The sequence below is a fragment of the Labeo rohita genome, chromosome 4, assembly GCF_022985175.1.
Source record: "Labeo rohita strain BAU-BD-2019 chromosome 4, IGBB_LRoh.1.0, whole genome shotgun sequence".
NCBI lineage: Eukaryota > Metazoa > Chordata > Actinopteri > Cypriniformes > Cyprinidae > Labeo > Labeo rohita.
The window spans coordinates 32771246-32843334 of record NC_066872.1 but is presented as its reverse complement, the minus strand read 5'-3'; the positions used below and the strand labels follow the sequence as shown (position 1 = coordinate 32843334).

Sequence of the window (72089 nt, the reverse complement as noted above, 5' to 3'; positions counted from 1 at the left end):
TAATGTTTACACTACTTTCCCCTGACTTTTTACATTGTGATATCACGGCAGTCCAATAGGTGGCGGTATGTACACTCCAACCGCCGTGAATCACCGGCAGAAGGAAAGAACGTAAACCCTCCATTTTCTCTTCTAGTGCCCTTCGCTTGTGCACTAGCGCCATGAGTAGCGCACTTGATGACTCAAAGACAACAGACGCAAGTATGGACCACGAACTTTACACTGTACAGAGTCCCTCTGAGGACATTAAGGATGGCCCTGATCATGCAGAATTCATTTATAAGAGTGAGTAGCAATTCATTCTATGCATTTAAAGTCCCAGTGCATTTAATTAACTCTCCCATTTTAGCAGTTTAGCATTGAGCTGACCACGTAAATTGCATGCATGCATTATACAAATCACGTGTCATACCGTTATTAACATCTGCATGTGTGTTCATGTATATGTGCTTCAAGTGTCAAATGAAGAGTTTGTTAGATTCGTGAAGTTGCGAGTGACCAACGACTCACTTTTCACTGGAAAGAGAAATTCTTCAACTCTGGCTTACAGGTAAACCAGTCACCACCAGCAGACAGTTACACATGCATACTTACACACTCAAGTCTTTGCACCAGTAAAGAAGCACACAGTAGATGTTTATGCCAACAACCTACAGATATTAGTGTGCATATGTTTTTGCAATAGGGCCATCTTGAAAGAGCTGGGTCTGCAAAGGGAAATTTCTGCCAGCCAGGCCAGGAGGAAATGGGAAAATCTTAAGATGAAGTATAAGGTATGACAGTGCCATGTTATTAGTGTTCATTTTGGATATTACCCATATTTAGCACACCTGATTCAACTCATATGATTGTCAGTTCAGGACTCCATTAACCTTTCAGTCGTCCAATATTGTCCTAAAGTTTTTAATATAAATAAATAAGTTTTTAATATAAAAAAATAAAAAAATAATATAAGTAATTAAAGTCATTTAAATTATTATACAAATATTTTAAAAATATATATATTAAATAATATAATATATTAATATATTATATTTTTAATTTTAATAAAATCATGAATACGAAGATATATTAATATATATACCATAATATATTAGATAGGTTTAGACATTTGCATGATCGTATTATTATTATATACATATTTTTAAAGTATAATTGTATGTATTGTGTATTATATAATTACAAATAACTAATAATTACAGTTACACATGGAAAAAAATAAAAATTAAATATTAAACACCAGAATTTCATTAAATTTAAGGTTGATGAATGATATAGTGTATGTAGTGTGCATATGTATATAATTAATATTTATATATAATTTATTGAAATCTATAGTGCATGAATATAGATTTCAAAAAATAATAGATTTCAATAAATACACATTACATTAATTAAATTGCACAAAATGAATGACGTTTTAATATTTAGCATCAGAATTTTTAAAAGCTTTTAATGTCATTTATAAAATATACTTTATTCAAAAACTACTGTGCATGAATGTATTATATACATACACATTACATTCATTAAATTACACAAAATTAACTAAACACCATTTTTTAAAATAAATTTAAACACCTGAACTTCATTAAATGCTAGTAATGTATTATGAACGTATTAAATGTATAAACATTTTTTTAAATTAAACAATTAACTAAATGACATTTTAATATCAAACATCAGAATGTAATCAGAATGTATATGTAATTAATCAATAAAACATGTTAGTAATATATGTATGGTGCATGAATGTATTATATACATACACATTACATTAATTAAATTACAATCTAATGTAATTAGAATGTAATAATGTATATGTAATTATATATATATATGTATATGTATTATAAAACTATGATGCTTAAATGTATTATATACATACACCTTACATTAAATTACACAAATGAACTAAATGCCATTTATTTTAATAAATACGCACCTGAACTTTATTAAATGCCATTGTATATTGACATTATAATTATGTACACATAATTATGAACATCATACTGTGTCGTTGCTCACCCCTCTGTGTGTCTGCATACCTTGTGTGCATCAGGAACTGAAAAATCCCCCACCTGGCGTCTCAGTGAACCCCACAAACTGGCCGTGGTTCTCCCTCATGGACGACGCCATGGAAGGTAGACTCGCAGGAAGTGAAGTCACACTAGACACGTCTACAGTGGGCGACGACAGCGAATATCGGCCGAACAACACCACGCGCAGAAGGAGCAAAAGAGCGCGAGAGCCGGACAGAAGCGAGATCGAGCTGTTCGTCGAAGAGGATGACATGATGTCCGAAGAGATGGGACGAGACAGGGCCGAGCTGGACAGGGACAGAGATGAGATGGAGCACGAAAGAGCCATCCTAGAGAGCGACAAAGCTGCTATTGAATACGAGAGAATGGTCCTGGAGCGGGAAAAAATGGTTTTAGATAGAGAAAGAGCAGGGGTGGAACGAGAACTCGCAGCATTGGACCGAGACAGAGCCTCTCTGGAGAGAGAAAAGGCCGCTGTGGAAAGAGACAGGGCCTCTGTGGAGTACATCCGAGCTCAGCTGGAAAAGGAAAGAGCAATTCTTGACAGAGAAAGGGCTAAGCTTGAACGAGAGCGTGCCATCCTAGAGCAGCAGCGGGGGACGGAGAAAGGAGAGCAGACGGCTAATCTAAACGATAATACAGAAGGAACTGATACCTCAATTCCCTTAGTGATGGAACCGGCATCCTTAGAAAGGAGGCAGAAATTCCTCAACCTGTTTGAAAAGCTCATCGAGAACTTCTAAAACGGAACTAAACGTTCTGAACGGGACCCATTATGTATATGTCATTATTTTTGTACACCGTAAAACCGTTTTCTGTTGCCAGAAGTGGATCGTGCTGTGATACAGTGATTGGATTTGTAATGTTAGTAGCTACGCTTGTTTACAAGAGCGATAAGTGTTGCTTTCATGCCATTGAAGACTTTATAAGGTAACAATGAAAACGTTAAGCCACCTCTGTTTTGGAGAGGTCATCAAAAAACTTTATTCAGGTGTGATTATTTCCATACAAAACACACAATGCTGCGCTAATATTTACCCCCCATTCCCCCCATTCATTCTCAAACCCCTCAACCAATACAACAGTTCTGAAATCAGTTCAATTTGAAGGCCATTGGTCATAACAACAGCTTGAAATGTGATATACCAAAATATTGCAGTTCTTGTAAAATTAAAAAAAAAAAAAAAAACAGCTTATATATATTTATATTACAGTACAGACTTTACAACAAATTAATTGTTAGAATGCTTCTTTTATTGCATTAGTCAAATTTACCTTTCAAAAAAGTTAATCGAGCGCCAGCTTCAATTAGTTTATGCTAATCACGATAAACATTTGTTAAATTCTATATGAATATTAACAATATTTCATTTACAAAACATATTTAAACAATTTGGGCTGGCTATTGCAGCTAACCCCAAACCAGGCAACCAGTACAGCACACAAAAAGAGGGTTTTTGTGCGGTTCAGATTTGCACTTGTAAATTAACGACATCTTGTTTTCCTCATTAGTATTTGATAAATAAAAAACGTTCTGAGTTATGCATGCTTCGCTGTTTCTCTAAAAGAGATTGTTTATGAGGCTAGACAACTATGAGACGTCATAAATCCAGATACCTCCTACATTATGAAAAGTGTGTACTGTGTGAAAAGGTAGAAACACAAGCAGCGTAGAGTTGGAAGTGTCCACCAGAACTCCTGTGAGAGTGTGAGTTTATGTATTTATGCCAACCTCCTTTAAAGACAGCCATTCATATCCAAGTGTTTGCTTGAGCCCAAAGTTTAAAAAAAAAAAAAAATGAGAGAGGTACGCACAGAGGAGTTTTGATGCATGTGCATACGTGTGAGTTTTGTACGCTTGCATTTGAGTGTGCGTTTAAATAAGGGCACCAACGGGGATACGTGGCAAACATATGTAGGCTTGTGGGGTTCTGCTGAGGTTGATGGGATTACCGTCCAGGCGAACGTCCTCAAGAGCGTTGCGGATGTAATTCAAGTCATGCGGATTGCAGAAGGTGTCCTCGTGCATCATCTGGATATTGTTATTCTGAAAAAACAATGTTTTAAATGTAGCATCTAGGCACATACGTTAAATCTTTTAAATGTTTACATTTGTGTGATAAGTAATTTTACAACAGCAAAGACGTCAGCGTTCATTAAATAACACTATGCAGATTAAAATCTATTTGCAAATGTTAATATTTCAGTTAGAAGGCAAATGCCGTAGATGTCCACAAGGTGGCACTAGTGAGGTGGGAGTACAGGTACCTGTAGGTGCAGAGAGCGCAGACTGTCAGGCAAGGGCACTGGGATGTGGTCTATGTTGTTGTCTGTCAAGTAAAGGTAAAGTAGCCCGGGCATGTCCTGGAAACGGAAAATATGAGCTGATCAATCTTCTCAAACTAAATTATCTAAAGCAGACTTTTAGTTATGAGTAAGAGCAGCAATTCCCATTGAAAGTGGGAGCTTTTTCTTCTGTCTGGTTTTCGTCCACTTTAAACGACCTGTAAATTGTTCCCTCAGGTCTGCTTGAGCAACAGTAGGCATGAGGAACACTATGCAAGGAAAGCCCAGAAATGGGCTTAAGGTAGGCTAAGTGCTCCGCATTTTGACTCTTATTGCTTTTCTTACCTTGAAAGCTTCTCTCTGAATGCCGGTGCTGCCTAGCTGGTTGTGAGAGGCATCAATAAGGGTCATGAAGGGTGGCAGAGCAGGAAGTTGTCTAATACTATTCTCTCGTAATATCAATTCCTGCAGAGCAGGAAGGCCAAAGAAAGCATCATCATCAATTCTGGAAATCCCGTTGCTAGTCAGATCGATCCTCTTTAATTTATCTAGACAACAGAAGACAAAATGATCATTTAGTAAAGTTCATGAAAATTCAAATTCATATTTTAGCATCAAGCTATCGCTATCAGTTGGTGATTAAGCTAACAGATCTGGTTATGAGATACCATTAGACAAACTGCTGTCTATATGAACTAGGCTTTAAGTCAATAGGAACTGTAACCCATTTGCCGCATTATTTATCCATAATGTGATCTATTTCTGAAAGAAACTTTCATATTGACTTGAATTTAGCTGTGACATGATGAAACATACTCAGGTTGGCGAAGTCAGACTTGCTGATCCTAGCAATTTTGTTGTAGCGGGCATAGAAATGAGTGGTTTCTTTGGAAAGGGGAGGAACACGGTCCAGCCTGAGGTCATCACAGTACACAGATCCGACCAGGCAGGTGCAGAGCATACAGGTACCCATACCTTACCACCAAATTAACAGGTGGCATTCAGAAGACAAACAAAAATACATGTTAAAACTCAGAAGTTGTACTGATGCTTATGCCAGTGGCTGCCTGTTTGGAGACATGAGGCAATCATTTCTTGCACTTTTGTATCATATTGTTAAAAAATGTGCTGCATACAGTACTGCAGGAATGTTTATTCTGCTCCCGGAGGGCCACCTTAGCGTAGACTTTAGCTCCATTACCCAGTTAAACAGAATGGAACTAATCAAGGTTCTCAGGAGGACTAAAAAATCTTCCAGCAGATGTGTTGGCACTAAACTCTGCAGGAAGGTGACCTTCCAAGAGCAGGATTGGACACCCCTGCTCCATCTCCAAACTTGGTCCTGGAGGGCTGATGTCTTACAGAGTTTAGCTTCAACCATAATTAAACACAGATGAACCAGCTAATCAAGTTTTTATTAGGCAGGTGTGTTGAGGCAATTTGGAGATAAACTCTGCAGGACACCAGCTCTCCAGGACCGAGTTTGGAGTATCTCTGGTAGCAACAGAATTTCATTAGAAAACACATTGTTTTCACAGGTCTTGAAACTGAGGATACATATTATGGGATCATTTTAATTGCCTTAAGGATGGTTAAATACAAATGAGATACTGACCTGTTACATCTGTGTCAATATCTCTGTCAATATCAGGTATCCCTGACCCTATATCACCCCCAGTCCCCTCCAAGGGAGTGGTCGGGGTAGTTAGGAGTATCTCCTCCTCTTGTTAAACACAACAACATGAAGGTGTTAGGAGACAGATTAGCACATGGACAGGTGAACAACGGAACAGGACAGACAGTGAGTATACTGACACTGAGGAGTTATAATGATTGTTAATGTTATAATGCACACCAAACAAAACAAAATGAATACACATTTAACCAAAGTCAGCCAGTTAAATGAAGTATGTGGGTTTCACAGAGCCTAGAATTGATGGGTGCAACAAAATGTTCAATAGTGATCATAACTCTTTCTAAGCGGTTCTAAACTATTCTTCTAAAAATTACTCCAGTAAGTTGTAACCAACACTATTATAGGACATAGTATTAATATCATGGTACTGACCTTCATCTAAGTCAGGTATTAATATTTCAGTGGTGACGACTGGGGCTTCAGTCACCCCAGATTCTTCTGGGATCCCAGACTCTCCTGACTCCAAAGTGTCATCAGGCCGTTTAGCCTCTTCGGGGACCTTAGACTCTTCAAACTCATCAAAGGGTCCAGGCTTTTCAGGGACCACAGGCAGCAGAGAGATCTCAGGCTCACCAGACTCCTCAGGTACACCGGAGATCACAGGCTCCCCAGACTCCTCAGGTACACCGGAGATCACAGGCTCCCCAGACTCCTCAGGTACACCGGAGATCACAGGCTCACCAGACACCTCAGGCAACCCAGAGATCACAGGCTCCCCAGACTCCTCAGGTACCCCAGAAATCACAGGCTCCCCAGACTCCTCAGGTACCCCAGAAATCACAGGCTCTCCAGACACCTCAGGCATCCCAGAGGTCCCGGACTCTCCGGACATCTCAGGCATCCCAGAGGTCCCGGATTCTCCAGACACCTCAGGCATCCCAGACATCCCGGATTCTCCAGACACCTCAGGCACCCCAGAAGTCCCGGATTCTCCGGACACCTCAATCATTGTAAAGGTCCTGGATTCTCCAGACACCTCAGGTACCCCAGAGATCCCAGACTCTCCGGACGCCTCAGGCACCCCAGAGATCCCAGACTCTCCTGATATTTCAGGTACCCCAGAGGCCCCAGGCTCTCCTGAAATCTCTGGAACCCCAGGTTCACCTGATATCTCAGGTACCCCAGAGATCCCAGGTTCTCCTGACAACTCAGTTACCCCAGAGGCCCCAGACTCTCCTGACACCTCAGGTACTCCAGAGGCCCCAGGCTCTCCTGATATCTCAAGTACCCCAGATACCACAGGCTCTTCAGAAACATCAAGAACCCCAGAGGCTGAGGGCTCCCCTGACACTTCAGGTAACCCTGAAGCTCCAGACACCCAAGAGATTCCAGACTCCTCAAAATCCCCAGAGGCCTCGTGTGGAATGGTTTCAAGCGTCACGTGGAGCTCCTCCTCTTGTGAGAGACAAGGTGGGGTGGCAAGAAAGAAATTAGCCTCCTCAACAGTAAATGAGAGGAAACAGCATGACAGCAATGCTGGCAATGATTACCAGTTACCCATTTTGGATCATCATTTTAACCAATACAAAACAGTTAAATGGTTGTAAATTACAGATTATGACTATCTGCTTTAAAACTCTCAGAAAATCCCTCCCCACTATCCACAGATATTGTGCTGAAGTAATCAAGAATCCTCTTAAGCTATACTATCAGAAAAAAAAAAACATACAAAAATTGTAAGAGGATGTCTAATATGCATCATTTAAAGGTAGATAAGGTACAAGATTACTGCCCCAGGGACAAGCTGCTGTACCCCTAAAGGTACAATTTTAACACATTTTTTTTCTGACAGTGCTAGGCAACTTTCAGTCCTGGAGGGCAACGGTTCTGCTGAGTTTAGCTTCAACCCTAGTCAAACACACCTGCCTGTAGCTTTCTAGTGATCTTGAAGACAGTAATGAGCTTGTTCAGGTGTGTTTGATTAGGGTTGGAGTAAAACTCTGCAGGACAGCGCCCCTTCAGGATCGAAGTTGCCCTGCCCTGGTGAAAACACATAAAGCAAATCTAAGTCCTGAGTACTGACCTCCACCTGAGATCAATATTATGCCTGAACCAGAAAGCCCAGAGTCTCCAGAACCAAGGTCCTCTGAGTCCACAGACCCTGATATGTCACCAGAGGCCCCAGAACCTCCAGAGCCCAAAGGCTCTCCAGAACCGGAAGCTTTGTCATCAAGTAAGTCTCCAGAGCCCAAGTCACCAGAACCCGAAATGTCCCCAGAAATCTGAAGGATGTCAATGGGCGTCAGACGAAGCTCCTCCTCTTGTTCAAGACAAGGTTAGGTGTTAGAACAGTTATTAGAATTAGACATACACTTAGAACCATATGGACTGGTTCAGTAAACACTATGAGTGATGAATATGATGCACATAAAAAGCAAGTTAAAGAATTAAAACACATTTAACCAATCACATAACCAGTTAAATGGAACAACAGCATGATGAAACAGTTGGCAGGCTAGTCATGACAATTAGTAGTGTGTGCATTTGTCCATGCATGGTACAGACCTCCCTGTGCACTAGGGCCCATCAGAGTCCCTGACTCCCCAGACCCTGATGGAATAAGCTGAGGCTTTATGGGTATTTCCTTGTCTTCTCTCCCCTCAACTGTCCTCCGTTCTTCATGCTCCACCTCCTCTTCTTCCTCCTCCAGTGAGGCATGATGTGAAGGATCAATATCCTCATCAGGGCTCAAGGTGCCAATCTCTATCTGCAAGAAGAATTTAGGTCAGAACACTCATTTTTGTTATGTTACAAAGCCTTTCAGACTATCAACGGTTTAAATAATTGTGGTCTAAAGTGCTTAAAGTAATTTAAAGTGCTGGTTTAAAGCATGGAGAAACTAATCACCTTACTCTGCTAGGGTATCCAATACTGCTTCAGTACTGGAAACAGAGGCATAGCTACCGGGGGGGGGGGGGTGCATAGGGCCCAGAGGCTGAGAGGTGCCCAACAGAGGGTGATTCAGCATTTTGAGGGGGCCCCATTGCAAATTCTGTGCAATGGGCCCAGAATCCTTAGCAACTCCACAGCCTAGAAGGACTCCTTCAGGTGGAGTTTAGCTCTTAAACACAACTGAACCAGCTAATCAAAGTCTTTGGGATCACTCAGAACTTCTAAATACTCAGAACTAAAATATGTAGGATGTTGGCCCCCCCCATGAGTGTGACTGAACACCCTTGAGCTATACTGAATTGTTCACACCACAGATGGTTTTAAAAATATCCCAGCTACAAACTATTTATTCATTAGGCATCTGTTTATTCTACTAAAGCATAAAAGTCTTGCAGACACATTAACACATTTAAGTGTAACAGTAAAAGGTGTGTCTCAGCAAATGGCTCCACCATTGAAAGAGAATAGGCTTTTCACTGGGTATCGGCCTATTCATTCAAAGCATTCAAAGTCATCCTCTTCCTTATAAATGCTAATTGTTGCTAGGTATGAGACAAACAACATTGATGTGCTGATTTTTAAATCTATTTGCTTTTCATTTACTCTGCATACGTTGTAATGTTGACTAGCTCTATCAGCTTTTTTGTATTCGATTCCACTACAATCCAGAGTGGGGAGCTGTGAAACCATTCACAGTCTCATCTGTAAGCAGCTGCTATTCTCCAGAAATGGTCCTTGTGGAACCAAGACATACATGGTAGCAGAAAAATACATATTTCTGCCCATTTTTTTACCAGAGTGTTCAGTTAACTTTAGATCTCAGTTGTCTTACAGAATGGTCAACTTGAACCTATTAAAACTAAATCATTTAAAAAAAAAATACAATTGTTAATCTGTAAAAAAGTCATTTTATTAAAATGCACGACTACACTACTAATTCTGTCAACAGTCAGGTATGAAGGCAAATAGCCAAAATCTACCAGTGCTGAGAGTCTGTAAAACAACAAGCCTTTGAGAGGCCTTGCTTGGAATATGCTTGCTTTTTATACAACAACCTAGCCAAACACGCAAAGCCAAAGGCTAAAAGGATGGCTAAAAGGAATCAGCAATGTATAAAGCAATAAACAGTGCCAGTGACTCATTTCAGATACCGCGACGCATGAGAGCTTTCTGGAACCGCTACTAAAATCTATTCTACAGCCGCCAGTCCTGTGACTCACAAGCTTGTCAGCACTTTGTTCTTTAGACAAATGTCTAAAGGTAGACAAATGATGATTTTATAAAGTAATGTACATTATATAAGTGCTGTGTAAATTTGCAAGCATTTTTATATTTCTGTTGCAGAAGCAACGCAACAGTTTGTTTTATACTTTTACACAAAGGGTCATTAGGTTCAACTGAAAAGTAGTTTTATATTTTCACTTGTGTGCCTTTATGCTTTTCAGAAAAATGATTCACAAAGCATCAGAAGCAACATTTCATAATACAAATACATCTGGACATACATTATATGTCCTTGTTCATACATGCATTTACACAGAGAAATACAGGCACCTACAAGCACTCTTACATGTTCAAACAACATTAACCTGGTTATGTAAGACAAATTTAGTCAAGTTTGTTTACATTAATAAGTTTTAACCAGAAATCTAAATAAAATACATGTCTGAAATTGCATTTCTTAATGATATTAAGAAAAAAACTCTCCATATGGTGAGGAACAACAAACATTCCCACACTTTATGAAACATTCATAATATCCTGAAAAGTTGAAAATGAAGAGCCTTACACAAGGAAAATGTGTTGTAACTCACAAGTGTGCTTTTGATTGTGGGTTTAACTACATAACATTCACATCAGGATCAAGTTAAGTCTCTTGGCTTCAGTGTAATTCTTCTAAAAGTGCATCTTGCCTTGTGCCAGTCAAACATAGTTTTAGCCCAACTTTTTTTCCATGCTGAAGATGATCTACTGGTTGTTGTAGCTCGCGTTTCACTGAATACATTTCTTCATACCTACAGCTTAACTTCTGGCTATCAGACCTGGAGCACTGGCCAGTTTACAACAACATTTCTTTCAAAAGCATGTATAATAACACCAGACATTCCCAAAATAATGTTCTTAACTAAAACATTCCTTTAAAATGAAAATATTTTCTATGTGGATGCTACTACAAATGTAATTTAGGAAATGACAACCAACTAGACAGTAAGTATTGGCTTAGTAAGTAAATGAATGTTTTTTGTGCATCCAGCCAAAAAAAAAGTCGCTTAAGTAAAATAATCTGCCGTACAAGTATGACTAGTGTAGTACAACTATTGATTAGGAGTGTATTTCAGTAAAAATGCCCGTGTCTACCTCTCATTCCATAAGGTTGTGCCAGTGGAAAATTCAGTTGAGAACATTTTACGTTCAACAACATCTGGTCTGTCCATCACACATATGATATGTCCAAGAAAAGTATTTGCTGCATTAAAAAAAGAATGATAAATCAGTCTGACACACTGAACTTTGCTGCACCAGTAGGCCTCTCTGTTCATAAGCAGTTCTTTAAATCAAGTACAAGAACAAAAACTAACCTTTGAATGCAAATGATAAAGTATGTCACAAACTGACTTTGACAGCTTTGCATAATAAAAGGCCAAACTGCTGAAAATGATGGTTCTTGTGAAGTTTCACTTCACTGAGAAGGGACGAACATTAGTATGCACAACCGAACACTGATCTGAAATCAGAGAGGATGAGTGTATACAGGCCCACATGCCCTCATTGACCGACCCTGAAGCACAGCAGCTGGGTTTCAAACCAGTTTCTAAATGAAAATCATAAACCAAAGACTGACATAGCTGGATGCTATTATCCTCAGGAACATTTGGATCAGCAATGCAAATGAAAAGTTGTCAAACACCCTAAAGCAAAACTGCAGAAATACATTCCTGCATGACAACTAGAACCGAGTCCAGTGCTTGAACGTTAGCCATCTCAACAGACTGGAGGAAACTAATGAATATGCAGAGAGAGGAATCAGTAATCAAAGTCCAAATATGAAAAAGGCTTGATTCAGAACAATTAGATGAGATATATATTGGAAAGTAGTACTTTTACTTGCTTGTTTGAAATTAAAGAGTTCAGGCACTAATGCAAATACCCATATCAAGAGCATTTAACCAGTTTCTAAATTGAAAACTTGAAAGACTCTCTCACCTGCGGTTCATCAATTCCATCGTAATAGTCATAGGAATCATCGCCATCCGGATTCAGGTCTAAATCCACATTGTTGTTGTCATATTTATCTAGTTCTGCTTGTCTGGCGTATCGGCGGGGAGAGGCTGCCACCACACACAGGACCAGGAGTCCCCACATCAACCTCAGCGTTACCATCTTCCTGCTAGACACAGAATCAGATGGATTATTAGTCTGGTGAGATCTTAAAATGACAAGTGTCAACCTCATAAAATATCTTTGATTTCTGATCATTTAAAAAAATATAACACACATTGGGAGGTAAATTTACATCAACAAGAAGCTTAAATCATGGACTTTGGCTCACCATACACTCTGTAAGATTGGAGAACTCGGTATTTATTACCAGGATGCAGGCAGCCAGTAATACTGAAATACAAACCTCTAAAGTCTTTTGCTTACTTGCGAGAGCCAAGAAGCCACCGACTAACCCAGCAGCCATCTTGAATGCACTCAATGACTGCTTTGTGTGTTAAAGTTGAAAGGTCACAGGTGAGATGCCTAACATCATAAAAGGTGTTTATTTAAACAAAATGATAACCTATAGCATTTTTTATTATTTGTAAAGTTTGTTTATTCATTTTCTAAGGTGTACATTTTTTATGTGGTTCCATGAGGAACCTTTAACATCTATGGAACATTTGCACAAAAGGTTCTTTATAGTGGAAACAAGTTTTTGAAATATTCTTAACAGTACGAAAAAAATGTTTTTGTATAGGAGCTGTACACTAAAAGGTTCTTCGGGAAATCCCCACTCTTTGGGATCTTTATTTTTAAGAGAGCTATCGCAAAACTATACTAACTGACAGAAAATAAAACATTATTTTCACCTTGTCATCAGCTGACCCAGAGGAAATCTGCAGACGTTTTTCCGTTTTTCTGTGCTGATTTTGGGGGGAAATTCTGCTGACTGGATAGAAGTCTGGGAGCAGATTCCACATGGCCCTAATCATAAGTTCTTAATAACTAACAATATCCAAAACGCAATGTCAAAATGTTTAGTGCTGACTGTAATTGTAACTGTAACATTAATGAAATATTTCATTGGGCTATCATGACTTGCGCACTTCCAAAAGAACAGTTAACCCAAAAAGATCATCATTTACTCGTTTGAAACCTGAGTTTCTTTCTTATATTGAACATAGAAAAAGATATTTTGAAAAATGCCGGTAATCAAACATTCAATGCTCCCCATAGTATTTCTTTCCCTACTATGGAAGTCAATTAAAATATCTTCTTTTGTGTTCAACATAAGAAAGACTTATACAGGTTTAACATGAAGGTGAGTAAATAATGACAAAATTTTTATTTTTTGGTCAACTATTCCTTTTATCCCTCATATTTTGTTGTCAAACCCAAAATAATCTGAGATATATACATTTCTTATGAATGATAAGAGGCTCGGAGGAAAGCAATGACCAGCTGGAGTGGAGGAAGAGCAGGCTGTACTTGATGGGCAGACCAAGTTCTGGTCCTCGGGGTGAGACGGAGAGAAAAAGAGAGGGAGAGCTTTGACAGAGCCCCTTTATGAGTGTTTGACTCTACACTCAGGTTCAAAATTCCACCGAGGTTTGTGGACAGCATGGCAATGAGTTACGATCTCTCTGTATCTCTCTCTCTCTTTCACACACACACATCCACGTAACTCTCCATGAAAGGCTATTTTGGGCCGTAGCTGCACTCTAGAAACCACTGCATTTTTTAGACATAAATCAGTTCCCTGTGATTTTCTGACTGCCAATCAACACGTCACATCATGAATACAGATTACATAGTGGTGATATCAATTATATCTTGCAAACTAATTCAGTCTGTGTCTGTGAAAAAAAGTCTCACAGTAGAGCTTCAGTGTACTAGTACCTGACAGCTTGAGCTGGGAAATACTGAAAGAGGGACTATGCTTGACACAGAGCTCGGCTTTTACCCACTCTCAAGAGTGTTTGCAGTGCGTAGACCCCGTGTGAGTTTGTGTGTGTGAGAACTAACTATCCCAATGTTGTTTTTGGCTCTACCCAACAGCATTCCACACACTCATTGATTTTACAGTTTCTTCTTCTCTAGTGGATCTGCCAATATTGGCAAATTTATGACTTATTCACTTCCAAGAAGCCAAAATGCATAAATATATAAACACTGCAGCTTAATTAGACACATATTACAGACATACCTACTAAATCTCATCTGTTTGGCAATTACTGTCATAACTAATCTGCAGACTTAAAAGTTTCTATAATATGGCTCTTGACCTGAACAGATTGCATTAAGAGTCTGTCCTATCACATTTTCTGCAAACACTCATACTTTCATTGGTATCTTAAAAAAAAAAAAAAAACTTTTAAAAATCAAGCACAAACATCATCACACCCAAAACAAACTAAGGAATAGTAAACTGACCAATAAAGAACACATAAATTGCCATCATGACCACACAGATGACCTGTTAACCCACTTAAAACGGTTGTAAATCACTGCAGTTTCAACGTAAGATTCATAAAGATGATGGAAGTATTATATAATCAAAACCAGAAATCCACAAACAAAAATTAAAGGAAAAAAAAAAAAATGAAAGCCTCAGTAAAGTCAGTCAGGTGCACTTTAACTATTTTAACTTCGTTATTACAAGAACTACAAGAATATTTATGAAGGCTGTGGTGTGCAGACAAAATATAAAAAAATGAAAGCCTCAGTACAGTCAGTGAATTACATTTTAGCTTTTTTTTAGCTTAGCCTCAGTGGCCACCACTGAGGCTAAGTAGCGGACGGGACCCCAAGAAGCCCTTAGGTCCGGTCCCTGCTGTAAAGCATAGCAGAGGAACATACAGTAGAACCCTTACCTCTTTCTCCTCCTGTCCCAAATGGTCCTGTTCTTCAGCTCGGACAGGCAGAGGGCTGGTGGGCCTGGCCAATGGCAACGGGTCACTCACGGCGAGTGTGTAACCTATGTGTGGATGCTTCTGGGTGTGCGTGACGTGTACGTGTGCACACACTCCCAGACCCGTGTGCCCTACCTGTCCGTATGTGTGAAGGTAAGAAGTGAGACTGAGAAAAGGGAGAAATCGAGTTTTGGTCACATCTACAGCAGCGCCCACCCCATACCACACTGCATCACACGCACACACACGAACGGACACACAATTTGCACACTGACAGACCCCCAGCTGCGAAAATCCTTTAATCCCCTTACAACCATCTTTCTTTTTTGTTTCCTGAAGAGACACATAAGTTATTCAGTCCTAAGTTTGAGATATTTGTCTTCCTTTTCCTGAGGTGAGCGCGAGGCATACTCTGCTTTCATGTAGGGATCTGCCGGGCCCCGGCGCACAATGGGCCCTCTGTGAGGCTTCTCTGTTGAGAGGTGGAAAAGGCCTCCATTCTGCTGTGCGCCAGGACTTGGTGCTAAAACTCTGCTTAGTGCAGAGATGCACTGCAGAAAACCTGCTAACCTATCAGGAAGTGCTGTACAAGTGCCTGCTTCATGATCGGTGGGATGTTTTTACAGGCCTCAGTCTATTTTTCCATACTAATTCTCTTTCTCTTCAACTCAGTAATCATATTTCTGCTGAGTCACATGAAATGAGGACTGGGACTGTATAGCAATTCAAATTTTTTAATGACATCTGACATATACTGCGTTTTGTTTCAGTTTGGCACTGTCACTGACAGTCTTCTCACTTTGTTTGATTATATGTGACATTTATGGGTGTGCGAACATCTCTTTTATGCTACTATCTGCCACCTTCAATTATATATATGCAAGTATATATTTAATTACTAATACATTATTTAATTACAGCCTGTTTTATATAGTTGAGCTTTAATGGACACCAAATGCACCAGAACATTTCTTAGCTGGATCATGCATTAAATCAATATCCGTGCAAACCTACTGGATAGTGCCAAGGAAGTCCATTTACTTGCACGATCAATTTAAGCTGCACAGCCTTGCACTGTGTGGATTTAATGTAAAACAGTCCGTTATTTCTAAAGTCAGCGTAACAGATGCAACCAAAAATATATGCACGGGGCCTTGCAGGATAAATGAAGCTTTTGTTTCAGCTGATACCCAGGTACTGTACACTCACTCTTTGTCTTTGTCAGATGTGTATAAATATTTAAAAGAAACTGTTCTAGAGTCTTCTATTGCACACTGTTTTGTTTTAAAATGTTTTTGCAACCACAAAGCTTTTGGACCATAAATATGTGCTGGCAGTATTTCTCACACACCACATTCTCATGAGAAGTTTTCCAATGCATCTGAAAATCTTAAACAAACCGATTTAAATAGACGGGAATTGCTTTTGCTGGAACTGAATGTTTAGCTACAACTGAGTGGTAGTTATAATAAATCACAAATTTTATCACAAGTTAAATTGCATGTGGTTTATAAAGAGGTTACCAGCTTGGCTGCTTGGCTACTTGTCTACTTTGACAAATGAATCAGTGACAATGCAGAGACAGTTGAAACCAGTTTAATCCAGAACACCAAAAAAAAGGTAATGTCATCTTATCTTTTCCCTCCTCTGACAATCCGAATGGTTCTCACAGTTTGCAGTGATAAATGAAAACATGAAAAATAATTATCACATTTGTGCGTTGAAAAAGGAATGTTCACATTATTTTTATACTCTAGAGAAAAATACATTTTAAAATCAGTCTAGAAGGTTCTGGTAGTACCATTGTCAACTGTTAAATTGAAAGCATATTTATACATCACAGTAGATCACAGTACTTCTTCCTGTCCTAAAATGACTCTTCTCTCAATATTAATGTTACTCTAAATATTGATTGGATATTGAATACAAAGACACAACGCAATATTAAAATGTAGAAATAAACTTACTTTTTAAAAAATAGTACATGTCAGTACATGTCAATCCTTATAACAGAGGCAAGAGTAACCATGCATTCAGTGAAGTCAAATAAACCACCCTATGTACTAAATTCACTACCAAAAAATTGGCTCCATAATCAGACCACAACTCTTCTGTCCAAAAACCTCCAGAATGGTGTGGTGAGGTAAAACTGTAATGCTGAGATTCTGCACAGGATGGGGAAATTACATTACTTGGAAGTTAGGAAATTGTTTTGGAGCTTTATTCATTATACAGAACATTTAACAGATAATGGTGTTTCCCATAAAGCAGGCCTGCTAGTTTTTAATACGTATGAAATTAAGAAAGGCACAGTGGTTTTATAATACAGCCATGAGAAACCATCTATAAATACAGTCTCATGGATTTCTACCCTGCTGAAAAGACCAAAACAGGAGACCACCTGAATATGTTGTATTTTTGATACCAGTATCCCCACCAGCCTTCAGCAGGGCTTTCTTGGTCAAAAGCTTTATCAGCTTAGCTAGACCAGCACAAATGAACCTGGACCAGCATGGAAATTCATTCTAGTCTTAACTGGTCTTTTCAGCAGTGTACAGTTTTCAATATCTATTTTCTGGCTTTGCAAATAAATAGTCCTTTTTTGAACCCTTTTCAAGTGTTTTAGTTTCCATACATTTTCAGGTCTGGTAAATAAAATGGACAGGATGTTGTGGCATCCTTATATGACAATAGCCCTGAGGAGACGGAAACACATCATCAGCTCTCGAGGAATAGGGGGTTTGATCTCATTACCATCAAGGCGAAGGTAACGAAGACGTGGACTCTTCTCATCAAGATAATCCTCGAGTGTACCAGGTGGACAGATGTCAGAGCTATTCACACCTATGGAAAGTACAGAAAAAAATACACATCTTACTGATAAAGTCATAGACATGCAGGCACAAAAAATTGAGAGCCCTGCACATTATTAATGTGCCATAATTTTTGTCATCAGGACTATCCATAGACAGCCGTACACATCGTCTGGACATGGACACGGCTGTGGGCGAGATGGAGCCTTAAGGCGGCTTCCTTGCTGCCCAGTCAGTCAATAACTTAACAAGTGGTGTTTTGTTTGTTAGGTACCTCCTAAGGAAACCGCTTTCAGGTTTCCAAAAAGTCTGTAGAACCTTATCGAAGCAAGTACTGACTGCATTTCTTATTTATTGGCAGAAATGAAGTCATATGCTTTGAATACAATCATAGTAGGGGTTGACCAATTATTGGCCTGAGGTGCATTTCCCAAAAGCAATGAAATTTTAGTTCCATTGAACTGTATTGGTAACGACAGAACTTGCGCCCATAGTTGCTTTTGGTAAGAGGCACTCCTGGCCGATTATCGGCACAGATATTTTATGGTTTATCGTACTGGTCATTTTCAAAACTGATTTGCAGATAAAATAATTCAAAAGCATTTAAAGAAAGTTTTTGTCAGAGCCTTTGTTGTTCTTAATTTTGACATAAATTTTCATTTTTACACCAGACATATATATCAGTTCAAAATATCGGTTATCGGTCATCTTCGCCATCCGCTCAACAAACACATATAGGTTGACCCCTAAACCATAGTGTGACCTTTGTCCAGAAATGTGCAACAGTCTTTTGCTAATTACAAAATGATTTAGCAAAACATATAAAGAAAGTCAGTACATGTACAGAACTTTAGTTGTGGACTTACTCTTAATCTTATTGTGATCCAGATGCAGGTGTTCCAGGCCAGAAGAGATAACGGGTATCTCTGTGAGCTGGTTGTGAGAAAGCTGTAGATCCAGGATGCTGGAAAGGTTAAACACATTTTTTGGGATACCCCCATTAGCCAGCTTATTGCGGTTGAGTCTGAGAGACACCACTTTGGGAAGACCCTTGAAGTACTCAGCCGGAATCTTTTCAATGTTGTTGTTGTCCAAAAAGATCTGTGTGGTTGTGGGTGGAAGGCCAAGGGGCATGGTATTTAGCTGATTCTTTGCTAAATTGATCTGGATCAAGTTGTTGAGGCCTTTCAGATTGACCTCAGTTACAGCATCATCCTGTAGCTTGTTGCCTTGCAGATCCAGCAAGGTGAGACGGTCCATTCCAGAGAAGACACCGGGTGGGATCTTTGAGATTCTGTTTCGGGAGAGCCGTAACTGCTCTAATTTGGCAGGCAGAGGAGATGGAATGGAAGACAGCAAATTGTCTTCCATGTAGAGGTGTACGAGGTTGGACATACCCTTTAGAGCATCTGCCTCCAGGCCTTCGTTTGTGATTTTGTTACGGTTCAGGTTGATCCACCTTAGTTGTGTGGCGTTGCGCAGAGCGTCGGCTGACAGGACATCAATCAGGTTGTTCTGAAGGTACAGGTACCAGGTGTAGGGAGGGATGGCAGGTATGAGTTTCAGACCCTTGTTGTCACAGTAAACAGCATTGGGGAAACTTGGAGGGCAGTGGCATTCTTTAGGACAAGCCTGGATCTGGGAGATAAGGTGCTCATATGGAACTTCTTCAGAGCGGACTTGGCTGACCAAAAGTAGGCCCACAAATACAACCATGAGCCACTCCATTGTTAGGTTTAACCTGAAAAAAGAATGCACAAAAATTGCTTTTAACAATGTTGAAACCATGTTGTCACAGGGCCTGGACCAATGTTTGTCCCCCATACTAAGAATAGCCAGAGATCCACTCTACATTACCTCAGGTTCTCTCTAATTCGATAAAGTCATTGACCAAAAATTAGGAACATCCTCTAGTTAAGATTATCATTCCCTGTGTCTTCATGTTCTAAGTAGCAATCCTCTTAAACTTAGAATATGCTGCCAGGTCAACCTTAATTGACTTAAGCCTGGCACAGTGCTACTCATCTCCATTCAGAAGGCAAATCTTGGTCTCTGGGAAACATAGGGATTCAGGTATGTCCTGTTTCTGAATGCAACAAGATACAGCAAGAATGGCATGCTTTTTAACAAGACCTGGCCCTTAACTTAACAAACTGCTTCAGTTTGTTCAATCAAAGATTCCTTGTCTTTTAAAACATTCCTATCTATCGAATGCAAGTTTGAGCTTTGTCAAGTGTGTATTCAAGAAATAAAATGTCCCATCTGGTTTAAATTTTTGGTCCTGCGCTTTGGAGATCATTTTCTATGGGCAGTAGCCTCACATTAAACCAGACAGGATCAAAGAGAAGCCCTGGATACCTAGTAATCAGGTGAGGTGGAACGAGCTTCACATGTAAATATCTCTCTTTTAAATCATGACTTCCATACTGGCATTGCAGAACCAGTTCTGTGGACAAGTGCATCCAAAAAAACAGCTGAAAACTTTAGTGCAAGGGTGCCCAAACTCGGTCCTGGAGGGCCAGTGTCCTGCAAAGTTTTGATCCAACTTGACTCAACACACTTGCCGGAAAGTTTATAGTATGCCTAGTAAGTTTGGACCTAGAGAGCTGCAGTCCTGCTGCACAGTCCTTGGAGGTCAGCTCCAACCCTAATCAAACATACTCAAACAAGCTAATCAGTGTCTTTAGAATTACTAAGGCTATAGACAGGCAAGGGCTTTTTTCCATAGTGGGAGTTGAACACTGCAGGACTGCAGCTCTCTCAGGTCCAAACTTGCCTACCCCTATTCTATAGGCTTTCTATTGATATGGAAGATGTGGACACTATCTTATACTTCAACTGCACACTACCATTGCACAAATGCTAGAGTCTTACCTTTATCTTCTTGGAGCGCTTCTACTGTATGTCTTGCTGCGGGTACAGATGCCTCAATTCTGAGCTACTTCGCCCTGTCCTGCCCCTATTTGTAGTGTCAATGGCGTCTCATGATCCCTTCACAGACAGACACACTGGACACAACCTTTGCCAATCATAGCCTCTCGAGATCAAGAGTCATAATCCTGGGAGGATGGACAGTGATTAAACCAGCATGCTTGTCAAAAGAAGACATGGGCCTTGGCCCACTTAGAATTAGGCTAATACAGGCCTATAAACCATGCTGGAGTCTTTGTCATTTTCTTCATCACCCACCAAAACAACACCTGCCTCCTGCTTTTCGAGTAAACAAATGTCTCGATCTGATCACTGAGTTAATGAATCTGAGTTGATCTATCTGTCTATCTATCGATCTATCTATCTATCTATGCATCTATACATTTCCTTAATAAGGACTCCCAGTTTGACTGGTAAATGACAACCGATTTGCTTTATTTTCAGATATGTTTACAGTTGCCAAGTGAGTAATTAGAAAAAACTGCACGTTTATTATTTAATCTGCATAATCGCCAAAATTCGTGCACTAGTCTGGATTTAGAGGCTGATTTAAAATCACCACAGGTAGCAACCTATGGTGTCGTTGTTTGACTGCCAAGCATTGATCTTGTTGTGTCATAACTTGCTCTCAATTCCACTGACGACAACAACTACTTACTCTGTCAATGTGATCCCCTGTAATGGGCTCCTCCAGTTGAAATCTACAACCATTAGTAATCCAGTCTATTATCCAGCATCTCGTGTCTAGGATGGTGCTGCTCTACGTTACAACCAGTGGACTAAAGGGCAAGGAGTTTAAACACCAACCTAATCCAATTACAGAACTCAAATCCTATTATTCACAGGAACCTAAAGAGCTCTAAACACGGAATACGTCTGTGTCAAGGTCTACAACACTAAATCGGCAACTAAGAGCATTAAGCTGCGAAATACAGGACATGACAAGAGGTCATCTTTAGGCCAGCAATTAACATCTATCTGTAGGAGGTTTAAGCCTTTTAAAATACTCTGTATCTTGGATATCTGTTCATTCCAATGATGGCTTCAATACATGCAGGAAAAACTGTGACTGATACATCATTGAAGTCATTGACGACTTGCTACTCTGTAAGTGTCTGAGCCCAAGATCACACTACAAGACTAAACCTTGTCACCCTATTGTGTTTAAGCTCCAGATCTCTAATGTCTGCACCTGTGAGACTAGACATGGCTTACAGATTGCAGACTGGATTTTCTAGTCACCCAGTCTTCAGGTGGACTGTTGTAACTAATGTGAGAGCAGCAAGTCAGGGATTAAACAGTCTTGTCCATTGCTTATGATCAGAAACTGTTCAATGCTAATGCTAACTGTTAAAAATTTGAGGGTATCTTTATGACACCACACTAGGCAACTAAACTTGTTGAGCTCTGAGACTGGTAAACAATATTTGAATGTTCTTTGTGGTTAATTAATATGTTTACTAGTAAAATGCTTAATTTACCAACATCTTTGAATAGAAAAGAACATTATGGAACAAGAATAAAATCCATCATAGATGGTAAAACCTATGACTGTAAAATGACATAGCCTGCTGAACATTTAGGCTTCACCTAAAAGAAAACACATGCTCTCAAAGAGATTTAATTTCCTGTTTGGGGCATTGTGTCTCAGACAGTTATGTTAATTACAGAGAGTTTCACATTTGGCTCTGGCTCTATGGCTAGTGAGCCGTCCAAATGCCCACTGCCCAATTTCACATCTTTATGCTTCTAGGAAACAGAAAACTTTGAAATGAAATTTTCTGTATCATCTAATTGTTTTAGCCAACATCAAAAAGGTGCATTATTACTATTTTCAGTAGAAATTATATTTAGAGGATCTGCTAATGCTAGCTTTACCAAAAAAATAAACTAATTAAACTTGCTTACACAAGCAAAATCTAAGACTTTTCTTTGTCCTGCTACCATGGCATGGGGTGATATGGTCATACCATAGTATTTTGATCTACACCATATTTAAAAAATACCATAGTGCTATCATGGTAAATATCTAATATTATTTTTGTGTTGTATCACACAACTTATTTCAATGTAAGTAACTAGATACCAGTACATATGTAATACATATACATTTCATGTTCATGATCCTGTAGCTGGCTATTACAACTTAATATATTTTTCTCAATTACAATTAAAATTCAAAATTCATTATCTTATATGAAGACATGCAGCAGAAGTACATAAGGAAAATATAAGCAATTCAATATTTGACAGAAAAACCATGAACCCCCTACACCCACCACCCACTTCCCACCCGTCACCACCACATAAGTTAAAAAAAAAACAAAAAAACAACAACAACATCATTACCTGCTCATCTCAGTCATAGAGCTGATTTTAGTTTGTGCAGGTGGAGGCAAATTGGGTTCTGGTTTTGGGGTTGCAGTCAATCTCTTGGTCCTCCTGCGCTCCTCTCCAGTTTAAGTCCAGTCTGCCGTTTCTCCCACTTTCTTTCTGGCCCGGACATGCATCAGAAGACACAGCCTTATTAGATTACTATTGTTAGCGGTGTAAGTTCCCCAAGGCCAAACCTTTGACATCAGCTGGTGAGCTTGAATAAGTGGGTGTGTGAAAGTTTGAAAGATACGTGTGGAGTTGTCTTTCCGCAAGCGTGCATTGGTTACTTATTGATAGTACAGCACTCTCTTTTTCTCTGTTCTTACTCTTTTCTTTGTGGAGTGAGGGTCTGTGGAGCCTCGGGAGGTGGGGGACCCTGGCAAACATGAAACCCTCCAAACAGTTGCAGGTGGCTTCGAGACATTTAACCCTTTCTTTGCAATGGACATATCTCATCTCCATCCCTCATGACTTTAGGGATCTTTTACACCTTGTTAAACTAGGCCACCCTTGGGCAATGCACATCATCTGGCTGTCATCTTGCACTAATGGAGACTCGTCCCAACCCGTAAAAGGACGAATTAAGCTGGAATGCAAAAACTGGTGATGTTAGAGAGTTAATCCTGCACTCATACCATATCCCAGCAGGTCCCTCTCTCTCCTTGAGTTGCACAAAGCTTTACAGTGAATGGAAAGGCAGTGCGTAGTAACCAGGCGACATCTGTTTCAACATCTGGATCTTGTTGTAGACATTTCAAGATGGAGAAGAGGAAGTGGGATATAGAAGGTCTTTGATTTGGGTAGGACACTGATTTGAAGACCCACTGCACTAGTGAAAAGGAGTACATCTCTGTCGTTTTGAAAGGACGCTATTGTATGGAATAAAAGAGGATTCATGATTTCTGTTCTTAAGTATTTGGGACCATTAAGATCTTACACTTGGTCATACAAAGCAAACAAGCCCTGTCAGATCTACAGATGTGTGACCAAGCCCAAAGAACACAAAAGAAGATTAGTGTCTTATCTATTTGATCTCTGAACGATTAAGTCACAAACTGGTCTGAATCTCATGACATAAAAGAACAACCAAAACTTTTCTCACTACTTTATACACAGAGTTTACAGACTTTATGCAACTTCCAACATTCTTTTGTAGAGTAGAAAAAAATAATGGCAGAACCTTGGTTCTACCAATTGGTTGCTGATTGAAGTGGCAGATCTAAATGAAAGCTTGCAGTCGATTATAAACAATGTGTGGGTTTTTGCAGACTAAATGATTGGAGAAATCTGAGAAAAGTCTGTCATGGAAACATGACAAATTGTGACATTTTTAATTAAAAACTTATGCATGGATGAATTGTTCACAAAAATGAAAATTCTGTCATTAATTACTCACCCTCATGTCGTTCCAAACCCGTAAGACCTTCATCCATCTCCAGAACACAAATTAAGATTTTTCGATCTAAGAGGTAGTAAGGTAGAAAGGTAGTAAAGACATTGTTAAAGACTGACACGGAAGAGAAGAAATTTCTGAATAAAGTTGCAAGTATTCTTGTAGCTTCATAACATTATGGTTGAACCACTCATGTCACATGGACTGTTTTAACAATGTCCTTATTACCTTTCTGGACCTTGAACGTGTCAGTTGCGTTGCTGTCTATGCAGGGTCAGAAAGCTCTTGGATTTCATCAAAAATATCTTAATTTGTGCTCCAAAGATGAACGAAGATCTTACCAGTTTGGAACGGCATGAGAGTGAGTAATTAATGACAGAATTTTCATTTTTGGGTGAACCATCCCTGTAAGATGCATCTAGATGGGCAGGGTAAATTTCCATTTCATGTCGACTTCAAAGATAAATTCCTCTCTCCACAGAGCCGCACAAATCAAGTTTATAACACATGACAACATCACATGTATCAAATAAAAAGCTTTTATTCCCTCAAGTCTTTTTTATGTTCTCACATAGCATGACAGTGCAACAACAGAAAACTTCTGTGTCCTCTTTCTCAAGAGATCAGCTGTAGGAGGACAAGCTAAGAAACATCACTATGGTCTCTTTCCCTCACTGTCTCTCCAGTGTCTAGTAGACGCTGAATAACAGACAGTGGTTTTCTAGCATGACCTCAATTGCACAGCTGACAAGCACACTCACACAAAACACATGACACGACAGCATTCAATTATGTCACAGTATCCAGTAATGCACCTAGGTTACATTATGGAACAATTTATGTGAAAATGAAATTTTTATCATGTTGTTTCAGATTACTTACTTTCTTCCATTAAACACAAAACAAAGCAATGGAAATTCACCATATTTGTGATATTAAATAAAAATGTCCTTGGACTTTTCCAACTCTGGCCCTTTCTTACAATCGCCTGCAAGCTCACATTCAGGTCTGCCTTTATCCAGTCAACAATCAAACCAAGACCCTACAATCATCCATGCAATGAAACATGGTCATAAGCATTGGTTTTTCATTCTATGCTATATAAATGAACTCCACAGCTCCACAGAATAAAGTCCAATAGGTTTTAAAAGACTGTGGGTGAGGAGACAGAAAACTGTATTTTGTCATCAACATCTGGTCATCGACATCAAATGTCTTTTTGTGTTTGGTCCTGCAAAATCAGCTTGTGGTGAACTTAAATGCTTGGGCTGCTATAAAGTGGTAAAGAAAAGCCAGAACTGCCTATCCATCTTCTGTTTCTAACACATGGACAAAAGAACTCCCACAGTGTCTCTCTGTATAACTATCACATGGTCACCCCAGACCCTCCATTCCTCTGGAATGCTCGGTTGTCTGCCGGCAAATCTACTGTTTTAAATAAAACACTCATTTTTAGTGCTAGCTCAGACTTGTGCGGAAAGATCTGTAGTTATGTTAAATGCAACTTCTTACGTGAAGGTGTGGTTTGGGATAGAGATGGGAGCAGATGGTTGGAAGAGGTAAAGAGGGAAAGAACCGACCAACTATTGGGCTTTTTTATGATTCATCCAAGGTATGTCCTGAGCTGAGGAAGGGAATGAATGTTTACACCTAACTCAAATACTGGCTTGAATATGCGAACATCCCAGCTACACTGTATGCAAAAACAGTATGCCAAATGGGAAGAAAGTCAGACTGCTTAGTATTCATGATACAGCAGGCGAACCCGAATGAACCTCTGCATCCACCAACCAGCTGAGATTTAGAAGCATGCAGCCAGTGGATACTTTGATATCCAAATCACAGTGTAGAACTGTGAATTTAGCAGCTCTTTTCAAGTTTGAGTGTTATAAGTGTTGAAGGGAGACGTGTACAACATGTTCCTGAATCAACATCCTTGTTGATCCTGGATCAACATTCCAATCAAACAATCAGAATTAAGGAATAACTTTTCAGGAAATATCCATTTTAGGCTTATGATCAGGGTTAGGTACTTCTACACCCTTGTTAATCAGCTATCATTTCCTTCTGATTTTAAAAATAAATTATAGGTAGAGTTTAGGGGTAGAGATTGGGTTAAGTCTATATTTTTGGACAGTAATGTTGATCCAGGATCAACAAAAGATGTTGATCACCATTGAAGTTCCTACACTCACCCGATATGTTCAAAACTGATTTCAACTCAGTGTTTCTTATTGTTCTTACGGTTATCATACGTTTTCAACACATTATAAAGACAGTCGTGTTATTGCAAAACTCCCATCAGCAGTTTTCTCCATCTCTACTATCCAACGGACCCATACAGCAGCTTGCTTTGAGTCACGCATTGGCTATTGCTATAGTACTGACGTAATCATAGCCGTGATCATCCCGAATTAAAAAACTAAATATCAAACATGTTTGATATTAATCGGGGCAGCCCTGATTTGTGAGCTAGCAGATCGGGTCCAAGATTCGATCATCGCCTCACATTACCAGAGGTGCTCAACAAGATTTCGTGGATACATCGGCCTAAAACTACTGTAGTGTGAGCCCAGCTTAAAAAGTAACGTTTTTTTGTGTTTCTTGCTTGTAGGCCTACATTACCTGACAAGAACGTGGTTAAAGGCCATGTACAGAAGGTCTGCACTTATGTCACGATTTGGTCAGTTACCCAGATGTACGGCCATATTGGCAATACTCAGATGTAAACAACAGCATGAATTGCATGGTTAATGTATTACTAAATAGGTTGTTCTGCTAATTTATGCTGTCTAAACCATGGAAAATGGTGTGGAAGCTGCTAAATCATATAGAGAAGAATGAGAAAGGGCAATATTTTGACAAACTAAAGTTAATAGGTGGCAAAGATACATATGAGCAGTATTAATTAAAATATTAGCCTAATATTTTACCTACCTGACTGGAAATGATAAGAACAAACATGAAAGTTGACAGATTTTTGCCCTGGAAATCCAACCACAAATGCCTTTTGTTCCTCAGACAGTTTTTTGCACTTTCTCCTTAATTTGTTATCATTTTTGACAGTCTATAGTACCCCAAATGTTTTTCCTGGTCTGACTGATAAGTACAGCCCAGAACATGACAATAATTAACCATTTTCAGCAGCAGTAATCAGCAAAATATGCGAGTTTCATTGGTTCAGTGCCACCAATATGGCCGACGTGAAAACACTATTTATTCTACACACTTGTATACTTCCTCTAGTGTTTTCAAATTCAGTATGTAGTCTGAAAGTTTGAAAATTTGATCGCAGACTGTGATTTATTGTTAAAACTGCTTCAATAAACCATGCTAAGGCTCTTAACAATTTTTATAGGATGTTTTGATATGTTCTTACTTTTGGCTGCAGTATTAAGTTAAAGGGTTCTTGCAGTGCATTGCCACAAAAATAGCACCTCTACCATTCAAAAGCCTTTTCATCTTACAATCACTATATTTATATCCATAGCCTGTACTTCGGCTAGAGACATCAAGAGAACACATTTCCTACAGGAAGCGGTTCTTTCATCATGGCTCTGCTTCAAACAAAGCAAAACTCACAGAACTTTGTCCGTCCACGAGTTTGGCTGAGAAGCCAGAAAAGAGGAAGATGGAGAATAGATTCATACCACAAGTTTCTTTCCATCCCAGACAGCAGGACAGAGAAATGGAAATCTACATGAGTCAAGCTGGAAGATCAACAACCAAGACGAACATAATAAAAAATTATGTAGCTTGCCTGTGTGTTACGGGAAGTGTTTTGGATTTACTATCATTGATCCAAAGCTTTAAGACTTCTGATATCTACTTAAGATTTCCTGTAATGCATTATATGATTTGAATCATGTGTATAATACTAATGTATTAATCTCTACATGTGACCTCATTATCAGGATTAATACCATCCGTATCCCTTCACACATGTAAGAAATCTGGTTTATTCAAGTAAAGATGAACAAACTGTTTTAGTATTTTTAAAACAAAATAAAACAACAAATCAGGGAAGTTACAACTTTTACAACAGTCTGCCAAAGTAAACCTTGTGGTTCAATGATTTGACTAACATTGTGATGATGTGAAATGGTGTATTGAATACATAAAAAAAAATTAAATGTTGTTTACCATAGAAATGAAAACAATCACTGTTACAAAATAAGATGAACTGCATGCAGATAAAATATGGTATAAATGTTGGCAGAGTTTAGAAATTCAAGCTGGTACTAATTTACTATTAATACAACATTTTGGCACTGAAATTCCTCAGTTAAATATTAAACAATCTTTATATTTGCTTTAGATTCAGCAAATTCACTCAGTGTCCAGCAATTTCTTTTTTTTTCAGTTTTGCGTGCATTTAAATGTCAGTTGAATTCTAGATATTCTTCAACATTGCTGCACATTTATATACAATTAGATAGTTATTTTCCATAACTTGTACTCTAAACAATCTAATTTCCTTACCGGCAGGCTTATTAATAACATGATTACAATTTTGAATGAGTAAGGTATTTAACATGCGGAAATATTAAGATGCAGTTAGATGACATCCTACAGAGTGCACAACTGGACTATTCACAATTTGCACCTGTGTCTCTCTTTAGATAGGAATATATAGTCTATTTCGACTACTACTCTTTATACAGTATACAAGACTGATATTTTATGTGCAGATTTTCAAGATCCCAGACTACTGGTGCCCATTTTTTCATACAGATGTGTTTTAGAGAGAAAATATTGTCGTCAGCGTGCATGTAACCAGATGTGCTTGCCGGGATCATGATTAAAGACGTGCAGATGTCAATCAAAGTGTCTAAAAAGAGCAACAGCCTTAATTTGATTGCTAAACTACTGGCGGGATGTAACTCTAATCAAAGATGATCTCTGAAGCCTGGCGTAGGCAGTTAGCCGTGTCGTCTGGCATACTGCTGTGTGTGATGTTGTTTCCATCCAAGCGCAGGGTCCTCAGTCTAGAGTAGTTGACCGGGGAGCTGAACTTGCAGATATTCGTCAGGTCAAACTCTGAAGAAAAAAAAGTGATAATGGTATTACAAAAAACATTCAAAATACTACCTGACCTCATGACGAAAATGTACCTGGGGGAACTTTTTCTTGCATACCAATAAGTACATATCACAGCAGTTTCCAACGGAAATGAACACTAGAGGCAGTAAAACAGCGAGCACTTGTGTTTCGCTCACCGAACGTACTCGGTATCTCAGCCGGCACAGAATTGTACAAGCTAAAACGGCATGCTTGCAATTTTGTTTTTACATCACATTTGCTTTTGTTTATACTATCGGGTAGGTTTAGCTGTAGTGCAGATGGTACGTTATTTTAAAACGTCACCGACCATTATAGTTAAAGCACCACTCAATGGAGATTTCAAGTCAGAACTGTGTTTACATTTACAAAACTAACGTCACATAACGTTTTTTCCTGGGAAAAAATCGTACACTCTTTTAGCGCCCTTAGTGGACATTTCACTTTGATGATATGTCACGAAACATACATGGTGGTATGTATTTCGCATCTTGCCGGCACAGAATTGGATTTAGGATGCGGGATCCTTGGGTACGAATCCTGTGAAAGAGCTAAAAGATCAGAAAACTAGCTAAAACGGCATGCTATCGGGTCGGTTTGTTCATACTATCAGGTAGGTTTATGTGTCGCAGATGGTACGTTATTTTAAAAACGTCACGGAGCATTAGAGTTATAGCGCCACTGAATGGACATTTCAAGTGAGAACTGTTTATACGTACAAGACAACGTCACATAAAACGTACTGTATGTACGTTCATCTGTTCTGGGGAAAAAAACCAAACACTCTTTTAGTGCCACTCAGTGGACATTTTACTTTGAATATGTCGAGAAACGTACATTGCGATATGTATTTTTCCCACAGGTATGTTTTCGTCATGAGATCAGGTAGAAATTAGATTACACACGAAATAAGTACATATTACTGCAGTTTTTAACAGAAATGAACACTAGAGGCGGTAGAACAGTGAGCACTTGTAATTGTTTTTGTACACAGGTCCATGTGTTTCGCTTTCTGAACATAACTAGCTTGCTCGGTATCTCAGCCGGCACAGAATTGGACTTAGGATGCGGGATCCTTGGGTACGATACCCGTGATAAACGCGACTCACGATGAAAGAGCTACAAGATTGGAAAACAAGCTAAAACGGCATGCTATCAGTCGGTTTAGGTGTAGTGCAGATGGTACGTTATTTTAAAACATCACAAAGCATTAGAGTTATAGCGCCACTGAATGGACATTTCAAGTGAGAACTGTTTATAAGTACAAAACAACGTCACATAAAATGTAACATATGTACGTTCATCTTTTCCGGGGAAAAAACCGAACACTCTTTTAGCGCCACTCAGTGGACATTTTAGTTGTATGTTTAGTTGTATTTAGTTGTCATGTATTTTGCGTCTTGCGAAAACGTTCCCACAGGTACGTTTTCGTCATGAGATCAGGTAGAAAATGGATTAGACACGAAATAAGTACATATCACTGCAGTTACCAACAGAAATGAACACTAGGTACGGTAAAACAGCGAGCACTTGTAATTGTTTTCATACACAGCTCCATGTGTTTCGCTTTCCGAAAGTAACTAGCTTGCTCGGTATCTCAGCCGGCACAGAATTGGACTTAGGATGCGGAATCCTTGGGTATGAATCCCATGATAAATATGACTTACGATGAAAGAGCTAAAAAGCAACCTAAAACGGCATGCTATCGGGTCTGTTTAGGTTAGTGCCGATGGTACGTTATTTTAAAATGTCACCAAGCATTATAGTTAAATCGCCAGTCAATGGACATTTCAAGTCAGAACTTTGTTTACACGTATAAAACCAATGTCACATCGAATATGTTATGCCGATACGTATTTCGCTTCTTGCGAAAACGTTCCCCTAGGTACGTTTTAATCATGAGATCAGGTTGGCAAAATCTGTAGCTCGAACAGAGACGGAGTAAAACTTACTGTTTATCTCGTTGACTTGCAGGTAGAGGTGCTCGAGCGATTCGTTGATCTCCGGGATGGTCTTCAGCTTGTTAAAAGACAGGTCGAGCTCGAGGAGAGAGGACACGTTGAACACACCTGCAGGGATGCCAGAGTCCACCAGCTTGTTGTGAGAGACACGCAGGTACTGCAGGACTGGGAGCTTGGCCAGGTAGCCGCCAGGAACGCTGTCGATTTCGTTATTGTCGGCGTAGAGCATCAAAAGCGAAGCTGGAACTCCCGAGGGAAGCTTCTTGAGCTTGTTCTCGCTCACGTCCAGCAGAACCAGGGACTTCAGGCCTTTGAAGGCACCCGTGACACTCTCGGTGGTCAGCTTGTTCTTGGACAGGTGGAGGGTGGTCAGGTTTTCCATCCCAGACAAGGTGCCAGCAGGGAACGAGCTCAGCTGGTTGCCGATCAACTTCAACTCATCCAGAGACTTCGAAAGAGGACTGGGGGGTTTGGTCAGCTTGTTATGACTGAAGAGGAGCTTCTCAAGTTTGGTGAGTTTATCAATGGTACCAGCCTGGATCTTGTCGCTGGTGATGTTGTTGTTGTCGAGGATGAGCCAGCGAAGGTCGGTGACGTTATCGAACACGCCGGCCTTGATCTCCTCAATGTAGTTGTTCTGCAGGTAGAGGTATTTGATGCCGGTCGGCACGATAGGGATGAACTTCAAGTTGCGCTCGTTGCAGTACATGGCTGTGGGGAAGCTGAGGGGACATTCGCACTCCTGGGCGCAAGTGGGAGACGATACTCCCTCCAGTGGTGCGGAGGGCACATAGTATTCATCATAGTAATCGTATTGAGCCAAACTTTGACATAGCAGTCCAGCCAACAGGAAGAAGCCAAGAGCAAACATGGCTGCACAACTCAGTCAAATCGAATCTAGAGAGGAGAAGAAAAGAGAAGAGAAGAGAAAAGAAAAGAAGAGGGTAGTGGTTAACATGGTTACATAAGAGGCTATATTGGAATGGGTCAAAAAAAAAAAGTTTAAGAATAACAGAACTTTCAACGCTGAACCTCAGACATAAACAAAAGCCAGAGACATTCTTCTAATGGAAATTGATGACTACATGCTCAAGAATGCAAATAGGCCCAGACAGCCGTTCCCCCTTTTGAAAATTAGACCCACATTGCTTATGTAGAGATCCAAGTTTATCTCAAGTTACATTAACCTTACCTCATACCTATATCTCGCTTTGTCTTTGCATGCAAAAAGTTATTGAACTGGAAATAAATAATGCAAGAGTGCTTTTATAATACTGATTTATCAGTTAACATTTCATGAAAGTTTAATGAAAAGAAGAATAAATGCATGGAAGTATTTTTGCATAAACATGCATGGAAAATGCTTACTGCATAATCTTTCACAATATAAGAATCAAAGCATGCAATAATTCTATTAGCTCATGCATTTTTAATAATAAACAACATATTTTTAAATAACGTTTTGAATAAAATGCATGCATGCAAGCTTTTCAAACATCACCAGGCTGAATATCCGCAATATGGTAATGCTTTTTCTTCAGTCCGCCCCAAAAATCTGCCAAGCAGATTTTTAATAATCTCATCCAGACAGAACAAAAGCGAGCATGATGCTAGATATCCTTACCTTCCTGCTTCTCTTTCTTTGCACGACTTCAGGTAGAGTTGTGTGCGGCCCGAGGACTCTGGCGAGAAAGAGTAAGGGAGGGAGAAAGCAGAGAGTGAGAGAGAAAAAGAGAGAGAGACACTCAAGCCAGACCTTAGTCACCCAAGATTGATAGAAAACAGCAGTCAGGCGGTTCTAGTGTGTAGATGTCAGCAGTTGTTCGCTGAGAAACATATGGATTCTAACAAAGTTCAGGTGTAGCAGTGCAGTTTGGGACATGTAGTTCTTCATGGGACACAGAAAGGAGTAAAGACTCACTAGGGAGGGTTTGCAAAATATATACCTGTATAGTCGCCACACACACGCACACACTTTTCCATGCCGTCCTTTCCGAACAATCCCACAAAACAATTCAGCTATTGTGTGTGAGACACAAACAAGTCTACAAACACCTTCACCGCGGGTTCCGTCATAACCGATGTTAAGCATTCCTCATAAAAATAAACAATACAAAGGTTAATGAAACTATTTGGAAAATCGTCCAAAAAAAAAAAAAAAAAAAAAAAAAAGAAAAAGAAAAAAAAGAAAATTGGCTATTTGCAATGGCAGCTGCCTGCTATTAGACTACTGGGCTGTAAAAAAAAAAAGACTTGGAAAAATTGACCAAATAAGAGGGTAGTGGGCCAAACCAGACTTACATAACCGTGTTGACTATCGGAGACTGAACGGAGAGTGTATCCAATTCTTAACAGCTGGTAGATTGTATATCATCAAATGGTGTGCCATCTTTTAATCTTAAGCCTCATGAAATCCAGACGGCTTCTGTCTGGCTGTGGTCGTGGACTTGTGTGATGGGAAGCTTGCACACGGGGCTGTATGTCATGAGGGATCTAGGAAAGATGGTGCTGACTGCAGGTCAGTTGGGTTTTAATAGCACACACTGGCTCTTAGGAATGCAGTAAAGTCAGGAAACCAGATGAGAGCCGACCTGTGTAAGCCTCGTGTGTATCGGAGGAGCTGAGATTTTGTACTGTCTTGGATTACTACTGCAAACTCAATAAAGAAGATGAAGATAAAAGCTGCACAGCAAATGTAAAAACAAAATAATAACAAATAATTAATATAGAATAATTAAATAAATCACAATAACATCAAGTTTGTAAACTGGCATCTATGGTCATCACTTATTATTACATTTTATTAATATACATAGTATGTTATTATACTAAGATATTAGGGTGTTGATTCAAAACAAAAGTGGTCATCATTTAAATGTCAGGTTTACTGAGAGTGTTGATTCAAAATAAACTAAATTAAATTAAAATAAAATAAAATAACTTAAATTAACTTAAATTAATCATGTAGGGTCAATGATCATTATTTAAATGTAAGTTTCACTGCCAGTGTTGCTCCAAAAATAAAATGAAATAAAATAAAATAAAATAATAAAAGAAAAGAATAATGTAGGGTCAATGACCATCATTTTAATGTAAGGTTCACTGCAAGCATTCCTCCAAAATAAAATAAAATAAAATAAAATAAAATAAAATACAATAAAATAAAATAAAATAAAATAAAATAAAATAAAATAAAATAAAATAAAATAAAATAAAATAAAATAAAATAAAAAATAAAATAAATCATGTAGGGTCAATGATCATCATTTAAATGTAAGGTTCACTGACAGTGTTGATTCAAAATAAAATAAAATAAAATAAAATAAAATATTTAATAAAAAACGTAAAATAAAATAATAATAAATCATGTATGGTCAATGATCATCAATTTACTTAAAAGATGTCAGGTTCAGTTATAGTGCTAAAATAAAATAAAATAAAATAAAATTAAATTAAATTAATCATGTAGGGTCAATGATCATCATTTAAATGTAAGGTTCACTGACAGTGTTGATTCAAAATAAAATAAAATAAAATAAAATAAAATATTTAATAAAAAACGTAAAATAAAATAATAATAAATCATGTATGGTCAATGATCATCAATTTACTTAAAAGATGTCAGGTTCAGTTATAGTGCTAAAATAAAATAAAATAAAATAAAATAAAATAAAATTAATCATGTATGGTCAGTGACCTTTATTTTACTAAAAAGATGTCAGGTTCAATTACAGTGCTGATTTACAACAAAGTAAAAATAAAATAAAATAAATGTAAAAATAAAATAAAATAATATTTAATAAAAAAAAAAAAACATAAAATAAAATAAATCATGTATGGTCAATGATTATCAATTTACTTAAAAGATGTCAGGTTCAGATACAGTGCTTAAATTAAAAATTTTTTTTAAATTAAATTAAATTAAATTAAAAAAAATAAATAAATCATGTACAGTCAGTGCCCTTTATTTTACTTAAAAGATGTCAGGTTCAATTACAGTGCCGATTTACAACAAAGTATAAATAAAATAAAATAAATGAAAAAATAAAATAAAATAAATCACTGGGAAATAAAATAACAAATTTAAACAAATAAATCCTTTAAACATATGTTACAAAAAAAATTGGGCAAACAGATTCGAGAGACAAGAGTCAGATTCAAACTCTAGTTACATATTTCAGCACCACGGCGTGTTATAGCATGCACACTAACTGCAAGGCCACAGATCTAATACCGTTGGGTGGTCTTCAACTGCTCTGGATTAATTTGACTGCTGCAGTGCTCATACCTGTCCCATACCAACAGCGCTATGACCTTATCACCCATTCCTCATCTGTCCTGTCCCCTGCAGCTCACCCCTACACTCACTCTACTCATCTGTCAGGCCTGTAGGGCAAGCACATGCTGCTGAGCTCATGTTTGGACATTAGGGATGAAGTTATGCAGGCAGGTCAGGACAAACATGTGCAGCTGTACCTGATGCAGGTATGTGAGCTTTACAGTTGCATTTAACATGCAAAAATCCAGGCTAATTGAAAAAAGCACTTTTTTTTAGATAAAATTAGCACATTACCACACACCGGTATTTCAAACACACCCCTAGACATAGTTATGAGCCAGGTCATTTATTATACTTTACATGCTCACTAGTCTTAACTGGTGGTAATTAGCTTTGGTTGAAGTACTGTTATTTTGGTATCACTGGGATGCAATTCTAGTTTTTATGGTAACACTTTACAATAAGGTTCATTAGTTAACATTAGTTAACTACATTAGTTAACATGAACTAAGAATGAACAATACTTCTACAGTATTTACTAATCTTAATGTAAATTCAACATTTACTAATGCATTATTAAAATCAAAAGTTGCGCTTGTTAACATTAGTTAATACATTGTGAATTAACATTAGGATTAATAAATACTGTAATAAATATATTGTTCATTGTTTGTTCATGTTAGTTAATACATTAACTAACATTAACTACAGGAAGCTATTTGTAAAGTGTTACCCTTTTTTAACATTTTGATTTTTTATATTTTGTTTATTTTTTTTATATTTTGTTTAATTTAGGTTGAAGTTTTAGTAATTTTGGTAATACTAGTTTTATTTATTTAGAAAAAATGTCTATATAGTTTTTTTTTTTTTTTTTTTTTTTTTTTAAATATATTTAGATTGAGTTATTTACATTTTATTTAAGTTAAAAATGAAACTAATTGAAAATGAGAAATGCTGCCTTTTTATAAAAAATATAAAATATAACAATATATTTTAAATACATTTTATTTCAGATAAAGTTTATTTTATTTTGAGGAATGAAATACAATGTAAAATGTTGGATATATTTTAAAATAAACTGAATGTAAAAATGACAAATTGATCACAAAAAAAAAATTCATTTTTTAATAAATGAATAAATTGTAATATATTTAATAAATGAATATGGCCAGAACCACCATATTTGTTTGGAGTTTTATTTGATAAAATAATAAATAATAAATTCAATGATAAAGTCAATGATCATTATTTTTCTTAAAACATGTCAGGTTTAATCACAGTGCTGATTAAGATAAAATAAAATAAACATGAAATAAACAAAGACCTATTAAAAAAAAAAAAAAAAACAGGTGTAGTTTTATACCTAGACTTAACTTTTTTTTTTTATTTATTTTTTTTTTTTTTTTATAAAGCTAAAAGAATTAATATTGCCAGAACCACCATATTTACCAAAGTTACTTTTTTCTTATTTTCCTTATGTACATCTGAGTGTTGTTATTTAGATATTGTTTATAACATTATTAGTAATTTTGTGTGTACAACCCTGCCATAGCGGTTGGAAAAGCTCATTTTAATGAATCATGTGACTTTTTATTGTACCACCTTTGTTATTATCAATATATTAATATATTATAATTAAATGACAAATACAGTATATAGTAAATAGCCTGTTTATTACCAGCCCAACTTGAGTACTGACGTTAAGTATTTTGTAAGAGTATTCTGCTGTCCAGCTGTGTTCTCACTGTCTTTCCTGTCTGGACATTGACACATGGAAAATCAAAACCTCAGCATCCTGAAGATGGCTGGAAAGATTCTCCACACCAGTTCCACGAAAAGCTCCAGCATTTACCAACTTTGGAGTTTTTGCTTGAGGATTTGTCTGCTTGAGGATTTCGATCATTTCCTTGTTTCATCTCACCTACATGTTTACAAAGACGTTAGCGGATACATTCCCTCGGCTGTCAAAACTACGCACAGGAAAGTCCACAGCTGCGTCTGTGTCTTGTTTTCTGACAGAACCTGACATTTCCAGTCCAGTTTTTCATAATTTCCAACCTTCGTTTTTTCCTGGCCTGGAAGCTTTTGAGACACACAAATATATTTGTGGAAAAGGATTATACTGTAATCCATCTGAGTAAATTAAACCACGTTTTATGAATCTATCAAAAAGCTCATTCTTGTCAACAGCTTTATCATGTTTCCTCTCTTTAGCTTAAGTTACTATTTCTACTTGATCTGACAGGTTGCTTCAGTCATACTAACATCTGAAGAGTTTGGTTTCAAAACATTATAAATCCATTTTGATTCATTTTGAGTAAAAATGTGTTTTCTCTACCAAGAAAGTGGCTAGATGAAAAGCACTATTTTCTGTTTCAAACTTTCACATAGCATATTTAAGTTATAATAACATTTAATAAAATTTAAATCCAGATTTTAATTTTCAGAGATTTATTACAAAAAATGAACAAATTACAAAGTGATATTTAACTTCTTAAAGTGAATTCGAGGGGAATTTTTTTTACCTTTGTAATGGCATTTATTAAAAGTATGTCATCTTTTATGTCAATTTTTTTTTCCCATATATTTTATAAGCTTTTTAAAATTTCTAACTAAAACAACAGAATAAGTTACCAATCAAATGAAATCAGTATTAACAAAATTAATTTGTTTTTAAAATTTACATTTAAAAATTAAAAAAAAAAAAAAATTAAAAAGACTTCAGACACAATACATCTATTTCCGTGAATCAGTTCAAACTATGAATTTCACATGAATCAATTAAATCAAATCTGAATCAATTAAAGTCAAAACTGAATGAATCATTTCAAAACGGAATCATTCAAACTATGAATTTCACATGAATCAATTAAATCAAATCTGAATCAATTAAAGTCAAAACTGAATAAACCAGTTCAAAACGGAATCATTTAAACTATGAATTTCACATGAATCAATTAAATCTAATGAATCGGTTAAAGTCAAAACTGAATGAATCATTTCACAACGGAATCATTCAAACTATGAATTTCACATGAATCAGTGAAATCAAATCTGAATCAATTAAAGTAAAAACTGAATGAATCATTTCAAAACGGAATCATTCAAACTATGAATTTCACATGAATCAATTAAATCAAATCTGAATCAATTAAAGTCAAAACTGAATAAACCAGTTCAAAACGGAATCATTTAAACTATGAATTTTACATGAATCAATTAAATCTAATGAATCGGATAAAGTCAAAACTGAATGAATCATTTCAAAACGGAATCATTCAAACTATGAATTTCACATGAATCAATTAAATCAAATGAATCAGTTAAATTCAAAACTGAATGAATCAGTTTAAAATGGAATCAATTAAATTCAAAACGGAATAAATTTTATTAAAAATTGATTTGAGTCATGAGTCATTAAACTATTTTAGTACAAATATAATTATACTGCTGTTTAGTTTAGTTGCAAATTATTATTTTTTTAAACTGACATTTAAAAATTCCATTTATTTCCGTGAATCAGTTCAAACTATGAATTTCACATGAAATCAAATCAAATCCGAATCAATTAAATTCAAAACTGAGTCATGAATAAAAACTATATTAAAATATTTTAGTAAAAAAATACGCAATTACACCGCTGATTAGTTTTGTGCATTTTATAGGTGAATGCAAATTTAAATACATTAAATATTTATGCTTATTTAATAAAAAAAAGTTCATTAATGATTTTCAGTAGGATTTATAATGCATTTTATTTGTGTCTAACATATCTGAATCTATTCAGCTATATTGATATTTGCTCTGAAATAATATACAAAAATAATATAGTATATAATATATAATTATATATAACTACTTATTATTTATACTTATAGTTTTTGCATTTTTTAGGTTATATAACCCACCTGTACTTAAAACTTGATGGGTGTTTTGGATAAATTAGTGTCACAAAAATGTTAGCAAAAGGCTGAAAATGTCTGAATGAACAAACAACCAAATAATATATTAAATATGAATATATAAAATCACTATATATATTTATTTATTTATATTTACATATTTTTAAAGTAAAAATTATTATATTTTAATAGTATAGTATATAAGTATTATAGTATTTAAATATATATATATAGACACACACACACACACACACACACACACATTTACACATAATATTTATCATTTTTATCATTATCATTTTATCATCTTTTTAAACTCTTGGTGTTTGGTGCAAATTGGTGTCACTGAAATGTCTTAACTGGTGTTGTTTTAGAATAATATGTTCACTTTGTAAACCTGCTGCTAGCTAGAGGCATTCACACTCAGTTTGGAGACAAATAGTCAAGTGTTGTGTGATCCTGAAGCAGACAAATGCACCTCAGACACCTCAGTGCTGAGCCTCACATTGGCAAACACACACTCTCACACACACATGGTTGCACATGTGCCACAGACGACTGCGAGGGTAATTTCAGACCTCGCTATATCCCCTTAATATAATACCGGCAAGCTAGTTAAGATGTCACAGCTCACACGTACTTGCATGCTTCAGACGCATGTGCGACTGAGAGCTGATCAAAGCTCACACTCAGGGTTTCAGAACTGTCCTATACTAAGTCTATGACGTCACTTCTGTGATGATCTGACGCACAACGCCTCAGTTCTTATTGTGACACATGAGTTAAAGTGCTGATTTTAAATTTGCATTACGCTCATATGTGAGCGTTCTGGTTTATATGTGGTATATATGTGACCCTGGTCCACAAAAACAATACATTGTATGGGTCAAAATGATCAATTTTACTTTTATGCCAAAAATCATTAGGATATTATGTAAAGATCATGTTGCATGAAGATATTTTGTAAAGTTATTAACACAAATATATAAAAACTTATTTTTTATTAGTAATATGCATTGCTAAGAACTTCATTTGGACAAGTTTGAAGGCAATTTTCTCAATATTTAGATTTTTTTGCACCCTCAGATTCCAGATTTTCAAATAGTTGCATCTCAGCCATATATTGTCCTATCCTATCAGTTTAAAAAAAATGACCCTTATGACTGGTTTTGTGGTCCAGGGTCACTTATGTGTATAATGACATGGGTACTACAACATAAACACGGTTTATGAGGACACTTCCTGTGTCTCCGTAAACCAGAAGGGTTAAAAAACATACTAAATGGTGTTTTATGAAATACAAAAATTGCCAGTAGTTTCCTGTGAGAGGTAGGTTTAGGTGTAGAGCAATAGAAAATACACTTAAACAGTAGAAAAACAATTACGCTTATGGAGAGTCACCGTAAACCTCATATGCAAGAATGTGTGTGTGTAACTGTTTTTAATAAAACAATAGTTTTTTTTGTATTATTTACATAATATTTTACTATTTATTAATACTATTTTTTTATATTTTCATTTAAATTTAAGTGTCACTAATTTGATGTGCTTATATCACTTTTAGTTTTTTAATAACATTTTTATTTACTTCAGTTTTAATCATTTTAGCACTTCTACAAACTAATTTAAGTATTTCAGTCTAATATTTATACTTTATTTCAGCTTTATTTTTCATTTTTGTTAACAATATTTGTATGTTTGTTTTTAATATAAAAATGCAACTTCATATCTCACTTGTAGACTATTATAGTATTTTTTTAATTAAACTTTAATTAAACTCCATTTCAGTTTTAGCACTTCAACTGTATTCCAATTAGTTGTCAAGACATATATTTTTTTTAAATTGTCAATTGAGTTTAAGTTTTAATTTTCATTGAATATTTATATTTTATTTCAGCTTTATTTCAATTAACTTTTTTTTTTGTTTCAGTTAACAATAACAAAACTGCTGTTTTATATGCTACAAAGTGCCTTTATTTCACAATAATCTTTTTATTTGCTTGCTTTAAGATAGATAGATAGATAGATAGATAGATAGACATATAATAGTAATTTTATGTAGATATATGATTGTGGGTGATATTTATACTTCATAAATCCACAAGACAAATAGGCCTAATAAACACGAAAACAATGGCCATCTTAATAATTGCATTTAATTAAATAACATTATTTTACTTATATTACATTGTATATTCTCCTCTATGAGCCTCCTCTGCTGTCCTCCTTAAGTTTTACCTTTAAACTTGTCCCTCAAGTAAGAAGAGACGCTTTAAACTGCTCTCACACACTTAGCTCTCTGGCACACACACACATTCATATATTTACACATACACAATCCCACACTGTGTCCTCTCTCTCTCTCTCTCTCTCACACACACACACACACACACACACACACTGCACTTTACCGTTGAGTTCTGGATGAGGAGCTTAATTATTAAAGGTCATATGAACTAAGAAAACTCAAAATCGTGCAGCACAAAGTAATCCACAAGGGGGCACCAGAGAGAAACGAGAGAGAACCCTTTGGATATATTATGAAATAAAAAAAACACCTGCGTGTTGTAATACATTTACATCACTTCTGTATAGATTTGAATAGTGGAATGTTTAAAACTATGTATTTATTAGTTAATGTTCAATGTCTTGCCATTTCAAAGCGTTTGTCATAGTTGATTAAACAAGTTACCTAAGCCGAAAATAATCTTAACTTACATTTTCAAGTTTTTCGATTCCATCTTTTGAAGCGCCTGATTCACAAGGCCCCTGGTGAAAAAACCAGCATATGCTGGTAGGTATGTTTTGATGCTGGAATGCTGGTTAGGTAGGATTTTTGATGCTGGTTTAAGCTGGTCCTTTGCTGGTCAAGGACCAGCATGAACCAGCAAAGGACCAGCATAAACCAGCAAAGATCCAGCTTAAACCAGCATCAAATCCTACCTAACCAGCATCCCAGCATCAAAACATACCTACCAGCATATGTTGTTTTTTTCACCAGGGCCTATATTGCCTGGAGACTTTGTCATTATCAAATCAGGAAATTATATAATTTTTTTTTCATCTCTACAAAGACTACTATTAACTAACATCCTACCAGCTAATCCCTGTGTTTAAAATGGCTCATAACTATTTTTTAATTTCCATAAAGTCTGTTTATGGTCAACCCAAAAACCGCATTTGTCTGCAGCGGTGACTCTGGAGATGACACAACTGCAACTATTATTTTTAAAACCTGCTATTTCCAAATCAGAGTAACAAGAATAATGCTTCAGTTCAAAATAGAAAACTGAAATGAATTAAAGGAAATGAAACCACACAATTAAAAATGACTTAATGTCTTATTGCGAACTTAATTCCTTTCGTGTTTTTTGTTTTCAACACAATAAAATGCCCACATAAAAGGCTCTGAAAAACATTGTTCCTTATTGACCTTGAAGTGGATCTCAAAATGTGCTTTAACACTGAAAAATATGTATATAACCACCCTCTTTTTTAAAAAAACGCGGACGCTAGTCTATGAGTGAGAATTCCGGTTCATTATGAGAGAAGAATAAAGGTAAAACTGTTTGCACTACAAACCAGTGTGCTCATAATGAAAATAACACATTAAAATAACATGGTAAGACACACTAATTTGTGCAGCTATTTTGTGCAGCTAAAAAAGCTGGACAAGGATGAGACCGGAAGCCAGCGCCCACTCTGACGGGAATCAAAAGGTTGATAATTTTGTGTTTTGTGTGACCTAATGGTTGTATCATTCACATTAAGGACACAAACACCGCTTTGTTTGACACCGAAACCAGAACTAGCACCCAAATGTGACATTTTACCATAGTTCTTCAAGGCCTTCTGTGACTGTAGCATCCATCATAGAAAGTTTGTCCTGTGTGCTATTTTGAGGCATTGTTCGGGTTTCATTTACCTGAAAACCAACCCCACGCCCGAACAAACCCAGTGAAAGTTCCCAGAAAGCACGGTGAGAGATTTGACTGTTTATTTGGTTCAAGACACCTGTGTAGGAGCCCTCAATTGACCAGAGAGAGAGAGAGAGAGAGAAAGAAAGAGAGAAGAAAGGGGATTACCTTTATTGCCGATATATTAAAGTCCAAACTACTGTAAGTGCTTGTGCTTCAAAGCATTGATAGGATTCTTTTATACAGCATTTATATACAGCGTCTATACAAGAGACATTCATGACTCTCATGAAAGCAGGAGGTGTCCATGTCCGCCGTCTCCCTCCCGATCCTTCCAGACTGAAACACAGACGATCAACAAAACACGAAAGAAACACACGTACAAGCTCGCACATAACACGGCAGTCACCAGTAGAAAAAGCATGCGTATAGGTTCGGGAATCGCGTTTCGTCATAATGACAACATAGTTTATTCTACATCTCGAAGCGCTATGTTCACCTGGGTAGAGCAGACGGGATCTGAGGAAACGAATGAACACAAATGTCACCAAAACATCTGCGTTAATAGCCCAACTTCCTGTTTTAACAGCACAATCTGAACTAGCACTACACGGAAAGTAATAACTGAGTACATTCTAGCATACAAGCTCTTGTTAATGGCACTGGCTGACATGTGTTAACCCCTTGCTGCCCGCTCCGCAGGCCAGCGAAGAACATAGAAGAACATGGCTTAGGTCCAGAAGATCCAAAGTGACCTTCGAAAAAGGTGATGTGCGCTATTGGATATTCTAAGTGGTCATGGCTTTACTTTCTTTATTTTTTCAAAATCATACAATTTCTGTTCTCCTCTGCACTTACATAATATGTATGTTCAATACAATACTGATATGCATTTGGTTATTTGAATATCTGTCCAGTAAACGGCATGTTGCAAATGGAGCTGATTTCGGGTTAATTGAGATATGACATTCAAACTACGTTATGTGCTTGAAAGGATTAGGTCAGACAGGAAGGGGCGGGATGAAAACAGTGACTAAGCCGTCTGATCGGACGCTCTACTTCTTTCTGTAGTTGCCCAGTTGAATGGCCGAGCGGTCGAAGACGCAGCGGAAGGTGATCGGCTGGACCTCCCAGTAGGGAACTGGATTACTGAACAGGCTGATGCCCGAGTACATGGCCTTCTTTGTATTATAGCCGGGTGGGCAGAAGTCCTCTGTTCCCACAGCAGCGATCTTGTTGGCGTGAAGGTAGATCACCTGGAATCCATAGAACGAGAGCGTGATAATGTGCGTGACTTAAAAGACGTGTGGAAATGAAGTGTTAACTTGTGCGAGATCTCACACCTGAATGTATTTGTGTTCTGGCAGGCCTGACGGGACCACGGTGAGAATGTTATTGTCCAGGTGAAGTTCCCTCAGGTGAGGCACGTTGGCCAGAGAGCCGTTCTCAACCACGCTGATCTCATTGTGGCTCAGGCCCAGTCTGCAAACACACACCGTATTATCAAAAAAAATAAATTATATATACACTGGCATTTTGAATCAGAAAGATTTTTTAAGTTTTCTGCTCATCAAGGCTGTTCGTTTGATTAAAAATACAGAAAAAAAACTGTAAATTTGTGAAATATTATTGTAATTAAAAATACCAGTTTTCTATTTTAATATACTTTAAAATAGAATTTATTTCTGCGATGCAAAGCTGATTTTTCAGCGTCATTACTCCAGTCCTCAGTGTCACATGATCCTTCAGAATCATTCTAATATGCTGATTTATTATCAATGTTGGAAACAGTTGTGCTGCTTTATTTTTTCCCTTTTTTTAGGATTCTTAAATGAAAAAAACATTAAACAGCATTTATTCAAAATAGAAATTGATACTTTTATTCAGCAAGGATGTGTTAAATTGATAAAAAGTGATAGTAAAGACTTATATTGTTAAAAAAGATTAACTTTTTATTCATCAAAGCATCCTGGAAAAAGTATCACAGGTTCCAAAAAAAATATTAAGCAGCACAACTGTTCCACATTCATAATACATCATATTATAATTATTTTTGAAGGATTATGTGACACTGAAGACTCGAATAATAGCTGATGAAAATTCAGCTTTGCATCACAGAAATAAATTATAATTTAAAGTATGTTAAAATAGAAAACTACTTTTTTAATTTGCAATAATATTTCATAATATTACTTTTTTTCATTTTTTTTCTTTTTGTGTAAATAAATGAAACTTTGATGAGCATAAGAGACTTCTTTTGAAAACATTAAAAATCATATTGATCCCAAACTTTTGAATGGCAGTGTATATATATACATATATATTTATGGTACACTATGATTAAAAACATAGTAAAAACAGTAATACTGTGAAAAATTATTGCAATTTAAAATAGCTTTTTTTAAATCGAAATTTATTTCAGTGATCGAAAAGCTACATTTTCAGCATCATTACTCCAGTCTTCAGTGTCACATGACCATAAATCATTCTAATATGCTGATTTGCAGCTCAAGAAACATTAATATCAATGTTGAAAACAGTCAGCTTCATATTTATGTGATCATTTATTTCATGAAAATTCAAAAGAACAGTATTAATTTGAAATATAAATCTTTTGTGTCATTATAAATGTGACCCTGGACCACAAAACCATTCGTAAGAGTCGATTTTTTTAAAAACTGAGATGTATACATCATCTGAAAGCTGAATAAAGGACAATATTTGGCCAAGATAAAACCACTTGAATATCTGGAATCTGAGGTTTGCAAAAAAAATCTAAATATTGAGAAAATTGCCTTTAAAGTTGTCCATTATGTTTCATTATGTTTATGGTAGGAAATTTCTTTACTTAAAATCCTAATGATTTTTGGCATGAAAGAAAAATGAATCATTTTGACCCATACAGTGTATTTTTGGCTATTGCTACAAATACACCCATGCTACTTAAGACTAGTTTTGTGGTCCAGGGTCACAAACGTCATTACTTTTACTTTGGATCAATTTAATGCATCCTTGCTAAATAACAGTATTTTGAATTTCCAGATACTATCAGAATACTGAGGCCAACAGCAAAACAACCTTCCAGTCTTCTCACAAAGCGGTCTGTATTTGAGTCAGCGCGCTCTTTTATAACATCTCGGCTGTGATTCAGTCTCAACATGTACGGTGGAAAATCTCTGTAATACGAATGTTCTAATTTCTCTGTGTGATCCAAAGCAAACTGATCCATGCGATGATGTCATGCCGTTTGAGTCTCAAAGGGTAGTTCTCATGCAAATTCAAAACAAACCAAATGAGATCTGAATTATTATTTCCTCTGTATCAAACTCTTTCCTTTCTAAGTCAGTTTTTGCTGAGGTTTTAACTATACAGAGACAAATTCAGCTGTTTCAGCTCAGACTCTTCATCTGCCGTGTAGATTCGGAAATCAACTGTTTGCATAACAAATGAAAAAATATTAAGAAAGATGCATTTACTTAGAAAGGTTCTTGAGGCCCTTCAGACTGTCTGCAGTCACTTTGGTGATCTTGTTTCCATCCAAGTGAAGTTCAAAAAGAGAGCTGGGCAGACCTGAACATTTTTTGACACAGATTAATGAAAAAACAATGATGTTGTATTGATACAGTTAGATGAGGTAAATTATTGTTCAGAATAGGGACGGTTCTGTACCTTTGGGGATGGAGGTGATGTTGGTGTCAGCAATTCGAATGTAAGAAACCCTCTTCAGATCAGCAAAAGCGCCACTATCAACTCCAGAGCTGCTCAGAGGGTTAGAGCCCAGCTCTGGAACGGGACAGAGTCAAAATGTTCATTGGTTCATATTGCGATACTGTCACACTGTTGATTTGATGGTGATTATTAATGTAATATTCCCTTTGAGTGCAGAAATAAATTATTAAAATTAAAATACTTGTATTTATTTTAAAATTAAATTAAAATAAAATAATTATATAAAAATATATATATATATATATATATATATATATATATATATAAAATGTATATAATAAATAATAATATTTTTTAGACAATTTATTAAATAAAATAAAATATGCTGACCTCATTATGGCTCAGACTGAGCCTTAAAGTGTTATTATGATTAACAAAAACGGAAACAAAAATAAAAACAAAAACTAATAACTAAAACAAAAGTGTAAACTAAAACAAAAGCATTTTTCATTGAAAAAAAAAAAATATATATATATATATATATGTAATATAATGTAAAATATATATATATATATATATAATGTATGCAGCTAACCTAGAATGTGCAAACCCAAAAAAGCCACTTAAAAATAACTAAAATAAATTTAAAAAATATGATTTGAAAAAAGTATTTTAAGGCTGATAAAATAAATAAATAAATGAATAAATAAATACACACATACAGACATACACAAAAACGTTGGCAGCCATAAAATACTAAAACTTATAAAAAATATTTTTTATACAGTTTTACAAATTTTAATTTCCTTTAAAACATTTTTTATTTCCTTTATAAAACCGCATTTCCTGAATAAAAAATACATTAAAAAAATAAATATAATATTTTTTTTAATATTTCATTCTATATATAGAATTTTATTTATAAATAAAATAAAATTAAATCCGCTGACCTCATTGTGGCTCAGACTGAGCCTCATTTTTCAAACACACAAAGTGTTATTATCATTAACAAAAACTGAAACCAAAATGAAAACAAAACAAACAAAATAAACTAAAAACTAAAAAGTGTAGACTAAAACAAAAACTAACACAAAAACATTTTTTATTTAACTGAACTTTAAACAAACAAACAAACATAAACTAGGAAAATGTAAAACTATATATAAACAAAACTCCAAAACAAACTAAAATAAAATAAATAAACTAATAACTAAAACAAAAGTGTAGACTAAATTTTCATTTTCATTTAACTGAAACAAAAAACTACATATAAACAAAACTCCAAAATCAACTAAAACAAAATAACCAAAAAATACTTTTTAAAACGTGGTATATTAAAGTATTTTGTATATTACATGAAATCATTAAATTGATAAATGCGTTATTCCTTTGAGTGCATAAATAAATAAATAAATAAAGCCGCTAAACGTTTTTGCTAACCCAAAAGTCCACTCCACATGTAGTTTTCTAATAAGCACGGACAAAAAATCCTACCCATGACGATGACATTGGCCATGCCGGCAAAGGAGGACTTCTTTATCTTGTTAATCTGGTTCTCGTGAATACGCAGCTCCTGGAGGCTTTTCGGTATGTTAGCGGGAACATCCTTCAGGAGGTTCTTGGACAGGTAGAGTCTCTCCAGATTCATCAGAGAAGAAAAGGCCTTGGCATGAATGATGGTGATCTTGTTGTTGACCAGGATGAGCGTCTGAAGAAAAAAAAATAAAGACATTCCTTTAGAACCTTTATAGCAGTTGCAAATTGGTATAATTCTTTATGTATTAGTGTTCATATGCAGTTTTAATTTTGAAATCTGGTATTTTCTTTACACCCCTGACATTCAGTCATAAAAAGTTCACTAGCTACTTGTTATAATACATATAGTGCATTCCAATGCATAAAAATCTTGTTTGCAGTCATCTCTCATTAGATCCAGGCGCCATGTGGATGTTGAGCTTGGAAAGCGATAAACAGCTAAGGGCCAGCGATGGGAGGCTGCATATTTATTAAAGTTCAGGAGGCTGAACAATGGATGCGCTCCAAAAGTGAATCATTACCCTTCTGCACCTGGGACTGACACATTTCTCACACAGAGAGCTGTTTTCTGGAGAAGATGGACTGGAAAACATGGAGGATTTCACATTCCGGATTATGCATTTGCCTGAAGCTCTATCTTGTAAAATGTTTCTGAAGATCTCCAGAGAATTTTTGTAGCAGTGTTTTCGAAAAACTGGAGGAGATATTTGCCTTCAAAGATCGCTGTGGTTGCAACGCATAGTTCTAGCACCCAATTCCACATTTGGCAGACAAACATCGCTTAAGTGTTTTCTCTGGAGAGTGCTGCTCAAGCATTTGTTTTTGAGAAGAGAATCATTTTTATTTCATGTGAAATGAAGCTCACAAATGGTTTTGATTTGGACGTTTGGACTTTATGTTCCCTGCTTTTAATTGATGTTTCAAGGTCACAGCAAAAACATCATGCTGTCACTTCCAGTTATCAGCAGCAAGTAGCCAACTGATCTCAAAACACATATATCAAAGTGAAATAGGATTTGTCCCATGAGGGTTACTTGGATTTAAAAGGGGATTGAGAAATGTCATTGCTTCTACGATCCAATTTAGACAATTAAAGAAAAAAGAGAGAGAAGGAACAAGGGAAAGAGTGAGTAATTGAATATCTCACTTGGAGACTCTTCAGGCCTTTGAAGTCGTTTTCTCTGATCTCCGAGATCTTGTTGTTCTGCAAATCCAGGAGAGTGGTATCAAGTGGAATTTTTTCTGGAACGTTCTTCAAACCTGAGAGACACAAAACGACACTGATGAAATGGGATATGCGCTGACCTGGGCTTTTATGGCTAGAATCTACTTTGAAATCAAATCAGCTGTAGACATATGGATCCTGGTCCAACACCAACACAACACACTCAGATATGAAGAGAGTGTAAATTGTGGTACTAAATCAAGCAGCCACATTCCTGAAAAACATTTTAATGGCAGAAAAAATGTGAACTCTGGACTGGTCTTGGTTTTGGACAATCTCCAGCCATTATTGTATAGACGAAACATGTTTATAGAAACGTTTCTATTAACTTTAATGAGCTATGTGTAACTTGAAGAATTTCTAAGGCTAAACAGGGACAAAATATAAACTTGTAAACTTATAAATACTTAAAACACTGAAAACAGTATTAAAATGAACAACGAACCAACTCCTTACAAAACCCTAAGGTTTTGTAATCACTCCATAGACCAAAACAAAGTCTGAATGTGCAGTTGGACAGTCTGGACAAAACCATTTCCAGAGTGTTACAAAGTAAAGAGTTATGATGATGGTTCACGTAAGTTTTAGTGTTTCGAAACAGCTCTGAAAGTTCACCAAGTTAATCATAGACACTCTTATGCCAGATATCTCACAGCTTTTCTTGGAAGGGTTATAAAAGCTGTACGATGCTGTCAAGTGAAAAAGCTGACATAAGATTTCCACACAAGGGGAATTTGATTTTGCCAACATTGGACGTCGTTATGACACAGTTTCCATTTAATGTGTTGCCGACCAGGCTACATGAATGGAATATACAGTGAAAAGAAAAAACTTATTCAATTCCCACTATTAACTACACTGTAAAAAATAAAAAACACAATTTGTTGAGTCAGCTTAAAATAATTTGTTACCCTGCTGCCTTAAAAATTTAAGCTCAGTCAACTCAAATAAGTTTATTCAACTTGAAATGTTAAGTTGTACTAAGTAACAACTGAGATATTTGTGTTTGCTAAACTTAACAGATAGGTAAGTAACCCAGCTGCCTTAAAATTTTAAGTTGAATCAACTCAAATATCTAAGTTGTCACTTAGTATAATTTAACATTTCAAGCTGAATAAACTTTTTTTGAGTTGACTGAACTTAAAATTTTAAGGCAGTTAGGTAACAAATTATTTATTAAATTTATTAAGTTGACTTAACAAATTGTTTTTTACAGTGTAGTTGCTTATTAGCATGCATACAGGAGAATATTGGCTTTTTATTAGTACTTATAAAGCACACATGTGACCCTGGACCACAAAACCAGTCATAAGGGTCATTTTTTGAAATTGAGATCTGTACATCATCTGAAAGCTGAATAAATAAGCTTTCCATTGCTGTATGGTTTGTTAGAACAATATTTGAAAAACTGGAATCTGAGGGTGCAAAAACTCAAAATATTGAGAAAATCACCTTTAAAGTTGCGCACAAAAAAAAGTTTTTTTACTAATCAAAACATAAGTTTTGATATATTTATGGTAGGAAATTTACAAAATTTACAAAATATCTTCATGGAACATGATCTTTACTTAATATCCTAATGATTTTTGGCATAAAAGCAAAATCGATAATTCTGACCCATACAATGTATTTTTGGCTATTGCTACAAATATACCCGTGCTACTGAAGATTGGTTTTGTCGTCCATGGTCACATATTTTTGTTATGTTCTGCATGACCATATTTAGACACCATACCTAAACTTAAACAGAACCCTGGGTATTCAGACTTGCATGGCTTAATATAACAGAAATGATGTCTCTTACTGAAATACGTAGTAGAAAACCCATGATTTACGTTATTTATGTTTTATGCATATTTTGGACTATGGGGGGCGTCATTATTTTAATGATGTAAAATGGTTGCACTCTGTGAGCTACTGGCACTACCTGTTGCTATTATTAGCGCAACACAACTTGGAAAATAAAATACTGATATGATGACCACAACTACTGATGGCGATGGAAGTGTACAATCCATTTTTTCCCACAAGGACTCTAAACGCCCCTGGATATCGAATGGAATCCACACTTAGAAACTCCATCAGTGGCTGCGGCGTCATGACAAGTGTTGGAATGTTTTCATCCTGCCAGGATGGCATCTAGCGTTTCTTGTCTCTGCCATTTGTAAGTTTTTTTCAGTAGTTGTGGTCTACTAAAAGCCTGAAAGGCATCAGAGCTAAAGTGGAGAGAACAAAGACGCAGGTCTTTAGGAAGTTTCATTCGTCCACAGGCATCTTCCCATTCTTTTCTCCATTTCGTAGCACTAGGAAAGCAGTGAAGACTTACATTGCTTCTCTTTTGCCCTTCCACTGAAAATTAAAACCAAAAACCAAACAATGTAGCACTTTATCAGTATTTTATTGCTTATTCCGAGTTGTTATGAGGTCAAAATAGCAACAGTTAGTGGCAGTAGCTCACCGAGTGCAACCACTTCACGTCATCGAAATATTGGCACTATAATATGAAAAAAACTATGTGGATTTTTTAAAATAATGTAAACTTTCATGGGTTTTCTACTACATATTTTAATAAGAGACATCATTTATGTTATATTAAGCCATACAAGTCTTAATACCCAAGGTTCCCTTTAACAACTACCTTACTATTAATAAACAGCAAATTAAGTGTTAAGAGTTACTAGTTAGATGATAGAGAGAATTGGTCTAAAATAAAGGGTGACCAAATATATTTAGACACTTAAGCCACATTTCCATTTGTATGAATGTCTTTGTGTTGTATGACAAAAACATCAAACCAACTGGCACATATTTTGAACAAAAATAGCACAAACACACTTTGTTTGAAATGTTTTTCCAATTGAAACAAATTAACACATTAATTTGATACATTTTTAGGTGTCCAAAAGCTTTTTGGGGCCACTGTGTTTGCTTCAAACATAAGAAAAACAGGAAAAATGACGTAAACATGAATGCACATTCATACGCATAAATGTGTCTGCTCTAGCAGCTCTAAAAGCCTTTTAGGCAAAACCTCACACAAACATTGTTTGGTTTTGTTATGCGGTGAGTTTCCTCATCACTGCATGTGTATAAACAGTTTGAGAATACGTCCCTGTTAATTATATAACCACAGGACAGAGGACTCAGAGATCACAGTTGGACGTATCGCTGCTGCGATGTCTCACAAATGTTCCTTTCGTTCAGCTTTGTTTAGTCTCATTTTCTAGTGGCTACATGTGTTATTCAAAATCACGGCAATCAACATAGGTCAAAATGTGTTTTATTATGGAATATATATTCAGTGCAATCCAAAAAGCACTAATAACATCATAAAAACTTAGGGAAAAAAGCTCAATTTGAGTAAACATACTAAAATTTCTGAATGTCTGGCAACCATTATGGAACAAACATTAAACTATTCAAAAAAACAAATTGTCCTCTGTGGTTAGAAACACTGTTTTGCTATTAAAAATCAGCAACTGAATCAAAATCAAGAGTGGAGAAAAACACCAGAAGCATTGTTAAGAGGCTCATGGATGCTAAACTCATTCCTGCTACTTCTTTTATTGGTGAGAAGAATAAAAATATGGCATGCATGAATATTTTACACTTATCCCACTTGTAACATACCAACCTCGTATCAGCCGGTACCTCAAACTTACAGCCCGTTGTTAGGAAGTAAAAACATAAGCAGGCTCTTAATCAAACTTTCCTAGACAAACAAATTCATTTTTGCCATTAGTTGTTTTTGGGATCTGGTGCTATTTCCAGACGGTTTTCCCCACAGCTGCAGAGCTGTATAAACTGGGTCACATATTTCATTGAAAAGAGGTGAGGCTAGATGGAGAACAGGCCCGTCTGCGCACCTATCCCCCCTCCCTCTGTTCTTTTCCAGGTCTGTTTCATGCCAAAAGACCTGCGGAGCAGATGAGCGCCGGAGGCCACAAATACTCAATTAATATGTCCTTGCTCTCGGTCCCATTTTTGTTTTCGTTCTTCCCCTGTCCGTTTTAACTAGGGGTGAGTGTTAACATTGCGAAAGAATTACTGAGAACTGCTGTTTTGCCTGGTCAACAGTATTTCTTTCCAAACACACATTCTGCCTATCAAACAGACCTCTAAGTAATTTCCTGTTTAAAAAAGCTACGCTAACTGAGACAGCATGCTACACCAACAGGTTAAGCATGCTGGGAAAAGCTTTATTAACCTGTGCTGACTCTATTTTCAATGCTGTAAATATTACAGAAATCATGTCCGATGAAATGCAGAACTATTAAGAAGGATCAGTCCACTATGTGTTTGTTTTCTGTGTAGATCACAAGTGACCCAGCATACAGGGCAGTTTTACAGGAAGACAAGTGGTAATCTTTTGGAAGTAACCTTTTAAAAAAAACAGACTTGACTTTTTTGCACATTAACAAACACACTCACACACGCCTGGGGATTCAATTAGGAAAATGAGGCAGCCGTCTGGAGGTTAGTGCCTAGTCGTCTACAGAAGTGAGGGCAGTTAACAGCATATGAAAACATTTAAAGTGGTTTTGAAACAGTGACATTAGTTATTCAATCATGACTCAACAATGGGCAGATCAAACAAAGAGGCAGGTTTTGTTCATGGTGGCTTGGCCTTGGGACAGTTTATGTCATGAAATAATTGACATCAGGTGTAAACAACAGAATTGAACAAGCTCAGCTCTTGAAGGTTTTTGCAGGCCATACAGTAAGACAAATAAGACTATTGAAAGGGAGTTCTGGGTGGCTTTGCATGGTCGTTCTGGGTTGTTCTAAGTGTGTTGCTAGGTGGTTACTGTTTGAGTGTTCTGTGGGGTTGCTAGGGTGTTGCTAGGCAGCTTCACATTGGGCTTCACATGGGCTTCACATTGTCTATCCATTGCAAGGTGGCTATGAAGGTTCTGGGGGTAGCAAATCAGGTGTTTGAGTGTTTTGTGTGGTTGCTAGGGTGTTGCTAAGGCATTGCAAGGCAGTTTCTATTGTGTTCTATGTGGTTACTAGTGTATTGCTGGGTTGCTAGGCATTGCAATGTGACGACAAGGATGTTCTGGATTGTTGCAAAGCAGGTGTTTGAGTGTTCTGTGTGGTTGCTAGGGTGTTGCTAGGTGGTTGCTATGGTGTAGCAAAAACATTGCTAGGTTGTTGCCTTTGGCTGGGTTGCAAGGCATTGCAAAGTGGCTGCAAAGATGTCCTGGGGTGTAGCAAAGCAGGTGTTCTGTGTGGTTGCTAAGGTGTTGCTAGGGGATACAGGGTGTTGCTAAGGCATTGCTGGGCAGTTTCTATTAAGTTCTGTGTGGTTGCTAGTGTGTTGCTAAGCATTGCAAGGTGGCTACAAGGATGACCTGAGGGGTTGCAAAGCATGTGTTTGTGTGTTCTGTGTGGTTGCTAGGGTGTTGCTAGAGGGTTGCTATTGTCTTGCAAAGACAATGCTGGGTGGTTGCTATGGTGTTGCTAAGGCATTATTAATCAGTTGCTACTGTGTTTATGGTTTGCTAGGAATTGCAAGACGGCTACAAAGATGTCCTGGGGGTAGCAAAGGTGATGTTTGAGTGTTCTGAGTGGCTGCTAGGGGGTTGCTAAGGCATGGCTGGGCAGTTTCTATTAGGTTCTATGTGGTTGCTAGTGTGTTGCTGGGTTGCTAGGCATTGCAAGGTGGCTACAAGGATCTTCTGGGGGATTGCAAGGCATTTGTTTGTGTGTTCTGTGTGATTGCTAGGGTGTTGCTAGGTGGTTGCTATTGTGTTGCAAAAACCATGCTGGGTGGTTGCTACGGTGTTGCTAAGGCATTACTAAGCGGTTGTACTGTATTTATGGTTTGCTGGGCATTGCAAGATGGCTACAAACATGTCCTAGTGGTAGCAAAGGAGGTGTTTGAGTGTTTTGAGTGGTTGCTAGGGGGTTGCTAAGGCATGGCTGGGCAGTTTCTATTGTGTTCTTTATGGTTGCTAGTGTGTTTCTGGGCTGTTAGTCAATGGAAGATGGCTACAAGGTAGAAAAGCAGGTGTTTGTGTGTTCTGTGTGGTTGCTAGGGTGTTCCTAGGTGGTTACTTTGGTGTAATAAAGACACTACTGGATGGTTTCTATGGCATTCCTAAGGCATTGCTAGATGGCTGTGTTTTGCTGGGTTGCAAGGCATTGCAAGGTGGCTACAAAGATGTCCTTGGGGTAGTAAAGCAGGTGTTCTGTGTGGTTGCTATTGGAATGCTAGGGTGTTGCTAAGGCATTGCTAGGCAGTTTATAGTGTGTTCTATATAGTTGTTAGTGTGTTTCTGGGATGCTTGCTGGAATTGGAAGGTGGATTTACAAGGATTTACTGAGGGGTAGCAAGGTAGGTGTTTGAGTGTTCTGTGTGGTTGCTAGGGTGTTGCTATGGTGTGGCAAAGACATTGCTAGGCAGTTTCTATAGTGTTGGTAAGGCACTGCTAGGTGGTTGCATTTTGCTAGGTTGCAAGGCATTGCAAGGTGGCTGCAAAGATGTCCTGGGGTAGCAATGCAGATGTTCTGTGTGGTTGCTAGGGACTTGCTAGAGGGATGGTAGGGTGTTGCTAAGACATTGCTAGGCAGTTTCTATTGTGTTATATGTGGTTGCTAGCATGTTGTTGGTTGATAGACATTGCAAAATGGTTACAAGGATGTCCTCGGGGGTTTCAAAGCATGTGTTTGAGTGCTCTGTGTGGTTGCTAGGGCGTTGATTCTACCAGACTTAAAAGGCTTGTCATCCATATGAAAAAAACATGACCAGAGGCATATTAAAACGCAGATAATCTAACTCATCAGCTTACGGCATAAGGTTTGTCAGCTTTTTATTGTCAGTTGCACTTGTTATTTTCATTGCTCATTGCCCACATGCAGCCAGAAACACTGACAGTGATACATTTTTTTTCGTGTTCTATAAAGCTTTCAACATGCAGTCTAGTCTAGTATCATGAAGTCGTTACCTAGATCAGAACACTGGGACACTCGCAGATGACACTGGCACCGGAAGGGGCAGAAAGGTCCATCAGGTCCCTCATCAGGCATCACATCAGGTACCAGAGGAGGCAAGTGAACGGGTGGTCTACGAGTCGAAGGAATGGGAGAGCCTGAGCCCGCTTCGTCCTCCATCATGAAGTCCATGAAGCCGGACTGACGGAAGGGCAGAGCCCAGCATACAGACACCAAAAGCAGGGAGAGACAGGCCGATTTCATGTTGCTGATAGAGGCCTGGAGGGTAAAATGGAGAAGAGAAGGGGTTAAAGGTGAGGGCCGACATGCTGGGTGGCATCTCAGGTCCTGTGATGGCGAGAGGTTAAAAGTCAAATGACAGATGTAGAGTGCATGAGTGTGACTGAGCGATGTGGGTGATAACCAGGCAGGAGTCAAGGGTCAAATTTGGCGTATATTAGATTTTAAAGGTCTCTGGTGGCTATTGCTGCAACTTTTCATGCTGTTACACTGATGGTTATCTTGATATGAGTAATGCATTTGACTAAATTCAATAAAATATGACAAAGATAAACTTAATTAGGAATAGTACATCAGTGGCTGTAATAAATAATTTAAAATTAACATCAATTTAATAAAACATTCTTCCTAAATGTCCTTCATACATTTTCAGTCACTACTAACATTTATAATGAAGGGAATAATCTTTTTTAAAACAGAGATTACCAAATGTTTTGCCAAATACCCCAAAATATGATCCATCAAAACGTTTTCTTTTAAATAAATTAATACTTTTCAGCAAATATGCATCCATTTGATCAAAAATGACATATCCATGCAGCCCCCTGGGGGTCCTTGGACCCCAATTTGAAAACCCCTGCAATATACAGTTATAATAATTATGCACACTACATCTCTGTGATAATTGATAGCTGGCCTGGGTTTAAACTCCATAACCAAACTCATTCATGCCCTCATTCAGAAAAAAAATAACCATCTTCTTTCTAAGATAGAGTGCACAAAGCTGTCCACGAGCCCATACATAAACATATGTCTGAGGAGCAGCCGGACGTCTCTGAACGACGAGGAAATTGTAAAGTAGGTACAGAAACTCAGAGAGCTCAGTTCGACTTTTCAGGGTCATCTCAGGTCCATGTAATCAACATACAGCATAATTACAGTAGTCCAAATCCTCCGGATGGCCACGTCACTTGGACAGCGAATAACCACTGTGCCTCTGTTGTTAAACTGTGGAAACCCAGAAACTGACCTTGACAAACTCTGCAAAAGAGCTTAATTTCTCAAGCAAAAGAAGACTAAGATGCATACATTCAATCTTAGTTTAGATTCTATGTGACATATTCCATTGAGGAACCGTAAAAACTTTGAATTATGGATAATCGCAATTATCTACAAGCACACAAAGTGTAGATATAACAGTTTCTCTCAATAGACTAACTTAAAAGTTCTACAAGAAAACAAAAACGACTCAAGTGACCTTCAACCTCTGATTTCTTGTCACCATTGATTTGCATCACAGGAGAGCATGTTGAAACAATTTTCTGAGGTTCCTTTGGCTTAACCAATATCCATGTTTTAAGAAAAACAATGAGAAATTGTAGTTTTATTCAATGGCATTTCAAAACAACAATTTGCTAACTTCAATTTAATGCTGTGTTTTCAGGCCTGGCTACAATATTCATCACGTCAGACATCTTTAATTACCTTTGACCCAGTGGGCAGTGAGACGTTTTGAGCAAACACACTGCAGTCTCACTTTGCCCTTTAGCATTTAAGCATTTGGTAGATTTACAGTGCATTCAAAGTGGTTTTATGCTTGTGCGTTCCTGGGAATTGAACCCATGACCTTGCGCCATGCTCTACCGGTTGAGTCGCACAGGCCTTTATTATCTATATGTATTCCTAGCAGGACATTTAGAGCTTCAGGAGCTGGTCAGCAGTTTGAAAAAGCCCTCTGAGCATTACAGGCTGTCACCATGAGCGATTCTGTTTGCAGGGGGATCATGGGAAGCTGTTGCTGCATTTGAGTTGCGTCCTGTCAACAAACCGCAGGCTGCTATGAGAGCCAGGCAAACAGACAAGACAGATTGATGGTGTCATGGCTTTGTTGGGGAAAAACAGGGAGGGTACAAACTTCAAATTTGCAAAACACAAAACAGGAATAAAAATTGGATTTTTGTGAATAAATAATGAAGGGAATGTGAACATGCAATATGAGGGGTATTTGTAGGCCAACTATGGTTCTAGCATACATACATTTTTGTATGCATGCATAGATCCTGAATTATAAAATGTATTATATTGGCAGGGTCTAAATATAAGATTTTTGCTTCACTTCAAAGACCTACTATTCATTAATCCTTTTATTAAAATTTATGCAATCAATAGTTTAATCAAAATAATAATTCATGGCTGGTAAGAGTAATTTAAGGCTGGAATGTTCTTCTCACTATTTGGATCCGCAGATTGTTTCAAAGAGAAAGCAGACGAAAACCAACTCAACAAGTAGGATGCTGAGTTCCTCTCAGCAGGAACCAATGGACCAGTTTCATGTGTCTCAATGTGACAACAATTATCAGAACTGAGTTTAAATAAATGTGAGATGTGATTTTTCACAGACACCGTTCTGCGCCTAACTATCAGCCTCTGCCAGGTTGTTACAGGCCTTCGGCTTTGATTTCTAGCCGTCTGCGGGTCGGGCAACGATCTGATCCAACTGAAGTGTTTCACAGAACCCAAAATCAGCACCAGCCTGTTTCTGGTCTTATAAATGTGGGCTTTTAATAATCGAGAGGAGACAGGAAAATTTTCACTTTTCCTCTCATTCTAGGACTCTCATTCTCCGAGCATTTCTACCTTTCTTTTCAGTCTCCCTTCTTGTCTTTCAGGATCTTGAGGTCTGGGTTGTGTCACAGAAGATCTGAAAACGGGATGACGCTTCTATACTTCTCTCCCTCAATCAACCAGATCTTGTCTGGTTGCAAACATCCTTAAAACACACAGGCTAAATTTGAGTTTAATCTCAAGACTCCTCCACTACAGGTGGTTTATGTTACAGAAGTCTGACACTGTTCAGTAATTTGGTTTTGTACTGTATTATTCAGACTGCATTATGTCTGAGAAAGATGGACTTATTAAAAGCACTATAAGTGATTTATGGGATAGTGTGGTGGCAGATGAGGTCATCAAACTCAGTGTTTATGTTACTGTTTATTAAGAAGTTGTAGTAGAACATGTATATGTATACTTCATTAGAATTACCTATTGGAATTAATTGTATGCATAAAGTAGAAAACGATTGTCTCGTTTTTCTGTATGAATAACTAAACAGTCCTAAATTAAGATATACACTACCAGTCAAACTTTTTGAACAGTAAGATTTTTAATGTTTTTTTTAAAGAAGTTTCTTCTGCTCACCAAACCTGCATTTATTTGATCCAAAATACAGCAAAAGCAGTAATATAGTGAAATATTTGTACTCTTCTATTCTTTCTATGTGAATATATTTTAAAATATAATTTATTCCTTTGACCAAAGCTAATTTTCAGCATCATTACTCCAGTCTTCAGTGTCACATGCTCCTTCAGACATCAGTCTAATATGCTGATTTGCTATTCAAGAAACTTTTTTTTATTATTATCACCCTCAATATTTAAACAGTTAAATGCATTTTTTCAAGATTCTTTGATGAATGATTTCTAAAGGATCATGTGACTGGAGTAATGATGCTAAAAAAATCAGCTTTGAAATTACAGAAATAAATTACATTTTAAAATATAATCAAATAAAAAAACAGTTATTTTAAATAGTAAAAATATTTCAAAATTGTATGTTTTTTTTGTTGTACTTTGGATCAAACAAATGGAGGCTTGGTGAGCAGAAGAGACTTCTTTAAAAACATTAAAAATCTTACTGTTCAAAAACTTTTGAGAAGTAGTGCAATTATTCACTTAAAAAGTAATAAGCTTTCTGAATGCATAAAACAAGAAATGTTTGCTGACATTTGGTAGTAAACACTTATATTGAAAATAGAATGAAGCTCTCCTTATCTTACTTTCTTTTTATTTTCTCTGTTCACTCACACACACACATACACACACACACACACACACACATTCATTGACCTGTTGCTCCTTTCAGCAATGACTCAGAGAAAGGTATTTACAGGCTACAGGACATTTAAACCATGTGTGTTCCCTTTACTTTAAAACATACACATAAACCAGTCTTATCTCTGCACCCCAAAAACTGGCTTTATTTATTTATAAAAGCATTCCTTCACTGAAAGCTCTAAAATACTCAGAATTCCCCAAACACTGAGAGAATGTAATTATCTGCTCATTCCAATGATTCAATGTGTCAAAACAAAAGCACAAAAAGATATAACACTCAATGTGCAAAAGCCTGAAAATGTGGACTTAATATTCAGTTCAGCAAACTGCACTCCTGGAATACACTAGCATACAAGGGTTTCGGCCACTCTGCCCTCTGCGGTCAAACTGGTTCCAGACCACTAAACCAAACTCCAAAACCACTGCCAGAGCACAATTAGACTTTCTCACAGATCAAAACCATCAAAAAACGATCGTCTTCAAAAGGACCTACCCGAAAGCCACAAAAAGTTATTCAGATGGTGAATAAGCAATTATATGCTGAGGGCCGACTGATTATTTTGGCCCATGAATGAAAAAAAGTTTGAGACCATGACCATGACTATAATCACATTTACATTCAAGCACTCTTTCACTCATCCTCTCACTTCCTTTTTCCAAGCCAACTGCCCATCTGTCCTAAGCAACTGCTTTGACTTTGGTCCAAAGCTCTAGTGTTTTTACCTCAAAGGGTTAAAAGGCTAAAAAGAGGGAAATGCAGACAGTGACCAGCATGGCTACCATTTAATGACTCTCTTTTTCTAACATCAAATAGTTGGACCCAAATGGAGACCTTTGGCTTGCAAAGAACACTTATTACATGGCCTGAGGACGCTGTCTTTGAAGGGAGGAAGAGAGGGATGAGAGTTTCCTGTCATGGTACAAACTGTGTACGTGAGTTCTGTTTGCAATTACCCAAAGTTGTAGATGCATTCTCTAACCTTAAATCGAACCCCATCAAACGAGAACTACATGACCCAATTAAGCCAACTTGAAGGCGTTCAAACCCTCAGCTACCTCTTCCTCGCCCCCCTCCTCTGAATGTTTTGAGTTAGCTGGGAATTTTGTGGTGGAATTACCAGGAAGTGCCTTGTCAGACTTGCCTGCGATTGGAAGGAAGCTATATCATTAAAGGATTAATGGGACACCAGTCCCACGCTCTCACTCTCTGCATCTCCTCTTTTTTCCTTCAGACCGCTTTCATCCTTTAGTTGATATGGCTCAAGGCACTTTGGCTTCCACGGCATGGATAAAGAGTTTGGGATGCGACTTCGAGCGAGTGGAGGCAAGCAGAGGCCAGAAGACAAAACGTCTCTCCAGACGAGGAGAGCGCTGATAGAAATCCTCTAGTGTTTCCAGGCCTTACATGAACTCTTTTGAAATGCCAAGCGGCGCACAAAAGGAAGAAAAACTGGGATGGAAAAATCGGAGCGGAGAGAATAAGGGCACTCGAGAAGTTAATGGCTTTTTTTTACAACGGTGAGTTTGTGTAGGGGGTTTCAAAGAGCAGAGATACTTGTCACAATTTGGAAAAGTCAGAAAAGGTCTTGTCCTCTCCAACTGAACAACAAAGAAAATCACTTCGCCAATCAATCTGCATGAACATGCACTCCCTCTCATCAGTATGCAACCAAAGCACCTTAATGCACAGGTATAAAAATTCAGGAAGCTTTATAAATAAATGCATTTTTATCATCGATACACTCGTGTATTCCCTCATTGCATGGATTAATTCATCTAGGATATGCCAGAATGAAACAAATGCACTGAAAAGTTCTAATGCAAAGTCCTCACTTCTGCACCAAGCCCTAATGAACTGCAGAAACCACCAAACCGCAGATTCCCGAAGGGTTATACCCACATTTCATCAGTGCAAACCGTCCACCTCCCTTTGAGACGGTCAATCTGTTCTCTCAATCAAAATCCCTGCTTTTCCTTATTCAGAAGGGTGAGGTGATCTTACCTGCACGTACAGGAGCTTGTAGAGCTGCAGACGAAGATCCGCAAATCCAGAGAGGGCTGGAGCCGATGTGCAGCGCGGCAGGCCGAGGGCTGATCGCTGTGTGGACGCCTGCAGCCAAGATCAGGCAGGTGTGCTCTGTCACGGGGGGAGGGGATGGAGAGAAGGACAGAGAGGGAGAGAGAGAGGACGAGTGGAGGGAGGGAGGGAAGAAAAGGAGAGAGGGAGGGGTTGATTTCTTCGTCCTTTTCAAATGAGACAATTGGAGAAGAACTTCCCCCCGGTTTGGAGCGGTCCAAATGCAGTTGGAGCAAGAAAAACGAGGGGGAAAAAAGTTGGGAGACGAGAGGCTGCGACTATACAGGCATTGGCAAGTTCCCATACTGTGTCATCTGGTAAAGATAGGGAATTCTGGATACAACAAAAGCGACTGGGCTCCCTCCCTCTCGTAGTCTTTCGGCGGACTTCATGCTGCTTTTTTGCGTGGTGGAAACATTCCCCTCCTTTCCACCCACCATACTTTTGTTTCTTTTGAAACAAGAAACTTATTCAGTGACCCGTAACCTCAAGCGCACACACACGTACAGCATTTCCAAATCCGTATTAGGCTTGTTTATTTGTACTGAGTAACAGGCATGGAAGAGTATTGAATGTGCAAATGGTGTGCAAATGGAGGTTCCCGAAATGGGGAGGGAGGAGCTGGCTGGAGTTCAGCTAGTTACTGAAATCAGAACCCAGTTTTTCTTCTCTCTCTATCTTTCTTTATTTCACTTATTCTACGTTTGCCTGACTTTCTCTTCTTTCGGTCTAAATTGAAAGGCTGGGTCGAATTGGCACAATTTAATCCGGCTAAATCAGATTGGGCTTTTGGGATTTTCTGGCACACTTTTTGGAGACAGAAAAGATAAGCTGTACATTTGGACGGGGGTGATTAGGATTTCAGTCTCAAGCCTTGTTCACACTGATTTTATCATTCGCTGGATGTCCAGCATTATTGGTTGTTTGAAAAGCTTTTGAAAATCTCATCACAAATGAGATATAATTCAAGTAAAATGAAAGTCAAGAAAAATAAACGACACTTGTAGGGTCCAGTTCTCACTATTAACTAGTTGCTTATTACCACGCATATTATTAACATATCGGCTGTTTATTAGCACTTTTAAAGCAGATATTCTACATGATCATATTCTACATCCCTAATCCTACCCAATAATTTAACGACTACCTTACTGATTATTAAGAAGCAGCAAATTAGTTATTAAGGCAAAAGTCATAGTTAATGGTTTGTTATTGGCGAAAACTGAGAGGAATGCGTTATTGTATTTCATATCATGATCAATTACGATAACAGTTTATTTTATGGTGTCCTTGTTACACGTTACATGTACTTACTACTATAATAACAATAAATTATGCATAATTACATGCAAGTAACCCTAAGCCAAACACTAATCCTAACTCTAACCATATAGCAAGTACATGTAGTTAATTAATATTACTTAAATGTATAATTACGCTGTAATTACAACGTAATAAGTACAAATAAAGTGTAATCTCAATTATTTATCCATTTTTATAAATATCGATGCAAAAATTGAAATCAGAGTTACAGCAATTTTGTTCACTGAATATAATGTATAAATTTAGTATAAATTCATTTATATTCATAGGTATTTGTACAGAACATTTATTTAGATATGTTTAATTATAACCTGAAACACACAACAGGGATGTACTAACAGCATGTAAAATGCAAAATTATTAAATTGATAACAATTTACAATAAGGTGTCATTTGTTAACACTAGTTAATGTATTAGCTAACATGAACAAACAATGTACCATACATTTATTGCACTATTTATTAATCTTTGTTAATGTTAGTTAATAAAAATAAAGTTGTTCATTGTTCATGTTCACAGTGCCTTAACTAATGCTAACTAACACAGCTTGTGATTTTAATGCATTAGTAAATGCTGAAATTAACATTAACCCTTTAACTGTCACTGCCATTTTTGAACACAGACATAAAAATGCAGACTTAAATTTTTATATTTCATAAATGAAAACATTTTGTAATATAATTTTGATGTACATTTTCTGTGGTAATACAATGTCTGATTTTAAATGCTTTTTAAAGGATGGATTTTGAGATTTTAAATTTTGAGCTAATATATAATTTCTTATGATTTCTATATTGTAACAGGGAAAAAGGCAACAAAGAAAGTCTTTTGTGACAAAGGTCAGAACTCATGTTATGATGTAGATTTTACTTTTTTCTACATAATTTGTAACACAAAAATATGGTGAAATATCTATTTAAGAGTCTTAGACCTTTCCAACAATGTATCATGATTAGATTAGGATTTATTTGTAATATGGTGAAGTAAACTTAGGCGTCCCACGGAGGGGACAGTGATAGTTAAAGGGTCAACTAAGATAACTAAATGCTGGAGAAGTAATGTTCATGTTAACTAATGTAGTAAACTAATGTTAACTAATGAACCTTATAACAATATATTTTTAAGCCCCTTAACCACGAACCTATAACTATCCTAATTACTTCTTAATTTATTTAACTTTTCTTTTTTAACTTAAATATTAGAAATCTTACAGAACGTGAAGAAACTGCTATTCAGTAAAGGCATTAAATAAATGTAATGACATTTAACATTTAATTAAAAAAAAATCAACATTTTAATTCAATGAATTTAAGATTCTATTAACTTCATACGCATACATAACTATAATGTATATTTCAGTGTCTATATAATACACAAAAAAATGTTTCAAGCCATGGACACTGCAATTTTTTCAAGTCATTGGTTCGCTGTTACTATGATAATTCATAACTTGGATATTACTGGATGCTCTAAAATCTCTAAAACAGGTCTAAAATTGCTTACGAACTTGGACCAGGGGCTATAGCTGCATAAACATAGTCACGACTGTGTCTTAAGTACTAGTTTGAACAACTAGCAGTTAGCCAGGAGGTAATCAGTCTTACTTTTTAGATTTAAGTTAGACCATTTTGTCACTGACTTTAAAAAGTTATGACCAGTCTTAAAGATGACAAAGTTTTTAAGACTAGTCTAAGTGGTTTATGCAACTGGCCACAGACTGTTTCACACTGAATCAGCGCTGAATGTATGGTTTTAAACATTTTTAAATGTAAACTTACAGTTTCAGAGTTACTCCTCACTGACCTGAGCCATGCGTCAGCTATAAGGAGACTTGGAGACACAGTTTTCTCCTTTAGCGGAAAGCTGGAGAGTGCGATGTGGCGTCAGATCAGTGGAGGATGCAGATGATGACCTGCTCATCATCCCCTCCGGCCATCTGCCCTGGGCTGAGCTCAGAGTCAGAGGATCTGGCCAGTAAACCTGAGGCCACAGCCAAATGTCCACATAAAACTCAGACACACTTGTGTGACCCACACCCTCCTATTTACCCTCTTCACATTCTGTTCTTCTCACTATTTTCCTCTTACTCACCGCACATGAATCTAACATACTCTAGATTTTAATTTCTTTTAACTTTGAGTAGTTTTGTTGAGTAGGTTTGTGAGTAAGGACTTCACACAACCTGTTCTGCATTTGCTTCATTTAAGAAGCTTCTACTAACCAACACAAGAATTTTGACGTTGACAACAGAAGATATGGGAAGCATTTCTGCTTTACACTTTTAAAAATAAAGGTTCCAAAAGGTTCCCCAAAGAACTTTTTTTAGTGAACAGTTCTTAAAAGAACCTTTTTGAAGAACATTTAAAAAATCTAAAGAACCTTTTCTGCATTTGAAAGGTTCCATTGATGTTCAAGGTTCTTCATGGAACCATCAATGCCAATAAAGAATCTTTATTTTTAAGAGTGTTTGTTGCTATACTAACTATACATGATTATACAGTTGCTATTTGCATGCTATTATTCCTGTTTAGCATCTTTTTGGGTCACGACTCACGTTGAGAACCACAGGTCTTAAACACATTCACCAAAGGGAAGTTTTTGCTGGCAAAACCAGAACGAATGACTACGAATTTCTATTCCATATGACGATTCTCACTTTATTTTCCTGTGTCCCACTTCAAATCTGATTCCTCTTCCTCATCAGTCCATTCCAAAATTGACCAGTGGGATCAAAGCAGGTTCCAGATGTTGCATGAGTTTGCCTTTGACACCAGCAGTGCTCCCTAAAGGACAGTTGACACAAGGGCTCCTGCTGGTGTCAATGGCTGTTTGGCTGCATGTGCTTGCATATACAAGCTATAAATGCTAATGTGGAAACTATTAGACTCAAAGTCAAAAGGAAAATGTATAAGTGTATAAGGTCGTTGTGCTGGATTTTTAAAAGTACACGATTTCTAAATTAAAGGATTAGCTCACTTACAGAATCAAAATTTCCTGATAATTTACTCATCCCTTATGTCATCCTAGTCATCATGTCTTTCTTTCTTGGAAAAGACATTAAGGTTTCTGAGGAAAATGACTGAAATGGGGATCAGCGCATTGAAGGTCCAAATTGCAGTTTCAGAGGGCTATAGACAATCCCAGCTGGGGGTCTTGAGGGTCTTATATAGCAAAACAATAAGGCATTTTCTAAAAAATAATTAATTTATATACTTTTAACCACAAATGCTCATCTTGCACTAGCTCTGCAATCCGACGCATTTCATAATCACATTGGAAAGGTCACATGTGGTTAGTTCTTCATCTGTGTACTCCAGTTCAAAAAGGTACACTCTTAAAAATAAAGGTGCTTCACGATGCCATAGGTGAACCTTATTTGTTTAAATAGTTCCACAACAAACCTTTAACATCTGAAGAACCTTTCTGTTTCACAAAAGATTCTTTGTGGTGAAAGAAGGTTCTTCAGATTATAAAAAGGTTAGAAAGAGATGGTTCTTTAAAGAACCTTTGACTTAATGGTTCTTTTTGGAACCAAAAATGGTTCTTCTATAGCATTTAGAAGAACAAAAGAAGGAAAAACAACGACGCTGGACGATTTTGAAGTTGGTTCTTCTCCAACTTCGAAATTGTCCAACATCGTTGTTTTTCCTTTTTTTGAGCCCTTTGAGGCTGCAATGAAACTGCAATTTGGACCCTCAACCCATTGGCTTCCATTGAAGTCCACTATATGGAGAAAAATTCTAGAATGTTTTCCTTAGAAACCTTAATTTCTTTTCGATGGAACAAAGAAAGAGATGAACATCTTGGATGAGATAAGGGTGAGTTCATTATTAGGAAATTTTTATTCTGGAATTGAACTGATCTTTTAATATGAGGTTATAAATGCTAAATGCATGATGTAATTCTAAAAAAGAACTTTTAAAAATGATTTTAGATGCGTATAGCAAGTCACACTGCAGGACGCGATCTTTCCAAAAAGTAGCCTATATCATGTCAGCTATCCATAAATTGGACATGTGTAAAAATAAACCATGTACACACATTAAAAATTTCCTGCAGACATCCTGACCTGACATAGGCTTTGAATCATTGTTATAAAAGTGAGCTGTGTGAGATCCCACGCCATTCGGTGGTTAGTTACACAATGCAAAGTGGAATCGGGACCGATGACTCAACGTTTGCAAGCAATCTGGATTTAATCTGAGAACTGGTTCAAAAAAGTGGCAAGACTGAAGCAGCTCTGTCTGCCTTATGCTTGGCATAGATACGGATCTGCAGATCAGCCTCCAGACGAAAGACGTGATGTATGCAGCTGAAAAGGGAGGTCAGAGTCTGTTAGAATCATCAGAACCTGCAGGCAGAGGGCTGACCAAACCACGACGGAGAAACCCGAACCTATACTGCCTCTGGAACCACTGAACAGCTGGGACAAGATGAGGAGAAAAGCATAACAAAAAGACAAAAGATACTAAACTACAAAAGTCTTATAATATTTACAAGAGTAAAACTACAATGAAAATGGTGCAAATATTATTTACGTGTGTACACAGTGAGTCTGTATGTGTGTGCTGACATAACGGTTTCTCCTCAACAACAACACCCAGAAATTTCCCAGCAGTGTTAGTCACTGACGGCACTTCACGTAGTGCAATAATGTAATAAACCACTAAAGTAAATAAAGCGTACAATGTCATTAGTTAAAAGCACTCAATGGAAAGTTTTGGTTTAGGGTTCAGTTGCACTAATAAGGAACACATTAATTCTTATGTGTGTTCTTTTAATTAATGTAAAAGTTCTCCCTGTTTCTCCTGATGTTACATTGTCAGAAAGCCACATTATTATTCAACTGAATGATTTTTATATTTATAAAATGATTTTTTCACTATGCTGCATCAAGAACTTATCATAATCTAAGATTCTCTCTAAGATCTGTCTCTGTTTATTTTATTATTTATTATTTAAATTTATAATAATACAAATGAACATGTGAATTATGCATATATATATATATATATATATATATATATAGTTACTTTGTAGCTTTCTATATAGTTAGTTTCTATATAGTTAATTTTTTATTATTATATTTTAATTCAATTTAATTACTAAAACTGTTATTGTCTTCATTATAAAAAGTACTTCATACACAACTTCAGGTAATTCACACACACAGTAAAATAATTTATAATAAATAATTAAATATAAAACAAAAAATTCACAAAAACAATAAGAGTTTAATTATATATATGTAGATTTTTTTTTTTTACATTTATTTATTCATAGATAACAGGGTCAGAAATTAACTTTTCCATTAAGGGGCAACATTTGCCGCCTTGAATTGATTTCCAGGGGCATTTTTTACATTTGTGAGGGCGATTTTTATAATCACCGTATTATTATAAAAAAACATATGTTGTCTTTAATGTAAATTAATTACATTTATCCAATTAATTTAATCAATATTTTAAACTGTTGTCAATAACACTAGACTGTTTAAAATTTTATCTAAATTATATTTATTTGTCTAATATATATTTTATTATGTAAAAAACAGGAGCTCATAGGGCTGCAGTATTATGACAAAATTATTATTGTAGATTACTGCTCTTTATATTGTAATAATAATAAGTAATATCAATATAGAAAACAATATAAAAAGTTTTTGTTTCATTTTGGGCACAGCACATTCTGACTTCACAGACAAACATAGTCTGTGAGCCAAGTTTAGCACTAGGTTTTGCAAAAACTCCCATTATAATTACTGAAGCTACGAAATTAATCATTTATTTACATCGTATCTGTACTGTGTTTATGATGAGGCAATTTGCGAGGGTCTGCACTCTTCAACAGCTCCGGCCTTTTCAGCACTGACTAATTTAAGCGCCTCTGATTGGCCAGTGCATTCCTAAATTCAACAGAAACGCATTTGATTGATTCACATATAATGCACTCACCCCCTTGTCATCCAAGATGTTCATGTCTTTCCTTCTTCAGTCATAAAGAAATTATGTTTTTTGAGGAAAACATTTCAGCATTTTTCTCCATATAATGAACTGATATGGTGCCCTGATTTTGAACTTCCAAAATTCAAACAATCCCAGCCGAGGAAGAAGAGTCTTATCTAATGAAACGATTGGTTATTTTCATTAAAAAAATACAATTTAAATACTTTTTAATCTCAAACGCTCGTCTTGCATTTCTCTCCCTAAACTCTGTGTATTCTGACTCAAGACAGTTAGGGTATGTTGAAAAACTTCAATCGTATTTTCTCCCTCAACTTCAATAATCATTTCAAAAACATCCTACATCGCTGCAGAAGTACCGACCCAGTCTTTGCAAAGTGAACATGCAAAGAAGATCAAACACCCTTAACAAAAAAAGCGATATAGGACGATTTCGAGGTTGAGGGAGAACATGAGATGGAAGTTTTTTGACATACCCGAACTGTCAAGAAACGGAACAAAAAAAGTCCAGGCAGAGTAAGACAAGACAAGCGTTTGGCATTAAAAAGTATATAAATATTAATTTTATTAAAATAACCAATCGTTCCACTAGATAAGACCATTCTTTCTCGGCTGGGATCATTTACAACTGCATTTAGGATCGTTTGAAGTCGCATTTAAATTGCATTTTGGAAGTTCAAACTCGGAGCATCACTGAAATCCACTATTTGGACAAAAATTATGAAATGTTTTCCTCAAAAAACAATTTCTTTACAACTGAAGAAAGAAAGACATGAACATCTTGGATGACAAGCGGGTGAGTACATTATATGTGAATCTTTGTTTTGGAAGTGGACTTCTTCTTTAACGCTTCACAAAACAGCAAGTAAAAGCATTTTGATGTGGTGTGAGTGAATCTAAATGTAATTGTGAACTGACACTTTTCATTCATTTTCACATTTCATCTGAATCGCTACAGTCATAATACACTGTTTAACTGTGCAGGGGCATTTTTCGCCACAAGCCCTCATTAGTTTCCCTTGTAGACAACATATTAAAGTTCTTAAAGTAATATATTGAGAATTAAATAAATAAATTAGTAACTTGTTTACAGATTTTAACACAATCTCGATTTGTATGACAACACTACTTTTAGGGAAAAAAACACATAACCGTCACTAGGGAGTAAACAGGTTGAATGAAGACATACAAATGAGTTCATAGGGATTAGTAACTAATTCACCAAAATGTCAAACGGTAACAAACTGTGTTATGAAACTGATGAAGGCTGCCATTAAAAGCTGCTCTCATCTAATCCCTGTATCACCAACCACAACTACCAAAAAAAAAGCACACAGACTTCACATCTGAATCAAGGTCTTAAGAGAAAACACAGCTGTTGGAGTGTGGGCGGTGGAAAATGTCCTCCTACCTCCTGTTTACACACTATTTTTTCAGATTTGTGTTGTTATTATTTATGTAATTATTACAGATGTAATATCTCCACCTATCCATACACCAGCAAGCATTCAAAGCTTTGCATTTATTAGCGAGACTTCATAAGCTTTGCACAATTGGATTT

The 72089-nt window shown here is 36.9% G+C and overlaps 5 protein-coding genes across 10 annotated transcripts in view; 1 reads left to right on the top strand and 4 right to left on the bottom strand.

Annotated features, from left to right (window-relative positions):
* si:dkeyp-38g8.5 (uncharacterized protein LOC568385 homolog) overlaps positions 1–3245 on the top strand; it is a 5713-nt gene extending 2468 nt beyond the window's left edge. The window contains exons 4-7 of the mRNA XM_051108602.1: positions 137–285; positions 457–550; positions 686–773; positions 2063–3245. Of these exons, the coding sequence (XP_050964559.1) occupies positions 137–285; positions 457–550; positions 686–773; positions 2063–2785 (1054 nt within the window). The 3' untranslated portion in view covers positions 2786–3245. The remainder of the gene's footprint in view (positions 1–136; positions 286–456; positions 551–685; positions 774–2062) is intronic.
* A 481-nt stretch (positions 3246–3726) lies between these two features.
* On the bottom strand, positions 3727–15174 carry epyc (epiphycan). 4 transcript variants are annotated; one of them, XM_051108597.1, is made up of 10 exons: positions 14994–15174; positions 12121–12304; positions 8530–8731; positions 8048–8284; positions 6397–7419; positions 5944–6051; positions 5145–5303; positions 4674–4876; positions 4311–4406; positions 3727–4089 (listed from the first exon to the last, which is right to left on the bottom strand). In XM_051108597.1, the coding sequence occupies exons 2-10, from the start codon at positions 12295–12297 to the stop codon at positions 3919–3921; spliced, it is 2376 nt and encodes a 791-aa protein (XP_050964554.1). In that variant the 5' UTR covers positions 12298–12304; positions 14994–15174; the 3' UTR covers positions 3727–3918. The 4 variants fall into 4 exon arrangements, with proteins under 4 accessions (XP_050964554.1, XP_050964557.1, XP_050964556.1 ...); XM_051108600.1 differs by lacking the exon at positions 14994–15174 and adding an exon at positions 12562–12606; XM_051108599.1 differs by lacking the exon at positions 14994–15174 and adding an exon at positions 12467–12596.
* Positions 15175–16627: 1453 nt separating this feature from the next.
* Positions 16628–23440, bottom strand: kera (keratocan). Of its 2 annotated transcripts, none has more exons than XM_051107151.1 (3): positions 23126–23440; positions 18712–19586; positions 16628–17876 (listed from the first exon to the last, which is right to left on the bottom strand). In XM_051107151.1, exons 1-3 carry the CDS (start codon positions 23140–23142, stop codon positions 17713–17715), a joined length of 1056 nt encoding a protein of 351 aa, XP_050963108.1. In that variant the 5' UTR covers positions 23143–23440; the 3' UTR covers positions 16628–17712. The 2 variants fall into 2 exon arrangements, with proteins under 2 accessions (XP_050963108.1, XP_050963109.1); XM_051107152.1 differs by lacking the exon at positions 23126–23440 and adding an exon at positions 20720–20834.
* Positions 23441–28484: 5044 nt separating this feature from the next.
* Positions 28485–33473, bottom strand: lum (lumican). Its single transcript, XM_051108495.1, has 3 exons — positions 33192–33473; positions 31559–32464; positions 28485–29585 (listed from the first exon to the last, which is right to left on the bottom strand). The coding sequence occupies exons 2-3, from the start codon at positions 32436–32438 to the stop codon at positions 29431–29433; spliced, it is 1035 nt and encodes a 344-aa protein (XP_050964452.1). The 5' UTR covers positions 32439–32464; positions 33192–33473; the 3' UTR covers positions 28485–29430.
* Positions 33474–43731: 10258 nt separating this feature from the next.
* Positions 43732–63404, bottom strand: dcn (decorin). Of its 2 annotated transcripts, none has more exons than XM_051108644.1 (8): positions 63177–63404; positions 57046–57310; positions 50018–50130; positions 48829–49042; positions 47335–47448; positions 47142–47235; positions 45009–45147; positions 43732–44921 (listed from the first exon to the last, which is right to left on the bottom strand). In XM_051108644.1, the coding sequence occupies exons 2-8, from the start codon at positions 57293–57295 to the stop codon at positions 44721–44723; spliced, it is 1125 nt and encodes a 374-aa protein (XP_050964601.1). In that variant the 5' UTR covers positions 57296–57310; positions 63177–63404; the 3' UTR covers positions 43732–44720. The 2 variants fall into 2 exon arrangements, with proteins under 2 accessions (XP_050964601.1, XP_050964602.1); XM_051108645.1 differs by having other exon boundaries at positions 63167–63319.
* Between the last annotated feature and the right edge of the window lie 8685 nt (positions 63405–72089).

Bases quoted from the DNA above. Each gene is read 5' to 3' on its own strand.
- dcn (XM_051108644.1), bottom strand. From the start codon at position 57,295: ATGAAATCGGCCTGTCTCTCCCTGCTTTTGGTGTCTGTATGCTGGGCT. The intron at 47,236-47,334 runs GTACAGAACCGT...AAAAATGTTCAG, and splicing joins CATCACCTCCATCCCCAAAG to GTCTGCCCAGCTCTCTTTTT. The intron at 45,148-47,141 runs GTAAATGCATCT...GTGTGTTTGCAG, and splicing joins GGCCTCAAGAACCTTTCTAA to ACTGGGCCTGAGCCACAATG.
- epyc (XM_051108597.1), bottom strand. From the start codon at position 12,297: ATGGTAACGCTGAGGTTGATGTGGGGACTCCTGGTCCTGTGTGTGGTG. The intron at 5,304-5,943 runs GTCAGTATCTCA...TTTGGTGGTAAG, and splicing joins TATTGACACAGATGTAACAG to GTATGGGTACCTGTATGCTC. The intron at 4,407-4,673 runs GTAAGAAAAGCA...TTCCGTTTCCAG, and splicing joins TTCAGAGAGAAGCTTTCAAG to GACATGCCCGGGCTACTTTA.
- kera (XM_051107151.1), bottom strand. The intron at 17,877-18,711 runs GTAAGTCCACAA...TACTTTCCATAG, and splicing joins GGATCACAATAAGATTAAGA to GTGTGAATAGCTCTGACATC.
- lum (XM_051108495.1), bottom strand. From the start codon at position 32,438: ATGTTTGCTCTTGGCTTCTTCCTGTTGGCTGGACTGCTATGTCAAAGT. The intron at 29,586-31,558 runs GTAAGTTTTACT...TTTTTTCTTCAG, and splicing joins GCAAGTCAACGAGATAAACA to AGTTTGACCTGACGAATATC.